Consider the following 72,089-nt stretch of genomic DNA (forward strand, 5'->3'; position numbering starts at 1 on the left):
ACGGACTGATGGGAAGCTTCAGATGGGTTTCTCGGGCTCAGGTACAAGAAGCAATAGAATTAATGGAGGGAAGAGCCCTAAGTCTTTGAAGAGACAGTAGCCATCTTCTTCTGCGTCTTCACAGAGAGCTGGTTCTTCCAAAAATCTGAAGAAAAGAGAGAATGGAGGGGCTCCGTGTGGGTCGAAGTAGTTCGAAAAGGAGTGGCTGGGCGATTTGGCACCGAAGTAGGCTAGTGGAGGTTCCAGACAAAGTCATTCTTCAAATAAGGGCTTCTCCGACGAAGGACTTGGAGTGGTGCGATCGGGAGTGGGGTCCGGTGTGGAAAAATATCTTCCTAATCACTCCGGAGAGCTGCAGAACAAGGACAATTCCGTTGGTTCATCCGGCATGGGGTCTAACGGCCAATCCTTGGTGGAACTTCATAACGGACGTGCCTTTAATTTTTTGGGAGGAGTCCGAAGCCTTGAGCAGGCAGAGGAAGCCATCGGTGGTGCCTCACTTTGACGAATTTGGATGGTTGATTCAGGAAAGGAAGTTAGTGGACCAGAGGGGTATGGCTACGGCACTAATGGGGAACCACCCAATGCTGATACTAATTCAAATTCTCATTTCGATGGAGAAGTGCGATGTGTTAATAAGTTGCAAGGAAGATGTGATGGGAATATTGAAGTACATGATGATATGGAAACTAGAGTGGAAGAACTCGAAGGACTTGTTGAGGAGGCCGGGATGGAGTATGGTGGAAGCTGCAGCTATGAATCCTAGTCATGTTGAGGTTCCAATGGGTCAGTTTGTGAAGATGAACATTCTAATGTGGAATTGCAGAGGTGCATTGAATCCGGATTTTAAGAGGAGGGTGTTTGAAATGGCTGTGAACCACCGTCCGTCGATAATGGTTATAACAGAGACTAGAGTGGGGGGTAGCAGAGCTGAGAAGATCATTGATACGCTTCCATTTGATGGTTTCATTACCACAGATACTATTGGGTATGCAGGTGGATTATGGATTTTATGGAGAAGAGAAGATGCAGAAGTTAATCTGTTATCAGCAACAGAACAGGAACTACATGCAACGGTTAAGGTATGTGCTTCAAACCTTTCTTGGTTATTTACAGCAATATATGCTAGTCCTCGTTTAGCTGAGCGGAGAATCCTGTGGTTTAATATAGAAAAGGTTGGGCAATTGCATAATCTTCCTTGGTTGATGATTGGGGATTTCAATGAAATACTTGGTGGGGAGGATAAATTTGGGGGGAACCAAATTAATTTAAATAGGGCCCTTGAGTTTAAAGAATGTCTGGATTCGTGCAATTTTGTGGATCTTGGTTTGCAGGCCCTAAATATACTTGGACTAATAAAAGGCAGATTTCAGATTTGATTTTGGAAAGATTGGATAGATGCTTTGCCAATCCAATTTGGAGAATTTTGTACCCTGAGGCGGTTATTACTCATCTTCCTAGAACCTTCTCTGATCACCATCCTGTTTTGATTGAATTATGGAAACCTAATGCGAATGGTTTGGAGCGGCCTTTCCACTTTCAGACTATGTGGCTTCTTCATCCGGATTTCTATAGGATCGTTAGAGAAGCTTGGCCTGAAGGTGCTAATTTAAAAGTGGCCACTACAGATTTTACTAGGAAGGCCAAGAAATGGAATTATGAGGTTTTTGGTAATCTTATTGCGAAGAAGAAGAGGGTGCTAGCCAGGTTGAATGGTACTCAAAAGGCATTGGCTGACAATCCTTCTGAATCTCTTATGAGGCTTGAGAATCAATTTATTGAAGAGTACTCCTCTATTTTGCTTCAAGAAGAAGAGTTTTGGGCTCTTTAGTCCAGGATTAATGTTGCTGCCTTTGGGGACCGGAACACCTCTTATTTTCATATGAATACAGTGGTGAGGAGGCAAAGGAATAAAATAAGGTGTTTGAAGGATGGTATGGGCGAATGGATAGTTGAGGAAGAGGCAGTGAAGGAGCATATTTTAAATGGGTTTATGAAGCTTTATTCCATGGGTTTGGAGATGTCCTACAGGTCTTTCGCTGTTTCTGAATTCTCAGGTAGTTTTCTTTTTGAAGCAGATAGGAGTTGGATGGGAAGGGAAGTGTCTGATGAAAATGTGAGGAGTGGTTTGTGGGCTTTGAAGCCATTTAAAGCCCCAGGGCCAGATGGTCTCCATGTTGGCTTTTATCAGCATTTTTGGCATGAGGTGGGGAACTCAGTTTGTGAGGAGGTGAAGAATATTTTCAAGGATGGTATAGTTCCGGACCATCTCAATGATACGCTTATGACATTAATTCCGAAATGTAAAAGCCCTGAGTCTTTGAATAATTATAGACCGATTAGTCTTAGCAATTCGGTTTATAAAATTGTTTCTAAGATTCTAGTGGAGAGGATCAAACCTTATCTTAATAAGCTTGTATCTCCTGTCCAAACAGCCTTTGTGCCGGGAAGGAAAGGATTAGATAATGTTTTAGTTGCTCAAGAGCTTTTCTATGCTTTGGATAAGAAAAAAGGCAAGGAGGGGTATATGGCCATAAATGTTGATTTGGAAAAAGCGTATGATAGAATGGAATGGTGTTTTACACACAAAGTTCTTCATGCTTTCCATTTTCCTCAGAATCTTATTAGGGTGATAATGAGTTGTGTCACTTCCACCAAGGTGTCTATTTTGTTTAATGGAGGGAAGTTGGAGGCTTTTAATCCATCAAGAGGTCTTCGACAAGGAGATCCATTATCGTCGTATCTTTTTATTCTGTGCATGGAGTACTTAGGCCACTTAATTGAGAAGAAATGTATGGAGGGAGTGTGGAAGCCTTTGAAAGCCTCGAGAGAGAATATAGGTATATCCCATCTCTTTTTTGCGGATTTTTTTTGATAATCAAAAGGGGGGGCGGGGGCGACCATTTGTGACTAACCCCCCAGGGTGTGACCTAATAGGGGCACCCCCCGCTAGGGAATGTTGGATTGAGCCATAGCTACTGTGACCGGAGCGCCACAGACCTCACCCTAACACCCCAAGAGAGCCAGTAGGAGAGGCACAATGCAAGCTAGGAAACCCTCCTCCCACACGGTACCCGCCACAACTCGAACAAGGGACCTTGTGCTTGCATGTGGGATCTCTCCCAACTGGGCCACCCCTCCTGTGGTAAACTTATGCATTCGATAGTTCCAGACTTCCAATATTGTTGCATATATTATGACTGTTAGTGTATAGCTTAGACTAGTTTAGCCCATTGGGCTTAGCCCAGTATACCTTAGACTAGTTTAGTCCATTGGGCTTAGCCCAGTATACGGTACTTGTAGTTTACTCCTTTTACTTGTACTGCACACATATCTAGCCTATATAAGGCTCTCTATTGTACATTATTATATACACATCAATATACAGACTATTCAGTCTTTCTCACACTTTATATTCTTAACATGGTATAGCCATACACTAACAATGACAATGTCTTTTTGGTGTTGGAAACTTGGAATAGGGTTGATCAGTTGTCTTAGGCTTTGAGTAGGTCTTATTATGCCTAGATGCTTTGTGTATATACCATGACCTTTTAATTGTCATGGTAGTTATTAAGCATCCTTTGGGGCTCATGATTGCTTGCATACTAGAGTTTTCAAATTTCAATGTTGACATTTTCTTTGATTAAGGGTGTAACTGTGTAAGTACTAATCATAGTCAGGAAACAACTGTTAGACCACCATGCTTTTGGAAATGAGTTTGTGATTGGTTTGCTTTTTACTTTTTCTTTTCGGGATAAGTATGATTGGTTTGCTTTCTTAAAATCCTACCGTATTAAAAATAAATAAATAAATAAATAATTAAAAGAGTAACATCTCAACCCATGTACACAGCAAGTGTATGTGGGCTGCTATAAATATTGGCAATAGAATTTATCAAGACCTGTGAATGATTGGGATTTGGACTCTTTGTTGTCTTTAATGTCATTGGCTTCTGTCCCATATGCGTATTAGTTGCTTGCCGAATCAATCAATCAAAGGTGGTGTCTTAAGAATTTCTTCCTACATTGGTGGTTGCTATTTGGCGTGTCAATATGTTATACCATTAAACAAAAGTACCAACTACCTTTTCTTTTCTTTTTTTTTTTTTTTTTTTTTTTTTTGGTGGTACATAATAAGTGATCTATTTATAATGGTTACTACGAAAGTTCGGTTGATCACTTCATTCACATAGATAAGACTCATAAGACCACTCCATCATCACTATTATTAAATGCATCTGTGGGTAAGCACAAGTTACAACATAGTATTTTTGATTGACTAAGATCATGCACTTTTAGCTTCCTTAGTTTTCCATATGGTTTAAATTGTGTGAAAGGAAAAAATATAAGTTCATATTTTGGGGAGAAATAATTTTTTAAGAAAAAAATTTAGCTACAAAATTGGTTGTACCTTAAGATGACATAACCTTACTCAATATCATTAAATTACTACATATTTCGAAAATCTGCTCTTAATATATATGTCAAATTTTGTGCCAATAAGATATTATATACTATATGATCTATAAAATTATATTTTTATACATAATTTTAAATTACAAAAACTTGCAATATAAACAATTATTGATGACATAGTTATTGATCTTTAATTTTCTAAAAGTTTTACAAGCATGGAGGATAAGAAGAAAATTTAATTCAATGGTGGATTTGTCAAAATTCACCTCTAATAAAAAGATATTGAATAAGGTTGTAACCTTATGTAATTATACTACAACCAATTTTATAGCTAAAATTTGTCTGTAATAGTTTATTCTCATATTAACTTTAGTGATTATCAAAATATAGATTGTTATAGTTCTGTTTAATAAATCTTATGTAATAAGATGGAATCAAAGCTTTATAAAATGGTCATTGACTTCTCCAAAAATGCATATAAAAGAAATTCTCCAAAAATGCAAAATAATGTTAATTTCCATATGAAATAATCAAGATTAATTGTATGTTTTGAACAAAATTATGCATTCTACCATTTTTTATTGTGTTGTGTTTTTATACATATCTTACTATATTATAATGTATTGCAAAATATCTTGCTATATATAATAATTGAACACAAAATGAATTATATTTCCTTGCCAAAATAAATTATAAAAATTTGTAATATAGACAGCTTAACTCAAAAAAATATATATTATACTATATCAATTATACTTTGTTGCTTTCATTGGGTTTTGAATTTTTTTTTTTTTAAAGTTTATACTTTATTAGAAAATAATCATATTATTTTGAGATTGGATTGAAACTAATACTTATAAATCTCAACTTCTATTAACGTATAAAAATTTAAATATAGATAACTTAACTTACAAAATATATATTATACTATCAATTATACTTTGTCTTTTCATTGGATTTTGGACTAAAAAAAAATGTTGATACTTTGTTAGAAAATAATCATTGTATTTTTAGAAGGGATTGCGACTAACAATTATAAGTCTTAGCAGCTATTATTGTGGAGGGGTGAGCTCCCTTAGAAGGTACTATCCGCTTTGGGTTCAAGTGTGACCCTCACGGCTTTGTCCCACATCGGGGAACTACGTCCCCCACCTTCGATTTATAAGTGCTGGGCCTAAGTGAAGGTGTACCATCGTGTAAGGAAATGTCCACTTTGGGTTTAGGTGTGACCCTCACAGTTTTGTTCCACATTGGAGAACTATGCCTCCCACCTTCGACTTATAAGCGCTGGGCCTAAGTGAAGGTGTACCATCATATGTGGGTGTAACATCATATGTGGGACAAAGCCATGAGGGTCACACCTAAACCCAAAGCGGACAGTACCTTCTAAGGGAGCTCATTGCACCCCTCTACAATTTGTTTTGCGCATAGCACAGATCTAGAACTAGTGAAATAGAATAAGGGAATCAAACGTAATAAAATAAAACAGTATTTTTTAGGAAATAAATTCTAAAATAAAAAATGAAGAAGAATAAGATATATCCACCCATCATTAATCCGTGGATTGAGGCTTACATTTCACCTCAAATCAAAATAAAGTGTAAACCCAAACAATTATGTTGTACTTAGGCCCACACATGTTAGTGACGAGGACCACAAAAGTAAAATTGTGCGTTTTAAGCCCTATATATATATATATTACCTATTTTTTCACACTTCACCCTGCTACACAAAGATGATATCCCCTGGGGTTATATATTTTTGTTCTAATTTATTTGCTAATGTTGTTTAGGTGTTTTTTTTAAGTTACACATTAGCGGGTTTTAGAAAATATGAATTTAAAAAAAAAAAACAGTTACACAACTTACATATATAGCAGCCATAAGAGAGCGTATCAATAGGCTTTGCAGTTTGCGCAATCAAAAACATACACATATAACTGTTGGTGTATTAATTTTCAAAAAGTACATAGCAATAGCAAATTAAGGGCATGTTTGGTAGCTAAAAAAGATAGTACTGATTTCTAGACTATACCATTTTGTGTAGTAATATAAATTATCTTCTTTTTTTTCTTTTTTGTTGGCAATAATTTTACATTATAAGTATTATATTCATACAAGAAAAAGAAAAAGAAAAAAAAAACAGTATAGAGAAATCTTAGAGGAAGTCAATCCTACGTTAATGGCAACAAATTAGTGCATTGCTCCATATCAGTAGTTGAGTTAAGGGGGAGCAAAATTTATATATGATATATGCACTTACACAAATTTATATGAATATATAATTTTTGAGACCAATTTAAAAATTTAAAAGCTATTCATTTAAATACTAAGTGTATTTAATGTAATTATATAAAAAAATAAAAAAATAAATAAACAACTCAACACAAAAAAGCTTTTTCATAATATTGTATTTATATATTGAGATATTTCTAATATGAGTGATCTATTTTTTTAATTTTTTTTAGAGCCAAAACTCAAGTTATGAATGAAACGATTAGTAGTTAAATGGATACTAAGTGCAATATATGTGGATTTATATTATTTTGGTTAATGTGTTCCCATAAAATGTTCAAATTATAATATGGTAGGGACAAACTAAAAAAAATTTCAATGCAAAGCATCTAGTGGAGGACTTAAGGTTCCTCATTAGAAGTTATGCTCTTTTTCAAGACCAAAGAAATAAAGTAGCATTTAATAAACCCAAAAACAAAAAGTAGGCAAGAGTATTTAATAACTAAAGGTATTTTTTTCACCCTAAAAAAAAAAAAAAAAAAACTAAAGGTATTTTTTGGGCGGTCGCCCCCCCTCAATCCCCTTGGCTCTACCCCTGCTCCATATAGTCTGGGGTTTTAACGACCATCAATTACAGAAATTGATATTTCATTTTCTGATGTTATCATGTCTCTACTATTGTTAGCACTTGTCGAAATAAATGCTGGTTGTTTTCGAGAAGGAAGAGTTGTGTCATTACCTAGCATGAAAACAACTGTTAACATGGTTGGCCGATCTCTTGCATGTTCTTGCACACACAAAAGCTCGATTTGAATGTATTTCAAAACTTCATTAGCAGGATATGTCTCACCTAGTAATGCATCCACAATTTCCATTACTTTTCCTTCTCTCCATAGGTCCCAAACCTACAACCAACATATTCATCATATTAGGCTAAATAATATAAGCCTAATTTTGTAGTTATTGTTGGCACATGCACATGCACTTACATGTTCAATCAAATATGCAGAGGGACCGTTATGGTAATAAGTACCATTCTTTTTACCAACAATTATCTCTAGTGGCAACACTCCGAAGCTATATACATCTGATTTTATTGAAAATATTCCTTGCATTGCATACTCTGGTGACATATAACTACTATCGCAAAACAATGAAAATGAAACCATTATGCCTTGCACATTATTTAAAAAAAAAAAAAAAAAAAAGAAGAAGAAGAAGAAGAAAGAAAAAAAAAAAGAAAAAAAAAGAAAAAAAAAGATGAAGAAGATCAAAGATGGCCTTTGGGCACTAACAAAGCATATAATATTAGAAGTAACACAAGATGAAAAATGACACAATGACATCTCATTAGGATATTTTGCAATAGCAATTTGGGAAAGAATAGTGCTAGAGATACAAACTATTTTACAAATTGCTGATGTGATGAGTGATTATTGGAAAATGAAAAAGTAATATTAATGGTGGGCCTGGATGAAAACCAATAAAAGGTTGGCCACATTAACATTTTGTAAAAACATTGTAAAATAGTTTGTAGCTGTAGCATTACTCTTCAAGAAATTTGGAAGTTAGCAAGAATCAAGGAGATGATGGCAATCTGCTGTCGAAGTTAAAGAGAAAAATTAGCAAGCAAATGTATCTAAAAGATAATGTCCCTTGATTAAGGCTAATCTATCAATCAAGTATGTATTTAGTGGAGGAGTTATTAATTTTGATTTTTTATGAAAATATTATGAACATAGTATTTCTCTTCAACTTTAGTACATTCTATGATTATTCTCCTAATCTATGGCAAATTGGGGTCTAGCGAAAATTAAAAAGACAATGTCTATCTTTAGCGGAAGTCAGAAAGTAAAAAATTTGGAAAGCAAAAATTCACTTCCTTAATTGATTTCCTTTAACTTATTTCTCTTGTTAGCATTTTAGTTGACTTTGGAATCTTATTTGAATTTGAATTCTTTACTAGGATTAGGTTGATTTCATTTCCACGTTTATTTTTATCATTATTATCATTCTTGTGTTGTGTGGAAAATTATTGAATACTCTAGGAATACCATAAATGCATACTCTCCCATCTCACATGAATTGTGGGTCCCACTATAAATTAAATTAGTGGGACCCACAGTTATGTGAGAGGGCGGAGCACACATTTTTGGTACTCTGAAAGTACCTAATAATTACATATGTTGTGCTCAAAATTTACAGTAGGTGGACTTTTATTTCACCTATTTTTATTATAAAAGGGTGTATAGGAACCTTGGAAAAAATAGAATCTTTTGTATAATACCTTTGATTACCTTTTGTATTATACCTTTGAAAATCTTTAGTTTTTTTTTTTTTTTTTATAAAGAGTTGCTATGGCTCTCTTTTATCTCCTTCTCTGCATCTTAATCATGGCTTGACAACCCATTGATCAGAGTAGAGTAGTAATGTTGACTATTGTTTCACAATTTATTCTGCAGTATCATTATGTCGTAACTGTAGGCTTAACTAGCCTTGTGTCTAAAAATAATTATGAAGAAATTCTTGAAATTTTTCTTAGAAAGACCTGCAATTTGTACTCTTTTTTATATATGAAAATAGTAGTCAAGTAATTGGAAAGAAAATATAGATATATCTTTGTTTTCTGGCACACTTACTATGTTCCAACAACACGATTTGTATTAACTTCAATTTGGTCACCTCCAACAATTCTAGCCATACCAAAATCTGAAATTTTTGGATTCAGAGTATTGTCAAGTAGAATATTGCTGGCCTTTAAATCTCTATGGATAATTCTTAATCTTGAGTCTTGATGAAGATATAAGATCCCTCGAGCAATTCCACAAATAATCTCAAATCGCTTTCCCCAATCTAAACATGACCTTTTTGTTTCATCTGAATCAAGAGATTTTGGATTAGATTGAATTAATGCTTACATGCTTCTATATATATATATATATATATATATATATATATATATAAAATCTCAACTATTAGGAATTGATATGTTTGTAACTGGAGGACTACTTTCTAACGATGATGAACAAATTTTATAACATACCAAAAATAAAAGAGTCTAAGCTTTTATAAGGCAAGTACTCGTAGATTAACATCTTCTTGACAGTGTAGATTTCCCATCCATATTTGAGATTATAGTCATTTAGTTGTATTTGGAAAACAAATTGTTTTCCTTTCAGATTTTCTATTTGCACAGGAAGGTCAGACTTCATCGTGCTCCTAACAAAAGTAAGATTTTTCAAATTGTACACTCAAGTAAAGTTTAGTAAATATTAAATACTAATATTATCTTCGACATTCTCACCTCTAAAGATTTATTCAAAAGGTCTTTGGCTGATATGTTGAGTAATTTTTCTGCTTTTGAATCAAATAAAATGAATGTGGCAATTCCTGAGCTATCTTCAACCTTTAATTGAAATCTATACCTGATAAAAGAAATGACATATATAATGTTAATATCATATTATTTGTTGTGTATATTAATATAAAAAGTAAACATTTTCATTTTGTGTACCTTGGGATTGGGAAGCATGCCTTTTTGTTGCAATTGTCGCACCATAAAAATTTATCTCTTGACTTTACCTTTTTAGGACATACTTCGCAAGAGATAAAGTACCAACCAGAATGATCTATGTCAATGTTTATAATCTTTCCTTGACAGGTAAAGATCGTTTCCTAGAAATTGAATTTAATATCAATCAATTTATAATTTTATAGTTAAATTTTGTAAAAGCAAGTCTATAGTACATAAAGCAATGTTAAGGACACAATGTTATTGTTGAAGGTATATTTTTTTCTTACCTCATTATCAGAGTCCCACATAATTTTTTTTTTTTTTATTTCACTTATGGTTCTTACGTTCATCTCTTCTTGAATTGTTACATGTGGTTTGAATTGCTTGGGCATTTGTACTATTGGTTGGTTATTTTCCACCAGCCTATTATATTACATAAAGATATTAGACATAGTATTGTAAAGACTGTAAATATATTAACAATGTGAATCCAAAACAAAGCACTTACTGATCTTTGAATTCAGCAGTCTCAGGAATGTCCAAATCAATATAAACTCTTGTTCCACTTGTTGACGATAAGTTATACTCTCCTGGAATGCACGGGATTCATTAGGAAAAAAAGTACATTGAAGTTTCAATGGAATCATTACTGTAACAGAGAGAGGTCTAGATTAGAGGGCATAGTATCTTGTAGACATGTACAATACAAAGGTAAATAATCCAGCTTTGCTATGGTAGATATAGATGCTAAAGATAATGACACTTGAGTAAATGTTTGTCACATTTTGAAAACCAAAGGACCCCAAAAACCATGCTCTTGAAACGGATTGAAAAAAAAGAAAAGAATAACCTCTGTCAACAAAGAAAAATGTAAAGGAAGGGAATGAATCCCCCAACAGTAAGTGATGAATATCTTTTTAATTCTTATACATTGAAATGATTTTTCTCTACTCAATAATTTAGAGACATAATTATCTTGATTCATCACAGGTACAGTAACTGGGACAAAAAGCTTAATTTTAGACACAACAGCCAGAACTGAAGAAGAATCAGTAAAAGCTTAAAGGAAAAAAAAAAAAAAAAAAAAAGAATTGCTGAGTTGTGTTTACAAATTAATACAATACTAATTTACCAATACTAATTTACCTCACAAACAGCATAGATCTTTTCTTAGGTTTATGTAGTAAAACTGACCACTATCAAAGTATTTGTATTTGCACATTTCTAGCAATTACGCAATTTACACTTGGTCATTCAATATGTGAGATGAGACCAAGATACATTTTTCATAGTGTTTCCCCTGGTTCAACTTATTTCCTTCTTCCTAATCCACCTTTCTAAATATGTATCAATTTTCACATGGGTCCCATCATTCACTATGTGAGCTGAAAAAGAAAAAAAAAAAAAAATCTGAGGATTTTGAGTTGGGTGTGGTAACATTAATAAGTACTACAAAAGGTAGTATTAGAAGTAGGGTTAATTCAATTATGTGAACTTCGAATCTATTAGAGGATTTGTTTCCTTGAGAGTTGGTGGTAAATCTCAAAGAGTTTTTTTTTTTTTCCCTAATAGGGTTTTCTCTTTGTAATCATATTGATTTTTTTTTTTCTTTTCGCACTTGTTTATTTTAGCGATATTGGTTTGTGTTGTGATCAAACAAATTAAGTTAAACATGCAAGCAAAATAGGTTAATAAATTGAATTCAGCATAGAATTTGTTAATTATTTGCAACTGGGGTCTAAATCACCCTTTCACAATCATATATTTTCACCTTTAATTTAAATAACACAAATCAAAATACAACAAACTTTATTACTCTATCTTGGAAATACCCACACATAATATATTTGCATCCTTATTATTCGAGGAAAAGAAGTATAATGAGTAACAAACAGCTTCAAATCATTCCTTCTCCTACTTGATAACACAAAGGACTTAGACATGTCAAGTTCTTATGGTTTCAACTTTAATCTAATTCACCCTATCACAATCATATATTTTCACCTTTTATTTAAAAAACCCAAACCAAACTACAACCAAACACCTTATCACTATATCTTGAAACTACCCACACGTAATATATTTGCATCCCTATTATTCAATGTTTTTCATGGAGAAGAGGAGACCAAGGAGTGGCAATTAGCTTCAAATCATTCTTTCTCCTACATGATAATCCAAAAGATTCAGACATGTCAATTTCTTCTGGTTTGATCTCATCAGGGAGTTTCCAATTGAAGTGATATAGCAATTGAGAAAGAACAAGTTCAATGTTTGCAAGAGCAAAAGATATGCCAGGACATATCCTCCTACCACCTCCAAATGGAATGAATTCAAAGTTTGCCCCTCTAAAATCAATAAGAGAACCTTGGAATCTCTCTGGGTGAAAGCAATCAGCATCACTCCAATATTCAGTATCTCTCCCTATAGCCCATGCATTAATGTATACTTTTGTGTTGTTTGGTATCTCATAGCCGTTGATTTCACATTTTTCTCTTGATTCCCTTGGGATCAAGGCAGCAGGAGGATGCAATCGAAAAGTTTCTTTCACAACTAGTTTCAAGTAATCTAGATTTTGAATGTCAACCTCATCAATATTCTTCCGCCCTTTAAGGACTTGTCGCACTTCAGCTTGTGTCTTCTCCATTACTTTTGGATTTCTCAATAATTCTGACATTGCCCATTCTATCATGGTTGCTGAAGTCTCACTTGCTCCAGAGAAGATGTCCTGAAAAAGAATGTTGAATTACAATCACAATGTGATATGAATGTTTAATATTAAGCAAAATAGGGTAACTTGATAATTTGGAAAAAAAGAAAAAATAAATTAAGGAAAATCATTTTTTAGACTCTTATTACGTTTTCCATCCAAAATCATAATTCATGACCTAGATGTTGATTTTTGTTAAGAGGGAAAGAAAAGCGTAAAAGAAATGTAGGTAAAAAATTGATGGATCTTATTGAGTGGTTTTAGGACCACAATGTTTTCGCCCGAACTTTACCACAACTTAGACCTGACAAATCGTAAGTGGTTACCTATTACTTTCACATGGATGCACAATTTAGTTTTACTACTTGAAGTTTCCAAGATCACAATGTTGTTACAAAATGTAGTGAAAATAATTGTGGTCAGAAATTTTCTCAATCTTATTTGCTTACCAGGGTGACAGCTTTGATGCGGTTGCTTGTGAGATTAAATTCAAGCTCACCCGATTCCTGAAGTTTTAGAAGCACATCAACTATATCATCATGATCACTTGCATGTTTGTTGGCTGAACTGGCACACCTTTTCTTCTTATGATCGTTGATTATATCATCGAGAATCTTGTCAAGTTTTTTGTGCATTTTCTCCAAGGCGGGCTTCTTTCCAGTAAGGAAGCTAAGGAACTTTAGTGAAGGAAACAAATCAGGCATTTCAAAGCCTCCACTGAGAATAAACGTTTCCTTGATTAGTGATATGAGTTCCTCTTCATATTTGCACTTCTTCCCAATGGCTGCCCTGGCAGTGATACCATATGTCAAGGAGGAGATTTTCTCTGTGAAATTGATCTGAAGTCCCTCAGACGAAGAAATGCCTTCAATAAGATTCCACACCTCTTCTTCTCTTATTGATCTAAATGACTGGATTCGCTTCGCGCTCAGGAACTGCATGACACAAAGCTTTCTCATTTGTCTCCAATATTCATCATAAGGAGCAAAGATCATACCTGAATTATCATAAGACATAACTTCAATGGCAAGAAGTACTGGCCTATTTGCAAAAGCAGCATCGTGTGTCTTTAACACCTCTTTGGCCACTTTTGGTGATGAAATGATTATAGCCAAGACCTCACCCAACTGAAGTTGCATGATAGGTCCATATTTATTGGCTAAATCTCTCAAGCATCGATGTGGTTCAAAGAAAATCAGTTGGTGCAAATTCCCTATAAGAGGCAGTTTCCATGGCCCAGGCAACAACTTATGGCTTTGGCCTTCGGCTTTAAACTTCTTCCAATAAATTATCAGGATAAAAAAGAAGAGGAAGCACGTAAAGAGAGAAAAGGGGGGATCTTGGAGCATTTTGGGACACTAATAATGAAGCCCTATCTTAGGCCGTGGGATTTGTATTCATAGTTGCAATGAACACTAGGTGTACTTATAGTTTTTGTTTTGTTTTGTTTTGTTTTTTTTTTAAAAAAAATGATTGCATACTTGGTAGGGTTTTTATCTCTTAAATCTTCTAGGTAGCCCACACGATGCCACAGTTATAAATCATTCTTAACTTGCGTCCCATGTTTGATCTACTAAAAGAGAAAAGGTCTTTGTTGAAGCAAGTGACATCGAAGATAGCTAAAGGCCAAATCCGAAACAGCTTAGAAAAGTCACGGTGTTCATTTTAGAATTTCTTGGCTAAAAAATGAGATCTTGTATGACAAATTGACAATAAGACAGTGGCAGCGCCACATTGCCTCCAGGGGTTCATATAAAAAAAATATTTCCATGTAATTTTTTGTTTTTACCACCCTAAAATAAAATTTTGAACCCCTTAAAAGAAACCTAACAACAAACAAATTCAACATCGTCCTATGTTTTGATGTAGTACAAGAGCAAAAGTCATAATTTGATGGAACAAGTGACTTCTAGGTAGCCCACACGATGCCACAGTTATAAATCATTCTTCACTTGCGTCCCATGTTTGATCTACTACAAGAGAAAAAGTCTTTGTTGAAGCAAGTGACATCTAAGATAGCTAAAGGCCAAATCGGAAACAGCTTAGACAAGTCATGGTGTTCATTTTAGAATTTCTTGGCTAAAAATTGAGATCTTGTATGACAAATTGAAAAGAAGACAGTGGCAGCGCCACATTGCCTCCAGGGGTTCATATAAAAAAATTTCCATGTAATTTTTTGTTTTTACCACCCTAAAATAAAATTTTGAACCCCTTAAAAGAAACCTAACAAAAAACAAATTCAACATCAATCATTATCTTGGCATTTTAAAACAAAATTAAAAAAGCCAAAACAAACTAATTTGATCTAAAATATAGAAAATAAAAGTAGCAAGTTCATCAACAAAAATTAGTAATTTTGTTGATCTTAAATATTAGAAAAAGACAATTAAGTGAGTAGTAAATTGTAAATGGAATGTCTCGCCACTACTGAAGTGGCATCAATGTAGAGTTGAAGAAGGAGACTATAGAGTCTGTGATTGGAAAGTTGAGCTTTCTTTTTATTTTTGGGGATAAAAGGAGTTGATCGATCGTTTTTTTTTTTTTTTAAATTGGATTTTGATTTTTTTTTTTAAATCTTTTCTAATGTGGAAAATGTGAGAGTTTTAAATCCTATGTGGTAAGTTCTTACGAAGTCAAATAAAAATAAAAAAATGGTCAAAGGTTTCGGTTTTGTAGTATATATAGATTAAATGGTGTTGGATGTGATGTGAAAAATAAGAAATGACATGTTGGATGAGTTGTAAAACATTGTTATATAGTAAATAAAATCTGTTTTTGATTGTTAAAATAAGGTTTTTTTTTTTTTTTTTTTTTTTCTTTTACATCTGTTTATGAATGCTCTAAGATGGCGCATGTCCTTATCCTGAGTAATTCTAGTATTATATAAACAGCCAAAAGTTCTACCACAACTATCTTACACGATAGACTGTGACTAGTTCTCTGCCACTTTCATATATAAGCTCACAATTTTTTTTCCACCATTTATGGTTTATTATATGGACAGTTGTTGCAAAAGTTGTAATTTTTTATTTGTTCATCGAATTTTTGCATTATCCCTAATTGATCTTTTGGATTTTCTATACTTTATTTCATCATAGGAATGTACATTTTTAGACCCCTTAAAACACAAGTTATTTAACCTAGTTATTTAGCCAAGTGATGACTTAGATAAATTATTCGGCTCTAGGTTAACACATTTAAATCATATCATGTAAATAATGGGGAAATATAAAGAACACACGATATGATAACCCAGGAAAACCAAACCGGTAAAAAACTTGGGGAGTATTTAACCTAACTATCTTTAAGGTAAAACAGATCCACTATGAAAGAACTGAAGTTTGTACAATAAGACTTAGACCACTAACATTCTATTGCTACCTCAAGTAGAAAACTTATTACCATGACCACATGACAGCTCCGAGTCCACGGACTACTTCTTTCCTTGATCTATTACAACCACAAGTTCTCCCACTTGTGACTTTGAGACTCCACTCAAAGGTTTCAGAACTTCTTTAAGTTCTTTAAGCAACAGCTAAAAAGATCATCAAGCTCTTGACATGAATCTTGATCTTGATAACCTTAAGTGTATGTATGAAGGTAAACACCTCTAGATCTCACAAAAGATTCAACACACAACCATCAAAAGACTTCTAAAACATAACTAGGGTTTTTCCTTTTATACTTGAAGTAAAACACTTAACCCTACACTTCAAACGGGCTTGGGCTGAATTGGAAATTTTGCAGAAAAATAAATCTGCACGTGGTTCAATCGATCGAGCCTAATTTTTGATCGATCAAGCCTTGCAAATTTAGTCTAATAATTTCGCAATCACTCGATTTCAATTTTACAAATAAACATACTTTGAGTAAGCCTAAACCTAGACTCTATGTTTTGATCATGGTTTGCTGACACATTACAAAATGAAGTTCTAATATATTAGTTCCTAAAGTCTTAGAACCTAACAAACTCCCTCTTTGGCAATCCGTGACAAAACACATCACAAAAAATGAAGTGCTCAAAGTTAAAAACAGCCCATTCAAATTTAAAATGCCCTAAACACAAATCAACCTAACTAGTATCTATCAGTTGTCAATGTAGACAGCAGCCATGACTGAATTAACTTGTAAATTCCTGAAACACTCAACAAACACATAAACGCATGTCAGGAAAATACAAGTAAACCAAAATTAACTTCTTGATTTCACAAAACATAAAATAAAAGACATATACCATGAATAACCTCATAATATAAATTAATAACTAATGTCTCATATGTGAAACTAGAAACTAAATACAAAGCATAATGCCTCCTCTTATCATATACAACCCATATAAAAAAAATCAAAACCAAAATAAATACATCATAAGCCAAAACAAAATACATCAAGCTCCTAGATATAAACTATATCTCCAATCCCCCCTATCTCTATATGTATGTACTCCCCCTTTTTGTGACGAATTGCCAAAGAGCAATCATGACTCATCATCAAAAGGTGGAGGCTGTGGAGTAGAACCTCTAGCATCCGCCAAATCTGCTCTCAAAGAATGAAGCTCGTTAGGCACATCCAACAGAAGTTGTCCATGCACCACCTGAACGGTCATGATGGTATCCAGCATACTTCGAATAGAATAATCGCTCGATGAAGAAGGTGGGGGATCCATAGTAGCAGTAGGGTTAACATACTCCTCAGCAGTAGGATCACCATATAGAGGCCTAGATGCAGCACCTATAGAAGACTCGACTCTTAGGCGTTTAGAGCTAGCTTTCAATTGAGCCGCTCTTTGCCTAAGGAAGGTGGCACCTATAGGAGCTATGATATGGATAGGCTCGGATGCAGGAAAATCCTCTAAACCTAAATCTAAAAGAATCTGATGAATGAAAACCGGAAAGAAAAGACCATGAGATTTTGAACTACTCCTATGAACCTCAACAAGTGATCTAATAAAAAGAGTAGGAAAACTCATAGAAGCTTTGGTGATGAAAGCGTACAAAAACGCATATCTCTCAATGGGAATAGTATGAAGATGGGAGATAGGCCATATACTATGACAAGGAACCCTGAAAAATAGATAATTGAGCTCAATAAGCTCATTGGAAGTGACACGAGGATCAGTACCCCAACTAATGGAAGTACCGGTAATGAGAGGCATAATGTCATCAAGGAAAGGGATCTTAGTGTATGGGTACATGGGCTGCTATACCAAAGGTACGCCAAGAGCAGAGGCCACTACCTCAGGAGTAATGACATACTCTTCACCCCTTATCCAACTTCTCACATATTGAGTGTTAGAATCATTGGAGTGGACAAAGAGATTCAAGTAGTACTCTCTAATCAAAGCAGCCGGAGGAGGATGCTCAACCTCTAAAAGTGGTAACCAACCCCTACTCTCAAAATTCCTATGTATCTCAGGATCTACCTCATCTAAAATCACCTTACACTCAGCCCACATCGATCTAAAGATATAGAGCTTCTCATAGTTTTCTTGGTGTTTCATGGTTCTAAACCTATCACTTTGGAACACAGGGGTTGAGGAGGTGGAGCTTTTCTTGTTGGCTCTAGTTTTTCTAACCATGATGCTAAAGGTTTTAAGGAAAGAACATGAGAAAACAACAAAAAAAATAATCAAGGGCAGATTGCATTAGAGAGGGTTAAAGCACAAAAATATCAAAAAAATAACAATATGTATGATGCATGTGATGAATGCACATATGATGCAAGCTCTAATGCATTGAAATTTGTTCAATTTTACTTCATAAACCAACAATTGACTTGAGCAGAGTTTTAGTCCAAAACCCCCAAATTTTGAAAAACCCAATTTCAAAAATTAAACCAAATTTTGAAAAACCCAATTTCAAAAAAAAAAAAAAAAAAAACATATAATGACTTAATCAATCAATAACACAAGTCAATTTTATCAATTTTAGCCCAATTGAACAAAATCCCCAATTTAACAAAGTTCCAAGCCCTATAAATTTCAATTTTCCTCAAATCACAAAATTAATCAAATTAATGCATAAGGATCATGTTTACATCATCTAAGAACAAAAAGCCATTGATTAAAAACAAATGAAATAAACAAAAATCCCTAAAATGCTTGGTTCGAATTTTTCACAAAAAATGCATGAAACATGTGATTTTATTAAAAAAGAAAGGGTAAAAGAGACTTACTAGTGCTTGAGGACAAAAACCCTTGAGAGATTTGTGGAAGAAAATGACAAAAATGTCTTAGATTGGATCGGTCGAAGAAAAGGAGTGAGAAGAGTGTTTGAAATTTTTTGAAAATAATGAAGAACACGAGAGAAAACCTTTTTTAAAACACCTTTTGTTCGAATTTCGATAGGTTGAAATTGAGCTTCGATCAATCAAAAAATAGATTCGATCAATCGAGCATCAATTAAGCACCGATTGAGCCAGGCAGATTCAAACCAAAATTTTTATCGCAATTTTAATCGGTTGAGCAATAGCTTCAATCAATCGAAAATCTGGAAAAAGGAAATTTTTGAAAAATAGAGCAATTCGATGCAGAAACCACTCAAAACACAATATTTCATGAATAAAATGCATGAGTATGAGTTTAAAAGTTTTTCAAAAACACTTGAATTTAACCCAGATCTTCCAAAAACAATATTTTCAATCATTTTGTCCCCAAAACTCAAACATCAAACATGTAATCTTGGATGGCCAAAACAAATTCACACACTATTTCATGAACTAAATTTAGCAAAGAATAACTTGTGTAGTGTGTGTAACTAGTAATAGCATGAGATACATGTGAGGTGATATGTAGATAGTAATCAATCACAATTTCTACAATATTCATCACATAAGTTTGAAAGAGACTATCACCTAAAGATGACTGAACTTACAAAATATATATTATACTATCAATTATACTTTGTTGTTTTCATTGGGTTTTGGAATCAAAAAAATGTTTATACATTGTTAGAAAATAATCATGCGATTTTGAGATGGGATTGGGACTAGTAAGTATAAGTCTCAACTATTATTATCATTTTTCACTTAACAAAAAAATGATGTCAAAATATCTAGAACTAGTGAAATAGAATAAGGGAATCAATCAATCGTAATAAAATAAAATAAATTTTTTTTTTAAATGAAGAAGAATAAGATATCCACCCATCATTAATCCTTGGATTGAGGCTTACACTCCACCTCAAATCAAAATAAAGTGTAAACCCAAACAATTATGTTGTACTTAGGCCCACATATGTTGGTGACCACAAAAGTAAATTTGTGCCTTTTAATCTAAAACAATAAAAAAAAAAAAAAAAATTATTGTAACTTTTGTGACCTATTTCTCTCACACTTCACCCTGCTGATAACTGTATTATACTGCAGGTTAATTTTAATTTTAATTTATTGGTTTTATTATAATCATGATGGAATAACCATCTTTTTTGGATTGTGCAATTGCAAACTGCAAAGCCTTTTGAAATGCTCTCTTATGGCTACTAAGCCTACTATATATGTAACTTTTTATTTATTCATTTTTTCGGGAACTGGCTAATGTGTGATTTAAAAAAAACATCTAAACAACGTTAGCAAATAAATTAGAACAAAAATATAGTAAATTTCGACATCTTGTTTGTAAAGCCAATGAAGCTATCCACACAAAACATACAGGTATAAGTGTTGGTGTATTAATTTTCAAAAAGTACTTGATACCAAATTAAGTAACTAAAAGAAGATGGTAGTGATTTCATCATTTCATCACAAGTTCTTGACTATACTATTTTGTGTAGTAATATAAATTATCTTCTTCTTTTTCCTATATATATATTTTGTTTGTTGGCAATAATTTTACATTATAGGTATTATATTCATACACACAAAAAATAATAGAATAGAGAAATCTTAGAGGAAGTCAATCCTACGTTAATGGAAAAAAATTAGTGCATTGCTCCATATAGTCTGGGGTTTTAGCGACCATCAATTTCAGAAATTGATATTTCATTTACAAAAATTAACATGTCTCTATTATTGTTAGTACTTGTCGAAATAAATGCTGGTTGTTTTGGAGAAGGAAGAGGTGTGTCATTACCCAACTTGAAAACAACTGTTAACATGGTTGGCCGATCTCTTGCATGTTCTTGCACGCATAAAAGTCCAATTTGAATGCATCTCAAAACTTCTTTAGTAGGATATGTCTCACCTAGTGACGCATCCACAATTTCCATGATTGTTCCTTCTCTCCATCGGTCCCAAACCTACAAACATCATATTCATCATATTAGGCTAAATAAGATATGCCTAATTTTGTAGTCATCGTTTGCACATGCACATGTACTTACATGTTCATTCAAATATGGGGAGGGACCATCATGGTAATAAGTACCATTCTTTTTACCAACAATTATCTCTAATAGCAACACTCCGAAGCTATATACATATGATTTTATTGAAAATATTCCTTGCATTACATACTCTGGTGACATATAACCACTGTTGTAAAACAATAAGAAGGAAACCATTGAGCCTTGCACATTATTAAACAAAAAAAGGGATCAAAGATGGCCCTTTGGGCACTAACAAAGCATATAATATTTGAAGTAACACAAGATGAAAAATGACATGAAGTCATCTCATGAGGATATTATGCAATAGCAATTCGGGAAATTTGGAAGTTAGCAAGAATCAAGGAGATGATGGCAATCTGCAATCGAAGTTAAAGAGAAAAATTAGCAAGCCAACATATCTAAAAGATAATGTCCCTTGATTAAGGCTAAACTGTCAATCAAGTACATATTTAGCCGAGGAGCTATTAGTGTTGATTTGTTGTGAAAATGTTATGAATGAGAAATTATTAGATCCAACAGGAGGACTGCTGACATGATCCTCCCAACTAATGAGACAATGTCATCTATAAAAATGTGTGAGTGAGCTTTCTAATCTTACCAGGTGATGTCACATTTACATAAATAATAACATTTTATTGGTTAAAAGGTTAGGGAGGACCATGTCAGCAATCCTCCTGGTGGACCTAATAATTTCTCGTTGTGAACATAGCATTTTTCTTCAATTTTAGTACATTCAATAGTAATTCTCCTAATCCGCGGCAAATTGGAGTTCAGTGAAAATTAAAATGACAATGTCTATCTTTAGTGGAAGTCAGAAAGTAAAAAATTTGGATAGCAACAAATCACCTCTTTAGAGTTTGTTTGGCAAAGATTATTTTTGCCAACTTATTTTTGCTACTATTCATGGATCCCATTGCACTTTTTAATACTATTCATGGATCTCACTATACTATTTCAGCTAACTTTTACCTTTATCTATAGTACTTTCAGCAAAAAGTTTTTAGTTTTAGCAAAATAAGCGGATCCCAAATGGACCTTTAATTGATTTCCTTTTGCTTATTTCTCTTATCAGCATTTTAGTTCACTTTGGAATCTTATTTGAATTTGAATTCTTTACTAGGATTAGGTTGATTTCCTTCCCATGTTTATTTTTATCACTATTATCATTCTTGCGCTCCATGTTTGCAGTAGGTGGACTTTTATTATAAAAGGGTGTATAGGGATCTTGAAAAAAATTGAATCTTTTGTATTATACCTGTAATTATACCTTTTGTATTATACCTTCTGAAAATCTTTAGATTTTCATCAAGAGTTGCTATGGCACTCTTTTATATCTCTCTCTTCGTCTTGATCATGGCTTGACAACCCATTGATTAAAGTCGTAATGTTGACTGTTGTTTCATAATTCATTCCCCTACATCATTATGCCGTAATTGCTAGCTTAACTAGCCTCATGTCAAAAATGAATTATAAAGATATTCTTGAAATTTTTCTTAGAAAGACCTGCAATTTGTAATCTTCTTTAAATATGAAAATGATAGTCAAGAAATTGGGAAAAAATTGGCCTTTGCCCTTTTTTTAAAAAAAATCCAGCATTTTGCCTTCTTTTCCAAATTAATTAGGGAAATGCCCCTCTTTTATAACTCGATTTTCTCAAAATCGAGTTAAGCCCTATAGTGGCGTTTTTAAGGAGCCTATAATGACGTTTTAATGACATATAGTGGCATTTTGAGACTCGAGCTCCTTGAAATCGTGTTATAGCAAAAAAAAAAAAAAAAAAAAAAGACAATTGCATGTAACTTGACTTCATGGAGATTGAGTTAAAAAACGCCACTATAGGTCCTTAAAACATCACTATAGAATCCTAAAAACGCCATTATAGGTCTCCAGATTTTTTTTTTTTTTTTAATAACTCGATTTTGAGAAAATTGAGTTTTAAAATAGGGGCATTTCCCTAATTAGTTTGAGAAATGGGGCAAAATGCTGGATTTTTTTATTTTTTTTTTGAAATTGGCATTTGCCCATTTTCTCCCAAGAAATTGGATAGAAAATATAAATATATCTTTGTTTTCTGGCACACTTACTATGTTCCAACAACGTGATTTGTATTTACTTCAATTTGGTCACCTCCAACAATTCTAGCCATCAAAATTTGCTATTTTTGGATTTAGAGTATTGTTAAGTAGAATATTGCTGGCCTTTAAATCTCTATGGATAATTCTTAATCTTGAGTCTTGGTGAAGATATAAGATACCTCGAGCAATTCCACAAATAATCTCAAATCGCTGTCCCTAATCTAAACATGACCTTTTTGTTTCGTTTGAATGAAGACATTTAGATTAGATTGAGTGTGTGGGTGTGGGTGTGGGTGTGGGTGTGGGTGTGTGTATAATCTCATAATATGCTTGTAATTGGAAGACCACTTTCTAGTGATGATGAGCGAATTTTATGTGAAAAGAGAACATACCAAAAATAAAAGAGTCTAAACTTTTAATAGGCAAGTACTCATAGATTAACATCATCTCTTCCCCTTGAATGCAACAACCTAAGATTCTCACGAGGTTCCTATGTTGGAGTTTAGCAATTAGTGCAACTTCATTTTTAAACTGTTCTACTCCTTGTACTGTGTGTTTTGATAGTCTTTTTACCGCTATTTCCATTTTATTTTGTAGCAAACCCTGAAATTAAAGCCCAAATTTCATGTTGTCATAGTGCACAATTATTGAGAGAAATTCAACTTAGTGAATTATTTGGGCAAGCCCAATTTCACCTAATGAATTCATGATCAATGAATCCCTTTAAACATTTTGGATGGAATTTATGATGCATTAACATTTCAAGACTGTTTCTAAGAGACTACCTTATAAACTGAGCCAAAACCACCTTTGCCAAGCTCGTTAGCAGGCGAGAAGTTATTTGTGGCTGAAATAATGGTCTTCAAATCATATACTAGAAATTTTGAATTGCTTTTAGATCCATTGAATTCACTTCTACTTGGAGAGTCTTCGAAGTTTGGTAAACTGGAGTCATCAGTGCTTTGCCTCTTCGCTGTCATAAAACAAGTAACAAATGAAGTTACCATATTTTTCCAATTATGAATTCCCACGCAAAAGCCCCATTTAACGAAACTGAGGAAACACACTAAAAGGTACTGCTCGGTTGGCAAGAATTTTGATTCTTGAGAATCTAAAGATTCTCGTGAGTTTAAACTTTTGGCTTGCTTGGATTTTTTATTAAGGAAATATTCTGGATTTTATTATGTTCCTATGAATGGGAAACATTTTTTATACATACATAAAAACATTCAATTGCATCAATAATAGGAGAAAAATTATAATTCACATAAGCATAATTATGGAAAATGCTAGGGACACAAAAAATCCAACAATTATTGTTACAACTTGTCACATGGCAAACTGTGAATGATGGAGGTCAAATAGTGGGTCCACACTTCCACTACTCATAACTCACCACATGATGAGTTGTGGCAAAAGTTATGAAATTTTTTGTCTCCCTAACATTGCTCAAAAATAAAATTAGAGGAAAATAAGAGGAAGAATTGAAGTTTGTAATTTTCTATATCATTGACAAGATATCCCACTGGGTTGCTTTTATTGAGTCTTAACAAGTATTACTCTGTCCTAAGAAGTAAGTGGTTCTGGGTAATGAAAGTTCCTAAAGCCAAATGATGGGATTGGGCAAACATCCTATATGTTAGTGCAAGTTCTGATTGAACGGTGAAAAGTTGTTCATGTGGCTTGGTAATTGACACCTTGAAGGTGTTTTGATCCCTTAATATGGCCATAAGGTATCCCAAATTTAGCAAGAGAGAAGTTGTTTGTGGCAGAAAGTATTGTGCTAATGTCAAAAAATAATAAATCTGGTTTTCTTCTACCTTCAACAAGCTATTGAGAGTCTTTCTTTGTTGAACTTGCTATAATATCATTAAACAATGTGGGTCGTCCTCCCTTTGCTGTTCTCATGCAAGAACCGTTACAAATGATGGTTAAATTTGTAATCATAAGAAGTTTCATTTTGAGCATATCCAAGTCCATCCAATTTCCATTTTTGATGGGGCTGTGAAATTGCTACAGGAATATCATAAGGTAAATGAGGGTTGCGTAGTTCATAGAAAGTTTTGTTTTGTTGGCTTTCTGTTCTTTGTATGTGTTAAGTTTTGATTTTTCATGTTAGTTTTGTTGACTTCAATTCCATGCCAATTTGATTGTAATTCTTTCAATCATTCACCTGTATTTATGTGGGATTAATTGTAATAAGTTTAGTCTACATTTTGGTGAAGAGCTGCTCAAGGGAATTTTGCGGCTTCCTCATGACTAGCTCGCGACTACTTCAACTTGCGAAAGGTTACGTAGGGAGTACATGCATGAAGTTCAAACGTCTGTTGTGTCAGGCTGTCTTGCGACTTGCTCATGACTTAGCTAACCCACGGAGACTCATGAAATGGACTAATAGCTAGATTTTGGTGTATATGTTTCCCTTCTTCACCCACACTATATATACTCTTATTACTCACAGAATTGTAAGAAGAATTTCAGAGAGATAACCCTAGAAATCTATTTGAGAGTTAAAGATTGTCATCCATCAATCATCTATACATTTCTCTTAGTTTTCTTCACTCTTTTCCCTCCCAATTTGCATATCCTATGAAAGGAACTTAGCCCAAACACAATTTACACACATTGCTTGGGAAGCATTCAGTTAGAGATCTATTTTGTTGTATTTGGGAAGCATTCAGTTTATACCTATAAGGTGAATTTATTCAATTATGTGTTGGCTTTATTCCGTGTCAAATTTGCTTGTAATTTAGCAATTAGATACCCTGTATTTAGGTGGAAATTATGTAAGTGTTGTGTGTGAGAGAGTATAAAGAAAACTCAAGATGTGTGCACTCAAAGGAGTCTCACGACTAGATCTCGCGACTAGCAAGTCACCAAAGTGACACACGTGTGAAGCATGAAGGGGAGCTAAAGGGTCACGACAACTAGAGCACTACAGGACAAAAATTCTAGTCAGGTCAGGTAGTTAGCTCGCGACTCGTTCCAGTCGCGAGGTTGAGTCGCCAGAATGCCCTGTTTGGATGAAACATGACTTTTTGCATTCCTCATACACACTACTATAAATACCTTTATACCCACGAAATGTAGAGAGCTTCCAGAGAGAATTTTGAAAGAGAAACCCTAGAAAAAATAAGATTGACTCATCCATAATCTTTATCATTTGATTCTCCAAATTCCTCTACTCTCACCCTCTCCATTGACATATCCTTGAGAGGTACATTTGTCAAATCCTTATCTCACCATACCCATATCAATGAGGAGGTGTTTTGGTGCTTGGGAAGCAGTTCAGAGAGGACCAATTTGTTTGGTTGATGCAATGGGCTTATTATGGGATCCGGTAAGCTAGAGAAGACAAGGTTTGGCGTAACCCTATTGGAGCAAAAAGCTTGGAGGGCTTAGGTGCACTAGGTAGATTAGACTTGAAGGGTCTTTTGCTATTCATGTATCCCAACATTATTTTATAGTGGATTATTGACTGCTTGGAGGGCGGCGGAGAGGTTTTTCGCCGAGTACTTCGATTTCCTCTTCGATAACACATCGCCGTGTTATCTTTGTGTTTGCATCTCTCTTTCCTTTCTCTTTACCTTTTAATTGCTGTTGTGTTTGTAATTAATTATGGTTTAGAGTGCGTTACCAATTTGGATATAACTTATATTTCATATTCCGCACATATACTGATTGATAAGCTTGTGTTGGTAATTTTGTTTTTGGGGGTCTAAACGTTCATTGTTATTTTATACACTAATTGAACTTTCAATACCAATTCTTGGTAGGTGAAATTGTGGGATTCAAAAAACTAGTGAAGACAAGGCTTAGTGAAGCTAGGGCTCAAAGGGCTCAAGTACTTTGGGTAACTTAAACTTGGAGGGTCTTTGTGTATTCAAGTACTCTAACTGATTTTCTAGTGAATTATTTTGGCTTGTCGGGCAGCTGGGAGGTTTTTCCACCTAGTTCTCCTATTTTCCTATTTGATAACACATCGCGTGTTATCTCATGTTTGCACTCTCTTTCCTTAACTCCTTGTGCTTTTAATTGTTTGTAAATTATGTTTATCCATGCACTTGATGACAGCTTCGGTTGATTAGTTTGCTTATCTCTTATACTCGACATTTTGTTTTACTAATCAAACCATAATTTAAAATTTTGGGGTCTTAACTAGCTCTAATAATTCTACTAGTGAGCTTTCACTATGCCTGTAGGCTACGTTGTTTCTTATGCACCTTTGTAATACTTGTATGCTTATATCAATAAAATATCTTTCATTTCATTCAAAAAATAATATATAAAAAAATATTTAAGAAGAAAAAGCAATTATATATAACTTTGGCCAAATTACAATAACCTACCTAGTAATTTATTGAAATGGCACTTCCCCTAGACATTTGTATCAATGACATTGAAAGATACTAGATGCAATTACCTAGTAGTATTAAGACCCCATAATCCATTTTTATGGCTTAATACTCAATTAATCATAAACTAAAATTAAGACCAAATTTATGTGATTAGCCAAATTTCATATTGTATGCATACAACAAGCTAAGACAAATAAAAAGGAAGCAATATGAAATATGCGCAATAAGAGATGGCAAATGCGCGAAACAACCAAGACGTGTTTTCAAAGAGGAAACTGGAGCACCCGATGAAAAACCTCTCTGCCAACTCTAATGTCGGAATCTCCACTAGAAAGAATAGTTGTAGTACAAGGATGACTATATATCCTCAATGCCTATATCCTCCTAAGTACTTGAGCTCTCCAAGTTTCAGCCAAAAATTGGATTCACCAAGCTATTTCTTTTTCTAGCATCCTAGAGATCCATTTTTGAGCCATCAAACTTATAGGATTTGGATTTCAAGCTCCAATGGTTTCCTTACCCTCATGTAAGTCATAACACTTTATATTTGGTGAAGGAGATGAAGGTTACGAATTTCTTTTAAGTGTAGGTCATTTTCGAGAGGAGAAGAGAGAATATACAGGAATTTTTTGGTCTAAGGCTTAGGTTCACTCTATCTTGACCCAAAAAAAAAAAAAAGATGGGATGATGAACAAGCTTCTCTCAACTTTCAAGGATGATTTCTATACTTTTTCCCACATCCTTGGCATGTAGAATGTGTGTCCCTTGGGTTATATGATAAAGCAAGAAAAATAGGATAGAACAAATCAAGAGGCTATGTATCGTAGAATGCAACTAAGGGTGTCCAAACAAACTCGTGATCTGACCCACCTGCCCAACTTGTCCCGAGACCCAGCAAACCAACTCGTTCGAGGCGGTCTGGTATGGCAGCTCCTCCCACTCCTTTTGCTCCATCCACATCTACTTCCTTCTCTTCTACAAGCGATGTGACACTCGAGGACATCATGACGCAGCTTCAACGTATGGATGCTCGCCCTGACACTCTCAGTGATGAGTTGTGTCAGGTGAACACCTGTGTTGGCCATATTGCTTGATGCCAAGCTGAGATGGGCAGTTACACCGTGCCTTCCACTCCTATGGCCTCTACAGATGAGAGTGATGGCTCCGACAGTGCTGATGATGTTGTAGATGATGATGATAATGCTACTGCTTCCGATGATGAGGATGATGGAGATGTTAGCTCTTCTAGTGCTGACTAGATGTCTACTTAACACTCTTACCCTTTGTCACTCGTGACAAAAAGAGGGAGTAGTTTTGGTTATGAGAGTAGTCATAGTTAGGGGGAGAGTTAGTATAGGAGATTTTTGTTAAGGGGAGAGTGCATTTGAGGGATGTAGTTACTAGTGAGGACTTGATGTATTTTTTCTTTTCTTTCTATTTGAGATATATTATTCTTGTACATAGGTTTTGTGACCATTATTAACATACATTGTTCTTATATTCATTATATAGTGATGTATGTTTTTCTTTTCAGCTATCTCTCCATGTGTTGTGTTGGGACATATGTGATTCACTTATTAGGAACATATGTCACTATTTTATGTAATTGGCTAATCCTTTGACAAAACGCACTTTACTTGTAATTGGGTAGATCTAGGTGTTTTTAATACTTCAAGAAACAAGGTTTCAAGATCAAGTCTTGAAGTCATTCAAGTTTGTCCAAGAAACAAGCTGAATAGTGTAAATTCATTAAAGCTCGACAACTAGCTTGACAGCTGCATCTATCGAGCTTAAGAAAGTTGTTTCAGCCCATGTTCTCGACACCTGCTCAACAGCTGCTCGACACCTCCTATCTATCGAGGTTTAAGAAAGAAACAAAAATTCTGATCTATTTTCTTGGAATCCATGAATGTGTCTTTGGGCCTTACCTGAAAGATTCCATGCCAAGATCATTGCCATTGAAGAAGCAAAAGACATTGATCAAATTCCTTTTACTGAGCTTGTAGGGAACCTTCAAACCTGTGAGATAGGATTAGGTGGAAAGAGTAGAAACTTGGCTCTTAAGGGTATAGAGGAAGAGATTGAGGACTCTGAAAGTGAAGATGAAGATGATGATAAGAATGAGGATCTAACCTTCATAACTGATGAGATTATCAAGCTTCTTCAATTCAGGAAAAAGGATAAGGGCAAACGTCCTAGGAAATCTAAATCCTCTAGGAAGGGCAAGAATGAGAAATCCCTCATCCAATGCTATGAGTGTAAAGGTTTTGTTCATATGAGGATAGAGTGTCCAAACTGTCTTATGAAGGAAAAGACCAAGAAGTCCAAAGATAAAGGGTTGGTTGCTACTTGGAGTGATACTGAGAATGATTCTTCTGATGAGTATGTGGATGAATGTCGTCATATTATGGCTTTTGCTACCTCAACTGATAAGATGATTGTGGAGAGTGCTAGTGACAGTGAGGATTCTTCTGATAATGAAGTATCCAAGAAGATGACCCTTTAGGAAGCCTATGATAAGCTATGCACTGAATTCATAAAATCTGAAAAGACTTCTCATATGTGTAGAAAAGAGCTTAATGAGGTAAAAACTGGAAAGGCTGATCTGTTAGTCAAACTAGATGAGACTACAAGGTTAGTTGAAACTCTTGTTGTGGAGAACACCTCATTAGAAGAGAAGGTCAAGAATCTTGAAGTTGAGCTTAGTCAAGCTAGAACTCAAATAGAGAGGATGTCTAGTGCAAAGCTTGATGAGGTCTTGAGTGCTCAAAAGCATAGTTCTGATAAGACTGGCTTAGGATATGCTGTTTCCTCCGGCCCCTTCTCTTCCACGGCTTCTGGATCAAGGACTGTCTTTATGCCCTAATCTGAGAAAGGTGATAAATGTATGAAATTCAAAACTGATTTGTCTAATTCTAAATCCTTTATTAGACCTCATGTTTGTCACCATTGTGGTGTTGCTGGACACATTCGTCCTAATTGCTTTAAGTTGTATCCTTATAAGCAATTGTCCAAATGGTCACAGGTTTCCTCTCAAGGACCTACACCTTTGTTTGAAGAGTTATTAAAAGTTTTGAACTCTTTAACTCAATTTCAAGGGAATCTTAATTCTTCTATGTCCTTTAGTAGGCATACTAGGACACGTGTCTTTTCATCTTTACGGCCAAAGACTCGTGCTGTGTGGGTGAAAAAGGAGCGTAAGACTTGATTGTCTTTTTTGTTTGTCCTCTACTTTAATTCTTTCTATCTAAAGTAGGACTTTCTTGCTTGATTTCTTATCCGCTTATGGAATCATGCTTTCATACATCTGCATCTTTCTATCATGCCTTTATGCATATGCATCTTTCTTTCATGCTTTCATATTGTTTGTTTGTTTTTGTTTAGTTTTTATTTTTATTTTTATTTTTTTTGTTGTTTTCAAAATAAAATAAAAATGAAAAATTAGAAAAATACAAAAACAGTGTGTGTTTTATGTACATTGGTACTTGTGTACCTTGGATGGCCATTGAAATAAAGTCTTCTAAACTTTGTATCATTTGTAGCTTAGATGAGCATCTTTATGCACAACTAAGCAAGTGAGCTTTGTGGCTCGTGTTTGTGATGAATACGATTAAGTTGTCTCTTGAACTTAACACTCATATCACTCTTTTTGACGGGAAGGACTAAAAAATCTTCAGAGAAAGGCATTAATAACCATCTCACTACTGTTGCCCACCAATCATAATATGACACCTGTATGCTTCGGCATAGCAAAAGTGCAGTGTCAATGACATTTGTATGTTTAGGCATAGCAAAATTGGAATGTCAAATATCATTGGGTATTTCTTTTCTCCCTCTAATATGCCCATGCATGATATGCTTAAAAGAAAAATACGCAAAGAAAAATCAAAAGCAAAAAGATCAAAAATGCTTTAAAAATGATTGCAAGCGTGTATTCTAGGAGATGTGGGAGTTATAGGATGTACCTCGAAGGTGATAGTCTCCATCAAGTAGTTATGATTGTGTGTGAGTTAAAGTGATTTTCTCATATCTCAAATCGTCATAACTTGTATACACATATGCAATCTTGCGATGTTTTTCACACACAACACGCAATATTCTTTGCTATTCTTGATACATGTGCAGGTAAAATGTGATTTGGCCATCACAAGGTGTTACATGTGTTAATGTATGCTCACTAAACTGTCTTGACTTGTTTTTGGAATATAAAATTGGTTAGACTTGTTTAGTGTGTGTTTTGCATCTTTCTATTATCTTGTCTTCCATAGCATCTTGTTTCATTACATTTATACATTTATATGGATTTCTTGTGCCCCCTTGATCATCCTTGATCATCTTTATATTTCTCGGGTGAAGCTTTCTAGCTTCTTGTACCCTTTGTCAATCATGACAAAAAGTGGGAGAAATTGTGATGTGGTTTCTTTTTTTAAGATTCTACATGTTAGGGAGAGAAATACATTCCTTTGTAAGGGGGAGATGTGTTTCATCTTGTTAGGGGGAGTGCTTACCTCTTTCTTCTTGTACACCGGTCTTGTGACCATTTATAGACATACATTGTACTTATTTCTTTCTTTATATTGATGTATGCTTTTTTCTTTCACCTACCCCTTCATGTGTTGTTTCTTTTCTATCTTTATACACATGTTTCTTGTTCTTTTATGCAATCTATTATTTCTTTTTCACACAAAGATACCTTGATGAGTTTTGTTTAAAGTGTTTCAGAAATACAGGTTGTCAAAGTCTACTTGCCATAAACTCTCTTCTTGCAAAGTTTTTCAAGAGTTTGTGTTAGGATAGATTTTATTGTATTCAACAAGTGAATATGAGTTGAGTGATTTATGACTTCTCTCATATGTTTATTTGTTTGTTGTGGTTTTGTCACGGATTGCCAAAGGGGGAGATTGTTAGAACATATGTGATTCACTTGTCAGGAACATATGTCATTCTTTTATGTAATTGGCTAATTCTTTGACAAAACGCACTTTACTTGTAATTGGGTAGATCTAGGATGTGTTTAATACTTTAAGAAACATGTTGTTTAAGTCTAGTATTAAAGTCATGAAGATTGGACCAAGAAACAAGTGAAGAAAAGTTGTTCATTAAAGCTAGACAGATAGCTCGACAGCTGCAGACAGATATCTCGACAGCTGCTCGACACCTCTCGACAACTGCGGACAGATAGCTCGACACCTCTCGATAGTTGGTGGATCGATCGAGAAAGTTTCTGTCTCCTCGACAGCCCCTCGATAGCTTCTGGATAGCTGTATCTATCAAGGTTTAAAGCTCGACACCTGCTATCTATCGAGGTTACGGAAATCAGAATTTTCAGATCTAATTTTTGGGCCAGGCTTTTGTATTTGTGTAGGGTTTCTTTTCTCACAACCCTAGACCTATATAAAGCTTATTTTAGAGGCTGTCACATAAGAGAATACAAGGAGAACATATGCAAAAGGTGACCGATGCCTTATTCTCTTTAAAAGAAGCTACTGCGTTTTTGCGACTTAGGGTTTTGTAACCAAGTGCTTCTTGATCTTCATTGTTAATGAAGTGAAGAACTTTGTAGCCAACAATCTTCTTCAAGTTGGTGAGTTAGTCACGTACTGAGATTTCGTGCATTAAAAGGGTGGCGTTCATATATTGAAGAGTTCAGAGGTTCTGAAGCGGTAGAAGGTTTCTGTTGTAAGTTCATCTACGACGATTGTAGAGTCTAGGGACAAAGGTTTTGTACTAGATCTAAAACTTCTCTTTACTATAGTGAATTGCTTTTTGGGAAGGTTTCTCTCCAGGTTTTTTACTGTGAAACTGGTTGGTTTCATTGGTTTTCCTGGGTTATCATATCTTGTCTTATTTATATTTCCACTACATGATTTTGACATAATATTGATGTTTGTTTGATTTAACAAGATTTATTGATAATAAATCTAATTAACAACTTGGATTTAAAACTTGTTAATTCTATCAACCGGGGTCTCAATTTCCCAACAGTCTCACCTAGTAATGCATCCACAATTTCCATTACTTTTCCTTCTCTCCATAGGTCCCAAACCTACAACCAACATATTCATCATATTAGGCTAAATAATATAAGCCTAATTTTGTAGTCATTGTTGGCACATGCACATGCACTTACATGTTCATTCAAATATGCAGAGGGATCATTATGGTAATAAGTACCATTCTTTTTAACAACAATTATCTCTAGTAGCAACACTCCGAAGCTATATACATCTGATTTTATTGAAAATATTCCTTTTATTGCATACTCTGGTAACATATAACCACTGTCGCAAAACAATGAAAATGAAACCATTATGCCTTGCACATTATTTATTTATTTATTTTTAAAAAAGAAAAAAAAAAAGATGAAGAAGATCAAAGATGGCCTTTGGGCACTAACAAAGCATATAATATTAGAAGTAACACAAGATGAAAAATGACACAATGACATCTCATGAGGATATTTTGTAATAGCAATTTGGGAAAGAATAGCGCTAAAGATACAAACTATTTTACAAATTACTGATGTGATGAGTGATTATTGGAAAATGAAAAAGTAATATTAATAGTGGGCCTGAATGAAAACCAATAAAAGGTTGGCCACATTAACATTTTGTAAAAACATTGTAAAATAGTTTGTAGCTATAGCATTACTCTTCAAGAAATTTGGAAGTTAGAAAGAATCAAGGAGATGATGGCAATTAGCTGTCGAAGTTAAAAAGAAAAATTAGCAAGCAGATGTATCTAAAAGATAATGTCCCTTGACTAAGGCTAATCTATCAATCAAGTACGTGTTTAGCGGGGGAGTTATTAATTTTGATTTTTTATGAAAATATTATGAACATAGTATTTCTCTTCAACTTTAGTACATTCTATGATAATTCTCCTAATCTATGGCAAATTGGGGTCTAGTGAAAATTAAAAAGACAATGTCTATCTTTAGCGGAAGTCAGAAAGTAAAAAATTTGGAAAGCAAAAATTCACTTCCTTAATTGATTTCCTTTAACTTATTTTTCTTGTTAGCATTTTAATTGACTTTGGAATCTTATTTGAATTTGAATTCTTTACTGGGATTAGGTTGATTTCCTTTCCACGTTTATTTTTATCATTATTATCATTTTTGTGCTGTGTGGAAAATTATTGAATATTCCAAGAATACCATAAATGCTTACTCCCCCCTCTCACATGATTTGTGGGTCCCACCATAAATTAAATTAGTGGGACTCACAGTTATGTGAGAGGGGGGAGCACGCATTTATGGTACTCTGAAAGTACTTAATAATTACATGTGTTGTGCTCAAAATTTACAGCAGGTGGACTTTTATTTCACCTATTTTTATTATAAAAGGGTGTATAAGAACCTTGGAAAAAATAGAATCTTTTGTATAATACCTTTGATTACCTTTTGTATTATACCTTTGAAAATCTTTAGTTTTTTTTTTTATCAAGAGTTGCTATAGCTCTCTTTTATCTCCTTCTCTACATCTTGATCATGGCTTGACAACCCATTGATCAGAGTAGAGTAGTAATGTTGACTATTGTTTCACAATTTATTCTGTAGCATCATTATGTCGTAACTGTAGGCTTAACTAGCCTTGTGTCCAAAAATAATTATGAAGATATTCTTGAAATTTTTCTGAGAAAGACTTGCAATTTGTACTCTTTTTTATATATGAAAATAGTAGTCAAGTAATTGGAAAGAAAATATAAATATATCTTTGTTTTCTGGCACACTTACTATGTTCTAACAACACGATTTGTATTAACTTCAATTTGGTCACCTCCAACAATTCTAGCCATACCAAAATTTGAAATTTTTGGATTCAGAGTATTGTCAAGTAGAATATTGTTGGCCTTTAAATCTCTATGGATAATTCTTAATCTTGAGTCTTGATGAAGATATAAGATCCCTCGAGCAATTCCACAAATAATCTCAAATCACTTTCCCCAATCTAAACATGACCTTTTTGTTTCATCTGAATCAAGAGATTTTGGATTAGATTGAATTAATGCTTACATGCTTCTATATATATATATAATCTCAACTATTAGGAATTGATATGTTTGTAACTGGAGGACAACTTTCTAATGATGATGAGCAAATTTTATGTGAAAAAAGAACATACCAAAAATAAAAGAGTCTAAGCTTTTATTAGGCAAGTACTCATAGATTAACATCTTCTCTTCTGCTTGAATGCAACTACCTAAGATTCTCACGAGGTTCCTATGTTGGAGTTTAGCAATTAGTGCAACTTCATTTTTGAACTGTTCTATTCCTTGTCCTAAGTATTTTGATAATCTTTTTACTGCTATTTCCATTCTATTTTGTAGCAAACCTTGAAATTAAAGTCCAAATTTCATGTTGTCATAGTGCATAATTGTTGAGAGAAATTCAACTTAGTGAATTATTAGGGCAATCCCAATTTCACCAAACAAATTCATGATCAATGAATGCCTTTAAACATTTTGGATGGAATTTATGATGCATTAACACACTTGAAATAAGATTAAGCAATTTTCAAGACTATTTCTAGGAGACTACCTTATAAACTAAGCCAAAACCACCTTTGCCAAGCTCATTAGTAGTAGAGAAGTTATCTGTGGCTGCAATAATGGTCTTCAAATCAAATATTGGAAAATTTGAATTGCTTTTAGATCCATCGAATTCACTTCTACTTGGAGCGTCTTCGAAGCTTGGTAAACTGGAGTCAGTGCTTAACCTCTTCTCTGTCATAAAACAAGTAACAAATGAAGTTACCATATTTGTCCAATTATGAATTCCCACTTAAAAGCCCTATTTAACGAAACTGAGGAAATACACTAAAAGGTACTGTTTGCTTGGCAAGAATTTTGATTCCTAAAATCTAAAGATTCTCGTGAGTTTACACTTTTGGCTTACTTGGATTTTTTATAAAGGAAATATTTTGGATTTTATTATGTTCCTATGAATAGGAAACTGTCGGACCTATTCTTAAAGTGGTTGTAAAGAGTCAAAATGTGGTCCCCCCAACAATCCATTCCTCACAATGACATTCCCGTGACTCAAACCCATGACTTTGGCTCCAATACCATTTGTCAGATCGTGAACTATACCATTTCACCTCAAAATGAATTGGTGATGAAGAAGACACACTCAAATCTTTTATGGCATTTGACATCACGACACGCAGGCCTGTTTTTAGAGTGGTTGTAGGGAGTCAAATTGTGGTTCCCCAATAGAAACATTTATACATACATACGAACATTCAATTGCATCAATAATAGGAGAAAAATTATAATTCACACAAGCATAATTATAAAATTAGAGGAAAATAAGGGGAAGATTGAAGTTTGTAATTTTCTATATCATTGACAGGATACCCCATTGGGTTGCTTTTATTGAGCCCTAACAAGTAGGGGTGTTCATCAAACCGCACCAAAACTGCTCGCAAAATGGGATAATCGCACTACACCGCAAATAACAGTGCACTGCATGGTGCAATGTGGTTTGCGATTTTCTAATAAGAAAACAGCACAAACCGCACTGCATTGCACCCTCTCTATATATTATTAAGATATTTATTTATTTTTAATTTAAAATATATTATTAATAGTTTAGTTTTCAATATATATATAGTGTGATAACCCTAACAAGTGTTGACTAGGAAAGCTAGTCCAAAATAAAGAAAAACTATCTCAATAGTTAAACTAGGGAACAATTATTTTTGGGCAGGGTAGAAAAAGCCAAAAATTTGAAAAATATACTGACTTCAAGCCGTTCAAACCGCATCTTGTATACTGCATGCATATGTGACCACAAAAATGAGGTGCAGTGTAGTTTTGGTTTTAGCTAAACTCTAAACCACACCACACTGCACTGCACTACACATGTGACCGCAAAAATAAGATGCGGTGTAATTATGGTTTTAGCTAAACCGCACTGCAAATTGCAGTGCTAAAAATGACCCAAAACCACACCATAACGCACCACAAAGCAAAGACCCTTACTAACAAGTATTACTCTGTCCTAAGAAGTAAGTGGTTCTGGATAATGAGAGTTCCTTGAGCCTAATGATGGGGTTGGACAAAAATCCTAAATGTTAGTGCAAGTTCTAATTAAAGGGTGAAAAATTGTTCAAGTGGTTTGATAATTGACACCTTGAAAGTGTTTTAATCCCTGAATTTGGGCATAGAGTATCCCCAAATTTAGCAAGAGAGAAATTGTTTGTTGAAAAATGGTAAATTTGTTTTTCTTTTTTTTTTTCTTTTTTTTTTTTTTTTTTTTTTTTTTGTTTACCTTCATCAGGCTTCTGAAAGTCGTTCTTTGTTGAACTTGCAGTAGCATCATTGAACAATGTGGGTTGTCCTCCCCTTGCTGGCCTCTCATGCAAGAACGGTTACAAATGATGGTTTAAACTTGTAATCATGTCAAATTTCATTTTGAGCATATCCAAGTCCATCCAATTTCCATTTTTGAGGGGGCTGTGAAATTGCTACAAGAATATCATAAGTTAAATGAGGGTTGCGTAGTTCGTAGAAAGTTTTGTTTTGTTAGTTTTCTATTCTTTGTATGCAAGTAGTGTAGACTTAGTTGTTTCTTCGTTAGAAAAGTCATAGTGTTAGAGAACGTTGATTTATTTGTTGCATATAAGCAAATCTCAAGGGGGAGCATTATATCTTGAAACATTTGGTAAGTATTATTTTGTAAACCCTCAAAGACGTTTGGGAAGTATTATTTTGTAAACCTTCATAGGAGGTTGGTGTAATTTTCCCAATTGGTTGAATAAGAGATCTAAGATTCAATCATCGCTTTTACCAAAAACCGATTGGTTGGTGTGATGATAAAGAGTTATCATCAAAAGTAGACGCCATAAAACTCTCTAAAAAAAAAAAAAAACCCTATATATGAAGGTGATTTCAAGGTAAAAAGAGATGAATTTATTGTCTTCTTAATTGTAATGAAAACATAAATTATAATTACAGATAAGACCCTGAGTTAATCCTTCAATTTCTTTCTTGAAAATATTAGGAGATCCTAGTTAAGTTAAAGAGCAAGACTTAGGTACAATATTTAGGTGCTGTTCCTTAAGTTCTTCTTTTAAGATTGGATTTTTTTTCATGGGATGAAGGTATAGTTTTTAGTTTTTTTTTTTTTTTTTTTGAGAAATAAATACAACTTGCTGCTAGCCCCGCAGCTTGAACCCTTTCCCCCATAGACCCCCAAGCACTTTGTACATGGGGATGTGCCAATTCAGCTACAAGGAATAGTACTTAAGAGGGGAACTTAAGGAATAGTACTTAAAATACTGTACCTAAGTTTTGTCCTAAGTTAAAATACTATATATGAAGGTGATTTCAACGTAAAAAGAGATGAATTTATTGTCTTCTTAATTGTAATGAAAACATAAGTAGCCACATAGTGAATCTTAAGAGGGGAACTTAAGGAATAGTACTTAAAATACCGTACCTAAGTTTTTTCCTAAGTTAAAATAATATATATGAAGGTGATTTCAACATAAAAGAAGATGAATTTATTTTCTTCTTCATTGTAATGAAAACATAAATTATAATTATAGATAAGACCCTAAGTTAACCCTTCAATTTCTTTCTTGAAAATATTAGGAGATCCTATAGTTAAGTTAAAATACTTGTCCCATCCAATTAAAGATATCTATATACATATGATGATACTACAAAATATAAGGGCTATAGCGGTGCTTACAAAATGTTGCTAAAGATCTTAAAAATGCCACTATAGCTTCATCGGCGCTTACTATAGCTGCGTTTTCTATAGTGGCACTTTGTATTGTTGCTATTGAACCGTCACCATAGAATTTATCAATTCTTATTTTCAAAATTTTCTATATTCAAGATGCAATGTAACAAGTATTGGTAGTAATATATATATATATATATATTTTTTTTTTGAGAGTCAAAACTGTGTATTATTATTACGTTACTGGAAAGTTAGAAATAACAACATGACTAATGTCTGCTGGAACATGCTCCATCCAAACCAATAAAGGAAAAGAAACAATTGCTCTCTTGGCTAAAGCATGAGCTACACAATTGCCCTGCCGCCTAGTATGAGAGAAAGAAAAAGTTCGTAGCGAACCCACAATAGACATCGCGTCTTTGATAATCTCACCCATGGATGAATGAGCCCTATCTGCTGTCCTCAACGCCCTCCAAACCACCTCTGAATCACCTTCAAATTCAGAAGCCATTAATCCCACTTCCACTACAAATCTTGCTGCTCTTCTTGCAGCTAGTGCTTCCAGTACCTCCACAAAACCCGAGTAAGGAATTTTCTCAGCTAAAGCCGCAATAACAAGCCCCTTAACGTCTCTAATTATGACCCCTATCCTTGCTTCCTCCAATTCGGCAAAGACCGCGCCATCATAATTTTTTTTATACATTCCATCCACTAGGGGTTGCCATTTTATACTTCCTTTTTTTTGCTGCACTTTTGTAATCTGGAGTTTGGATTGAAAGTCTGATAGGTATCCCTTAGCTGCTTCAAATATTTTTTCAGTCGGCTAGCCTCTCTCATTCAATCTCAGCTTGTTTCTTTGGTTCCAAATGAACCCAGCCACCACCCCAAACAGCTCTAAACTATTTGCCCTCCGTCTCACCACGTTAATTAACTCTTGCATGTCCTGGAGGAACAGATACTCTGTTCGGACCTAGCTGAAACAGGGGGCCCAAATGTTGGTTAGTTTCTTGCAACTCCAAATGGCATGAAGTGTTGTTTCCTGGTCCAAGAGACAGGCACTACACTTTGCTTCTTCAAGAACTTTTCTTTTCTTCAGATTAACCTTTGTGGGTAGAGCATTGGAACAAACTTTCCAAAGAAAGCATTTGATTTTATTTGGAACGTGGAGCTTCCAAATACTCTTCCAGAAAGCCAACTGATGTGATGAGTCCGAACTTGATGCAGCACTAGAATTGGCTTCCTGACAGAACATCTGGTACCCTGCCCTCACCGTATACTCCCCATTATGACTATCTGGCCAGATTAAGCGGTCTCTCTGATCTGTCCAGCACAACGGTATCGCTTTGATTCGACTTGCTTCAAAGCTCAAAAAATGCTGGTGTAACATGTTAATGTTCCAAGTGCTCGTGTTTGGGTTTATGAGTGCAGCAACCTGAGCACCTTCTAATCCTGGAGCGTGTGGAGAAACAACCTTGGTAGACCCCTTCTCTGGCAACCAATTATCTTTGTATATATCAATACTCTTCCCATCTCCTATTCTCCACCTCATGCCCATCAAAATCACCTTCCTCGTCTTAAGAATACTTCGCCACACATAAGACCCATTGGCTGCTAAAGCTTCAAAAATGGACAGTTTAGGAAAGTATTTCGCTTTGAAGACCCGATAAAACAGCGAGGATTGGTCCTTCAAAAGTCTCCACACTTGTTTTGCCAACATAGCATCGTTGAATTTTTCCAAGTCCTTGAAACCAAGCCCCCCATCTGATTTGGGCCGGCAAAGAACCTCCCACTTTTTCCAATGAATTTTTCGCTGTTCACCCTTTTGCCCCCAAAAGAATTTGTGAATTAAAGCCTCAATTTCATGGCAAAGACCCACCGGTAATTTGAAGCAACTCATTGCAAAAGTAGGAATCGCTTGCACCACGGCTTTGAGTAGGATCTCTCTACCCGCTTGGGACAATAGCTTTTCTTTCCACCCTTGAAGTTTGCTCCACACTCTCTCTTTAATGTAATTTAGACTTGCTTTCCTCTTCCTTCCCACCACTGCCGGCAAGCCAAGGTACTTTTCATACTCTTTCACTTCTGGTACTTGTAAAAAAACTGAGATTGAGGCCTTTGTGTCTTCACTCACTGCCTTACTAAAAAAGATGGTTGTCTTCTCCCGATTTAGCTTTTGACCTGATGCTTGTTCATACAAAGACAGGATGTCTTTGATTGCTTGCAAATCTACCATAGATGCTCTACAAAATAAGAGGGTGTCATCTGCAAAAAATAAATGTGAGATTTTTGGTCCCCTTTTGCATAATGAAAAACCCCGTATTGTGTCATTGGAGGCTGCTTGTTGCAACATCCTATTCAAACCTTCTGAACACAACAAAAAAAGGTATGGAGACAAAGGGTCCCCTTGTCTTAGGCCCTTAGATGGCCTAATATCTCCCTTAGGCTCTCCATTAACCAAAATTGAATAGGATACCGTGGTAATACACTCAAGAACAAGAGACACCCACCTATCACAAAATCCCAATTTCTCCATAATCTTCCCCAAAAAGTTCCACTCCACCCGGTCATACGCTTTACTCATATCTAACTTCATAGCCATAAAACCCACCTTCTTGGATTTTTGATTTTTCATATGGTGTAAGGTCTCAAAAGCAACCAAAATATTATTAGAGATTGCTTTACAAGACTGAAAGGAACTTTGAGATTCTAAAATAATACTTGGTAAAATATTCTTAAGTCTATTCGCTAAAACTTTAGAAATAAGCTTGTAAAGAATATTACAAAGTGCAATTGGGCGATATTCAGAAACTCTTACCGGGCTTTTAACCTTTGGGATGAGGGTAATAAAAGTATGATTTATTGAAGGTGGGACTGAACCTGTGTTGAGGCAAGTGAGAACAGCTTCAGCCACTTCATCTCCAATGACCGGCCAAAATTGTTGGAAAAACAGTGGAGGCATCCCATCAGGTCCTGGAGATTTCAGAGGGTCCATCTATTTTAAGGCAATGTCAACTTTGGCTCTCTCAAAAGGAGCTACCAGCACATGGTTCATCTCCTCTGTTACCACCCGTGGAGTAGCTTCAAGGGCTTCCTCAATCCGATTTGGAGCAAATGAAGCAAATAAATTTGGTAAAAATCCACCAAAATATTTGCTATACCATTCTTATCCACGCACCTCTCACCCATATTATTTTCCAACTCTTCAATTATGTTGCGACGATACCTGTAAGTGGCTCTACTATGGAAATAATGGGTATTTCTGTCACCTTCATGCAGCCACAATGCTCTAGATCTTTGTTTCCACATCCTTTCTTCTTTTGATAACAAATCATTGATTTCTCTTTTCAGCCTTGTCACTCGGTTTATAGACCTCCCTCTTATCACCTCATCTTCCGCCTTTCTTAACAACTCTTTTTTTTCCTTCAATGATCTGGTAATATTCCCAATTGCAATTCGACTCCACCATTTTAGTTGTTTTTGACAATGGCTTATCTTTCCTTCCACTCTTTTCATTGCTTGACAGGGTGCATTGAGAAGCCAAGCCGATTCTACTATATCCCTACATCCCTCTTCCTCCAACCACATATGCTCAAAACGCCACGGCTTTTGTCGAAGTTTAGGAATACCATTGAGGCAGATAAGAATTGGTTTATGATTAGACGAACCACACTCCAAGTGAATTACCTTGGTTGCAGGAAATTTATCTAACCATTCCATTGTAGCAACCGCCCTATCCAGCCTCTCCCAAATTGTAAACCCATCCGGATGGCCATTACACCATGTAAATTCCCCCCCTCCCCCCCCGTAAAGCCAAGGTCCTTGAATCCACATTCATCCAACACATCTCTAAAATCTTCCATCTGTCTAGTTGGTCTTTGCCTCCCTCCAAGCTTCTCATGACTCCGTGTAATCTCGTTAAAGTCATCTGCACAAGGCCATGGAATTGAATTTCTGCCCCTTAGTCTTCTTAGGCAAGCCCACGATAGGTGGTGATTATTAGTCTCCGATTCCCCATAAAACCCTGTGAATCTCCACTCATCCTCCTTACCCTTTTTCAAAACCCCATCAATGTGGTTAGGGGAAAAGGTACCTAGAGAAAAATCCACTTCCTTTCTCCAAAAAATTACTATTCCCCCCCCCCCCTCTCGTATCTTTACACACTTCAATCATACCACCAAAATTCAGTCTGACTCGAATATCTTCTAGCCTAGCCTTATCCAGCCATGTTTCGGCTAAGAACACAACTGAGGGATCTTGTGCCCAGATAATATCCCCAAGCTCATGCTTTATCGATTGGTTCCCAAGCCCTCGACAGTTCCTACACCCGTTCCCCGCCGGTTTTTGTATCTCAGTTGCCGAAATATTGGGCTTTTGACCACACTTCTTCCTAGCCTCATAGAATCCAGGAACCACCACCACAGGTTTCTGCCTCACTTGTGTTGGTGCAGCCCGAATCCATGGTCCATACTCCCTCTCCCTACTATCCAATGTTCCACCACTTTCAATCCACTTCTCACAGTCCCTATCAGAATGGTCCAGACATCCACACCAGTAGCAAATATTGGGAAGTCGTTCATATTTGAATGACACCCAACATTCTTCGCCATCCTCCAACGCTAACACTCGACCCCGGCATAGAGGCAACGAAAGCAATACAAGCATTTGAAAAGTATATATATACAGTCTTATTATACAATTTAGTACGTCGATTAGAATATTTCAATCTATTTTAAAAAAACTTGTATTAAAACTTTTAGTTTCGAAATTAGATCTAAATCATTAATATCATAATAAATATCCATTTGGAAAAACATTCAACATTAAGACAATATTTATATCAAACTATGATTAAAATTTTTAAATAAAATTAAATATTTGATATCTCTAAATAAATTTAATTATAAATTTATTTAATAGAGTTGTACATTTATTTTTTTCTCAAAAAATAATTTTTTTTAACAATTGAAATATTATATGATAAGAAAATAAAAAAAATAAAAAAGATAAATATATATAGTATATAGAATTATGGATGTGGATGGTGGACCACCTCCATATATAAAGAAACGAAGAAATTAAAAAGCAAACTTTTATATATATTTATAAAAAAAAGTTAGATAAGATAAGTATGTAGTACGTCTTTTTTTTTTTTAGAGAAATAAGTATGTAGTACTTTTTTTTTTTTGAGAAAGTAGTATGTAGTACTTGGGCCCCGTGATTTACTTCTTCTTTTAATTTTCTATAAAACCTACGCTACCTCAAGTTCCCAACCTACAGGCCCACTCCAATTTGTAAATCAATCAGTAAATGACAGAATGAGACTCGTGTCTGAATGTAATAGCCATACTTCCCCTTTCAAGAAAAAAAAAAAAAAAAATGTAATAGCTATACAATAAAGCAGGTAGCTACCAAGTAAAGCACTGAAGCTTTTTTTCTCCCAATAAAATAATGGACTCCACAGAAGACTTTTTCCTCTCATTCTCCTTTCTTTTTGTTTTCCTTTTTAACCAAATAAAGGAAAGTTTCTTTTCTTTTCTTTTCTTTCCTCTTCCATCAATTCATACAAAGCCTAAAACACAATGAGAAATTAAAGCATGAAACAGAGGTTTTAGAGGAATTCCAAACCTGAAGTAGTGGACTCAATTCACCGAAGAAGAAGATCTGAAGCCCATCGAAGAAACTTAACGAAAATCACTTTTCAGTAACGTACAATTTGTTTTTTAGGTTTGAGATTAAATGTTTTGTTTTTTGAAGTTTGTTTTATTTTAGTAACAGAGATTTTCAGCTTACATGAGTAGGAGATTAATGAGTTCTATATTCTAAAGATGTTTTTCCTAGTTTTGCTTTGATAAAGGAAATTACAATACCTTTAGTGACGGCTAATTTTTGGGGTTTTACGATACCTGACTTGCCTATTGAATTCAGCGGCCTAATATATACCCATCCAAATTTTGTTTTCTTACCTTTTTTAAATTTTCCAACCAAATATAGATTTATTCCTGTAGATGATTAATTTATTATTTGTGAAATAATAAGATTCCAGCGAAATAATATATCCCTTATTAATTCATTATAACTTGGAAAATGCTAAAATTATAACTAATTTTATTAGGGAGTTTAAAAGTAGTGTGACAATATATATAATTACTGTTAAATCAACATCATAATAAACGAAATATCAAAATTATATTTTTATTTTATATTTGAAAATTAACGTAAAAATTTGTATAAATTCAATATATAGATAAACAGAGGCTCATCCCCGAGACCATAAGTTTTGTTAAGTAGCATATTATTTTTCTTTTAGACTTCTATCTCAACCAAGATTATATTTATGCTAAAATATTAGTTCATTGAAGGTGTCAATAGCTTAAATGCACACATTAATTATTTATATATAGGCATTATATATATATTAGTTTAAAAAAAAATTATATTAGAATTCAGAAATATCATTTGGGGGACTATGAATATTAGGTTCTGTCAAATGGTAATTGCTCGGGTAATTTTTTATTTAGCTTTCAGCATAAGTGCTCGTTTGGATTCAGCGTTTTCCGCTGAATCTGGGCTGCGTTTTCTGATTTTTTTTTTTTTTCCAGCCGTACTATTTGACCAAGTCAACCGTGAACAGTGCACTCGCGCACTGTTTATGGACCCACAAATTCCACTTTTCAGCAACTTTTTCATTAAAAATGGGTCCCACGGCACTATTCACTCTGTTTGGATTGAGCTTATTTTTGCTGAAACTGAAAACACTGTAGCAAAATATTTTTTAAATGTGTGAATAGTGCCGTGGGATCCATTTTTAATGAAAAAGTTGCTGAAAAGTGGAATTTGTGGGTCCGTGAACAGTGCACGGATGCACTTTTCACTGTGGAAAAGTCAACATTTGCGGCTGAACAGTAGCTGATTACTCCTGAAACGTGAGAAAACAAAAAAAAAAAAAAAAAAAAAGGGACGCGTTTACTGTGTTTACTGTAGTGTGGGTCCCATGCCCAAAACGCAAACGCTGAAACGCAGTAAAATGTCCAAACCAAACGCTCACTTTGTTGAAGCAAGTGACATCTAAGATAGCTAAAGGCCAAATCGGAAACAGCTTAGACAAGTCATGGTGTTCGTTTTAGAATTTCTTGGCTAAAAATTGAGATCTTGTATGACAAATTGACAATAAGACAATGGCAGCGCCACGTTGCCTCTCGGGGTTCATTTAAAAAAAAAATTCCATGTAATTTTTTTTTTACCACCCTAAAATAAAATTTTGAACCCCTTAAAAGAAACCTAACAACAAACAAATTCAACATCGTCCTATGTTTTGATGTAGTACAAGAGCAAAAGTCATAATTTGATGGAACAAGTGACTTCTAGGTAGCCCACACGATGCCACAGTTATAAATCATTCATCACTTGCATCCCTTGTTTGATCTACTACAAGAGAAAATGTCTTTGTTGAAGCAAGTGACATCAAAGATAGCTAAAGGCCAAATCGGAAACAGCTAAGAAAAGTCACGGTGTTCATTTTAGAATTTCTTGGCTAAAAAATGAGATCTTGTATGTCAAATTGACAATAAGACAGTGGCTGCGCCACATTGCCTCCAGGGGTTCATATAAAAAAGAAAAATTTCCATGTAATTTTTTGTTTTTACCACCCTAAAATAAAATTTTGAACCCCTTAAATGAAACCTAACAACAAACAAATTCAACATCGTCCTATGTTTTGATGTAGTACAAGAGCAAAAGTCATAATTTGATGGAACAAGTGACTTCTAGGTAGCCCACATGATGCCACAGTTATAAATCATTCTTCACTTGCGTCCCATGTTTGATCTACTACCAGAGAAAAAGTCTTTGTTGAAGCAAGTGACATCTAAGATAGCTAAAGGCCAAATCGGAAACAGCTTAGACAAGTCATGGTGTTCGTTTTAGAATTTCTTGGCTAAAAATTGAGATCTTGTATGACAAATTGGCAATAAGACAGTGGCAGCGCCACATTGCCTCCCGGGGTTGATATAAAAAAAAAATTCCATGTAATATTTTGTTTTTACCACCCTAAAATAAAATTTTGAAACCCTTAAAAGAAACCTAACAGCAAAGAAATTCAACATCAATCTTTATCTTGGCATTTTAAAAAAGCAAAATTAAAAAAGACAAAACAAACTAATTTGATCTAAAATATAGAAGATAAAAGTGGCAAGTTCATCAGCAAGAATCAGTAATTTTGTTGATCTTAAATATTAGAAAAAGACAATTAAGTGAGTAGTAAAGTGTAAATGGAATGTCTCACCACTACCGAAGTGGCATCAATGTAGAGTTGAAGAAGGAGACTATAGAGTTTGTGATTGGAAAGTTGAGCTTTCTTTTTATTTTTGGGGATAAAAGAAGTTGATCGTTTTTTTTTTTTCTTAATTGGATTTTGATTTTTTTTTTTAAATATTTTCTGGTGTGGAAAAATGTGAGAGTTACAAATCCTATGTTGCAAGTTCTTACGAAAAAAATAAAAAAAATGGTCAAAGGTTTTGCTTTTGTAGTATATATGGATTAAATGGTGTTGGCTGTGATGTGAAAAATAAGAAATGACATGTTTGATGAGTTGTAAAACAATGTTATAGTAAATAAAATAAGTTTTTGATTGTTAAAATAATTTTTTTTCTTTTACATCTATCTGTGAATGATCTAAGATGGCGCATGTCCTTATCCCGAGTAATTCTACTATTATATAAAAAGCCAAAAGTTCTACCAAAACTATCTTACACGATAGACTGTGACTAGTTCTCTGCCACTTTCATATAAGCTCATAATTCTTTTCCACCATTCACAGTCTATTACATGGACAGTTGTTGCAAAAGTTGTAATTTTTTATGTGTTCATAGAATTTTTGCATTATCCTAATTGATCTTTTGGATTTTCTATACTTTATTTCATCATAGGAATTGTACATTTTTAGACCCCTTAAAACACAAGTTATTTAATCTAGTTATTTAGCCAAGTGATTACTTAGGTAAATTATTCAGTTCTAGGTTAATACATTTAAATCATATCATGTAAATAATACGAAAATATAAAGAACACACGATATGATAACCCAAGAAAACTAAACCGGTATAAAACCTGGGGAGGATTTAACCTAGCTATCCTCAAGGTAAAACAGATCCACTATGAAAGAATTGAAGTTTGTACAATAAGGCTTAGACCACTAACATTCTATTGCTACCTCGAGTAGAAAACTTACTACCACGACCACATGACAGCTCCGAGTCCACGGACTACTTCTTTCCTTGATCTATTGTAACCACAAGTTCTCCCACTTGTGACTATGAGACTCCACTCAAAGGTTTTAGACCTTCTTTAAGTTCTTTAAGCAGCAGCTGAAAAGATCATCAAGCTCTTGACCTAAATCTTGATCTCGATAACCCTAAGTGTGTGTATGAAGGTAAACACCTCTAGATCTAACAAAAGATTCAACACAACCATTAAAAGACTTCTAAAACGTAGTTAGGGTTTTTCCTTTTATACGTGAAGTAAAAAACTTAACCCTACACATCAAACGGGCCTGGGCTAAATTGGAAATTCTGCAGAAAATAAATCTACATGTGATTTAATCGATTAAGCCTAATTTTCGATCAATCGAGCCTTGCAAATTTAGTCCAATAATTTCTACAATCATTCAATTCCAATTTTACAAATAAACATACTTTGAGTAAGCCTAAACCTAAACTCTATGTTTTGATCATGGTTTGCCAACACATTACAAAATGAAGTTCTAATACATTAGTTCCTAAAGTCTTAGAACCTAACAAACTCCCCCTTTGGTAATCCATGACAAAACACATCACAAAATATGAAATGCTCAAAGTTAAAAACAGCCCATTCAAATTTAAAATGCCCTGAACATAATTCAACCTAACTATTATCTATCAGTTGCCAATGTAGATAGCAGCTACGACTAAATTAACTTGTAAATTCCTAAAACACTCAACAAACACATAAACGCATGTGTGGAAAATACAAGTAAACCAAAATTAACTTCTTGATTTCACAAAACATAAAATGAAAGAAATATACCATGAATAACCTCATAATATAAATAAATAACCAATATCTCATATGTGAAACAAGAAACTAAATACAAAGCATAATGTCTCCCCCTAACATATACAACCCATATAAAAAAATAAAACCAAAATAAATACATCATAAGCCAAAACAAAATACATCAAGCTCCTAGATATAAACTATATCTCCAATCTCCCCCTATCTCCATATGTATGTACTCTCCCTTTTTGTGACGAATTTCCAAAGGGCAATCATGACTCATCATGGAGGCTGTGGAGTAGAACCTCTAGCATCTGCCAAATCTGCTCTCAAAGCATGAAGCTCGTTGAGCACATCCAACAGAAGCTGTCCATGCGCTGCCTAAATGGTCATGACAATATCCACCACACTCCGAATAGAAGAATCGTTCGATGAAGAAGGTGGGGGATCCATAGCAACAGTAGGGTCAACATACTCCTCAGCAGTAGGATCACTAGATAGAGGCCTAGATGCAACACCTATAGAAGACTCAACTCTAGGGCGTTTAGAGCTAGCTTTCGACTGAGCCGCTCTTTGCCTAAGGAAGGTGGCACCTATAGGAGCCATGATATGGATAGGTTCGGATGCAGGAAAATCCTCTAAACCTAAATCTAAAAGAATCCGATGAATGAAAACTGAAAAGAAAAGACCATGAGATTTTGGACTACTCCTATGAACCTCAACAAGTGATCTAATAAAAAGAGTAGGAAAACTCATAGGGAGCATTGGTGACAAGAGCGTACAAAAACACACATCTCTCAATAGGAATAGTATGAAGATGAGAGATAGGCCATATACTATGACAAGAAATCCTGAAAATGAGAGATAGGCCATATGACAAAATAGGAATAGTATGAAGATGAGAGATAGGCCATATACTATGACAAGAAATCCTGAAAAATAGACAATTGAGCTTAGTAAGCTCATTGGAAGTGACACGAGGATCAATACCCCAACTAGTGGAAGTACTAGTGACAAGAGACATAATGTCATCAAGGAGAGGGATCTTAGTGTATGGGTACACGGGCTACTGTACCAAAGGTACGCCAAGAGCAGAGGCCGCTACCTCAGGAGTAATGACATACTCTTCACCCCTTATCCAACTTCTCACATATTTAGTGTTGGAATCATTGGAGTGGATAGAGAGATTCGAGTAGTACTCTCTAATCAAAGCAATCGAAGGAGGATGCTTAACCTCTAAAAGTGGTAATCAACCCCTACTCTCAAAATTCCTACGCATCTCAGGATCTACCTCATCTAAAATCACCTTACTCTCAGCCCACACTGATGTAAAGATATAGAGCTTCTCATAGTTTTCTTGGTGTTTCATGGTTCTAAACCTATCACTTTGGAACACAGTGGTTGAGGAGGTGGAGGTTTTCTTGTTGGCTCTAGTTTTCATAACCATGATGCTAAAGGGTTCAAGGAAAGAACAAGAGAAAACAACAGCAAAAAATAACCAAGGGCAGATAGCATTAGAGAGGGTTAGAGCACAAAAATATCAAAAAATAACAATCTATATGATGCATGTGATGAATGCACATATGATGCATGCTCTAATGCATTGAAATTTGTTCAATTTTACTTCATAAACCAACAATTGACTTGAGCATAGAGTTTTAGTCCAAAAACCCCAAATTTTGAAAAACCCAATTTCAAAAATTAAACCGAATTGATCAATTAATCATTAAACTAGTTTAAAAAAAAAAAAAAAAAATCATATTTTAGCCCAATTGAACAAAATCCCAAATTTAACAAAGTTCCAAGCCCTAGAAATTTCAATTTTCCTCAAATCACAAAATTAATCAAATTAATGCATGAGGATCATGTTTACGTCATCTAAGAACAAAAACCCATTGATTAAAAATGATTAAAAACAAATGAAATAAACAAAAATCCCTAAAATGCTTGGTTCGAAATTTTCACAAAAATTGCATGAAAATGCATGAAACATGTGATTTTATTGAAAAAGAAAGGGTAAAAGAGACTTACTATTGCTTGAGGACAAAAACCCTTGAGATGTTTATGGAAGAAAATGACAATAATGGCTTCAATTGGATCGGTCGAAGAAAAGGAGTGAGAAGAGTGTTTCAAATTTTTTGAAAATAGTGAAGAACACGTGATAAAACCTTTTTTAAAACACCTTTTGTTCGAACTTAGATAGGTCGAAATTGAGCTTCGATCGATCGAAAAATAGATTTGATCGATCGAGCATCAATCAAGCACCGATCGAGCCAAGCAGATTCAAACCAAATTTTTTATCGCAATTTCGATCAGTCAAGCAATAGCTTTGATTGATCGAAAATCTGGAAAAAAGAAATTTTTGAAAAATAGAGCAATTTGATGTAGAAACCACTCAAAACACAATATTTCATGAATGAAATGCATGAGTATGAGTTTAAAAGTTTTTCAAAAACACTTGAATTCAACCCAAATCTTCCAAAAACAATATTTTCAACCATTTTTTCCCCAAAACTCAAACATCAAACATGTTTTGCATCAAAATCATGGAACATGTAATCTTGGATGGCCAAAACAAATTCACACACTATTTCATGTACTAAATTTAGTAAAGAATAACTTGTATAGTGTGTGCAACTAGTAATAGCATGAGATACATGTGAGGTGATATGTAGATAGTAATTATTCACAATTTCTACAATATTCATCACATAAGTTTGAAAGAGACTATCATCTAAAGAGTTACATCATATAACTCTCATCTCCTAGAAAACAAGCTTACAATCATGTAATTTTTTTTTATGTTGCCTTATAATGTACACACCGATTTTAGTTTATTGTGGATTATTAGTTTATCCAGATAATGTACACACCAATTTTATTTCATTGTGTCTTTTTATTATAGCTCAATAATGTACACACCAATCTTCGCAGATGAAATGTCCAATTTCATCACCGACTACGAACCAAAATTCTGAGTTTACAAAGAACTTGTGATTTATATCTTCTGTGACTTTTCACATAAATCACATACTATGCATCTCATGGGCTATATGATAATGTCCAAATATTCATGTTACCATTATTTTAGATAATAATAAAGAAACTTTATTAATCACAACATTAAGTCAAACATAATGTCATACATAATAACATACATAATATCATACACATAGCATCTTACAATAGGATTTAAGGGCACTAATCCTAACAATCTCCCACTTTCCCTAAAGACTATTGTGCACTAATCTAACTCCCATTCCCACCAAATGTGACTTGAAAGTCCTATGAGGCAAGGCTTTAGTAAAAGGATCTGCTAGATTATTTGCACTTTCAATTTTTGCAACCACTACATCTCCACATTCAACAATGTCTCGAATGATGTGGTACTTTCTCTCAATTTACTTTCCTTTCTTATGATTTCTTGGATCTTTGGATTGTGCAACTACTCCACTATTGTCATAAAACAATGTGATGGGAACTTGCTTCATTCTCATTCCACCAAGATCAGAAAGGAATTTCTTGAGCCATACAGCTTTTTTTGCTGCTTCACAAGCAGCGACATATTCAGCTTCCATGGTGGAGTCCGCAATACAAGACTGCTTAGTACTCCAACTTATGGCTCCACATCCCAAGGTGGATATACATCATGAAGTGGATTTTCTGAAATCTAGATCTGACTGAAAATCTGAATCTGTATAACCAATGGGAATCAAATCCTCACTATGGTAAACAAGCATATAATCTCTCGTTCTCCATAGATATTTGAGAATAATCTTTACAGCTTGCCAATGTTTAAGTCCTGGATTTGATTGATATCGGCTGACCATGCCAACTGAATAACAGATATCTAGTCTAGAACATAGCATGGCATACATGAGACTTCCCATTGCAGAAGCATAAGGAACTTGTCTCATTATATTTTCTTCCTCAAGAGTCTTTTGCGTTTGGTCATCAAACAGAGGAACTCTATGTCTAAAAGGAAGTAATCCTTTCTTGGACATTTGCATACTAAACCATTCTAGAACCTTATCTATATACCCAGTTTGTGATAAACCTAACATCTTATTCTTGCGATCTCGCCAAAGCTTGATCCCTAGAATAAAGTTAGCTTCACCTAAATCCTTCATATCAAATTGGCTTGACAACCAAAATTTTACTAATGACATTACCCCTACATCATTTCCAATGAGTAGAATGTCATCAACATAAAGCACTAGGAACATTACTACTTTATCTCGATATCTTTTGTACACACATGGTTCATCAAGATTTTGTTCAAAACCAAATGACTTAATTGCTTGATCAAATCTGATCTTCCATGACCTAGATGCTTGCTTAAGTCCATAAATGGACCTTTTCAACTTGCATACCATATGCTCTTGGTTCTTTGCTATGAAACCTTCCGGTTGCAACATATAGATTTCTTCTTCAAGATTGCCATTAAGAAATGCAGTCTTGACATCCATTTGCCAAATATCATAATCATAATGAGTAGTAATGGATAAGAGAATTCTAATAGATTTAAGCATGGCTACTGTGGAAAAGGTTTCTTCATAATCAATACCTTTTTTTTTTTATACCCTTTCGCCACTAGCCTTGCTTTAAAGGTTTCAACCTTTCCATCTATCCCTCTCTCCTCTTGTAAACCGATTTACAACCAACAGGTTTGATGCCGTTAGGCGCCTTTACAAGATCCCAAACTTGATTGGAATATATAGAATCTAATTCAGATTTCATAGCTTTGATCCAATGATGTGTATCTATATCATTCATTGCCTCTTCATAAGTGTAGGGATCCGATTTAGCCTCTTCTGAGATAGCTTCATAAGTTTCTCCCAAACATATAAATCTTATAGGAGGCCGAACAATTCTCGCACTACGACGAGGCACCTGTGTACTAGACATCTCATGAGTAGTATCTTGTGGTGTATCTAGTACAGCCACATCATCCCTAGTTTTATCTATTGGTTGTTCATTTACAGATTCATTCATTTAAGCCAACATAACTCTACTTCTAGGAGTATAGTTATTCATATAGTCATTTTCCAAGAATTTGGCATTTGTACTAACAAACACTTTGTTATCCTTATGACTATAGAATAAATAACCCCTAGTTTCTTTTGGATAACCTACAAGCAAACACACTTCTGATTTTGGTTCCAATTTATCAAGCTTCCCTTTTAACACATGTGCTGGACAACCCCAAATGTGGAGATATTTCATACTAGGCTTACGCCCACTCCACAATTCCATGGGTGTTTTGGGAACAGATTTTGATGGAACTAAATTCAAAAGATGTATTGCTATATTTAAGGCATAACCCCAAAAAGAAATCGGTAAAGTTGAGTAACTCATCATAGGCCTAACCATTTCTAAAAGAGTCATATTCCTTCTTTCTTCTACACCATTATGTTAGGGAGTTCAAAGTGTAGTCAATTGGGATAAAATCCCATTTTGAGTTAAGTAATCTTTGAAACCACTAAGAAGGTATTCGCCACCACGATCAGATTGAATGGCCTTTATGGATTTACCTAATTGATTCTCAACTTTAGCCCTAAACTCTTTGAACTTTTCAAAGGTTTCTGACTTCCGCTTCATTAGGTACACATAACCATATCTTGAGTAATCATCGGTAAAAGTGATAAAGTACTCATAACCTCCTTTTGCTTGGGTTGACATAGGACCACATACATTCGTATGAACTAATTCAAGCAACTCTTGGGCTCTTCTACCTTTTGCATTAAAAGGTCGTTTAGTCATTTTGCCTTCCAAACAAGATTCAAAAACTGGAAATTCATCAAAGTCTAATGGCTCTAAGTGTCCATCTTTGATCAATCTTTGAATTCTATTTGGATTAATATGACCCAAACGCAAGTGCCAAAGATATGCTTCATTAGTAGAAGGAAACTTTCTCTTTAATGATTTTACATGAGAGTCATTATTTAATTCAGAATCATAAAATTCATGCTTATCAAGAGTTAAAATATAAAGACCATCCACAACATTGTTAGAACAGATAAACACTTTACCCTTCTTTATTACAACATTGTCTTTAAGGAAAACACAATATTCATGTTTACCTAAATAAGTTGCAGAAATTAAATTCCTATGAACATTAGGTACATACAAAAAGTCTTCCAATATTAAAACTCTAGATTCAAAACATAAATTAAACACTCCAATAGCTACAATTGGAATCCTGCTACCATCAGCCAAGGTAAGAAACATTTCCCCTTCATTTAGCTTTCTGGTCTCCTGAAACCCTTGCAAAGATTTGCAGATATGATTAGTACAACCTGAATCCACACACCAGGAATCCGTGGGATTCTATACTAAACATGTTTCAAGAAGGAATGTACTTTTCATACCTTTATTCTTGGCAGCCTTAAATATTGGACAATTCCTCTTCCAATGTCCTTTCTCACCACAATGGAAACACTTTCCTTTGGTTTTCTTTCCTTTGTTGGCAACTCCTAAGGCAACTTGTTTACCATCTTGCTTGGCGAAGTCCTTCTTTTTCTTCTTCTTTTTACCCTTGCCTTTCGACTTAGGTTGAGAAATAGAAGCTTCAGCCATATTGGCATCAACACTAGAAGTACCAAGGATGCCTTCTGCCGCTACCAACTCATTCATCAATTCAGACAATGTATAAACCTTTTTGTTCATATTATAGTTAAGCCTGAATTCCTTGAATGATTTTGGTAGTGATTGGAGTATCATATCCACTTGGGATTCTCCATCAATATCGGCACCTAAAACTTCCAATGTATTCATATTAGAGATCATCCTAAGACAATGCTCCCTCACTGAAGTACCTTCAACCATTTTGGTATTATAAATCTGCCTCATAGTTTCTTGCCTTGCAGAACGGCCTTGCTCACCAAACATCTTCTTCAGACTTAGCATTATGTTCGAAGCTAGTTCTACATCCTGCATTTGATGCTGTAGAACATTTGAAATAGATGCTAGGATATAGCACTTAACCATCTCATTAGATTTCTGCCAACGATCATATCGCTGTTTTTCCTCAAGAGGAGCATCTAATGATGGAAAGTTAGGACATGGTTGAGTAAGCACATATTTGTGCTCTTCAACAGTAAGAACAATGTCCAAATTTCTTCTCCAGTCAACATAGTTGGATCCAGTCAGTTTGTTTTGATTAAGAATAGTAACAAGTGGGCTAAATGATGCCATGATTTTAAATCTGAAAATAACAAACATGAATATAATAAGTAAACTAGACATTATCAATTTAGCATATAAACATATAGTATGGAACCTTAATAAAACCATAATATAAAATATGCAACAACAACCCAATTCCATGTTTAAAATTCCTTGGAAGCAAGTAAATTATAAACACTATGATTGATTGAGAACTATTCTCATTATTAGTGCTATCATGATAACTCTTATCAAACACTAATAATATGTTGTATTTCCTTTAGCTTCTAAGTAATAATGACATAGCTCCGAAGGGAGGTTAACATTAAACTTAGTCTAGTGTACACTATTGACTGAATTCTATGTGAGTCATTAAGTAACTCCACGGTAGCGTGGTCGTTCTTAATGTAAAAACACATATCATTCATCATTAAGAAGTTTAATCTGTAGTACCATGAATTAAGCACCCTCCGAAGGGAGCAAGGCATATACACCAAGGCGAGGTGCTTAATCACACTACTATAAACTGACAATGGAGGCTGTGAGATCCAACCCTTGTATCTCTCTCCCACTAGATATTTTAAATTAAAGGTTTTTAAGATCAAGAACCATAATAATGCTAGAAACTCTTGAAAACATAATCCTAATCTCATTAGGAATAAATTTCATAATCCTAGCATTAACAAGATAGCATATAAATCATATCAAGCAAGACTAACAATATTACACGTTTACCATACAATCATACATGTATCTCTAACCAAAAGTCAAACGCCACTTGATACAATATATAAATGAAAGCATGTTAATGGCAGATGGAATTTGCCACATGGGTCCACGAAATCATGCAACAAATCAAGCCAATATATACATCTATATCCAACCGGTGCAATATCAAAGTGCACGCACATGACAGTTATTTCAATAACTATATCCAAACAACAATTCATCTGGAAGTTTATGGCCAAGGATATATATATATGCGCCAAGCCATATATATCATCTAGAAGTTTACATTCAATGCACACTAATAACATAGAAAGCAAACTGTGCAATCTATTTAACCGAATGGTCCCATTACACAAAGAAAATGATATTCTTTGATTCTAAAATTCAATCACATGTTATACAAGCATGAGATGAAAACCTAGCTCTGATACCAATTGTTGGAAAATCTGGTTTTGTATCTCATACAAAACACACAGCGGAAGCAACAAACATGGATCTATTTCATTCATGATTGATAACATGCACTTTGTAAATTTCAGAATATAAGAACAAGATAGCGTACCTTAGTGCGGTGAAATTCAAAATAAAAGATTAGAAGTACTTGGGAACACTTTTAATCTTTACTCAAATTCCACTTTACGCCCAAGAAGTGTGGTCTCTCAATCAATTTCCAAGGGAGAATAATCGAGTGGCTTCACTCACACATACACACCATTTCACAATGATGTCTCTCTCTTAAAATAAAATTTTGTATTTTCTCCTTTTATAACTAACTGATTATCTAATTAGGCTGGCCTATTAGGCCTTTCCAATTGGGTTTTAGTGTGTGGCTTGGAGTGGGACCGAAAGGGACCAATAAGACACTAGCTCCAATAGGCCTTAGGCTTTTCTGTCAACTCTTGACATGTCCAAAGTTATTATTAATTATATTTAATACCACTATATAAATATAATTGCACTCTAGACCTTATTAATAAATTATATCCCAAGACTTTATTATACAAGCAACTCATTCATAAAATATTCGTAGTAATACAAAGTCATGAATGTAGAATGCCACTTTGAAGATTATTACATCTTAATCCTTGAGTACCCGGTTCAATCCTTTAAATTATTCATCATATATTTATGAAATCCAATTTCATAAATATATACTTCAGTAATTTCTTACTAAAGTGGTTAGGCCTAACTCTCTGAATAACTGAACTCATTAAACTTATCTCAAGGGAATATTTTATATCTCCAGGGAATATTTTATATCTCCGTTAAGTGACTATGAATTCTATCTTGAGAATATATGTTCTATCAACACTAAATGTGGCTGCCCAACATACTGAGGTTTTAACCGTTACTTTAGATCTCACTCCTGATATATCAAAGTAACCTACAGTTTATGATCAAATCCATTATTCTCTCAAGATTAAGAGTTCATGCAAATAGAAGTCGTGAGAATTATTATTCATTTAACAGTCGTTAGGAGAATAATAAATCTCATAGCGGTCCAGTTCAATATGTCTTAATTCTTAAAATATATCAACATACCAACTAGAAGTCTCCACTTCCATGATCAAGACAAATCATCTTAGTTGATATGTTATAGTCTTCGCAGATGAAATGCCCAATTTTATCACTAACTACGAACCAAAATTCTGAATTTACAAAGAACTTGTGATTTATATTTTCTGTGACTTTTCATATAAATCACATACAATGCATCTCATGGACTATATTGTAATACCCGGAAAAAAAAAAAGGATTTAAAAGGAGGGATATTTAAGTAAATTTTTTTTATGGGGTTAATTGTTATAATTAACATTGCTAAGGGGTTCTTTAGAAAATAAGGTTGAAACCCTAGTTATATATAATCTAATTTTTAAGTCAGCGTATAATGGCAGAAATAATTTGAGAGAGGAGACTTATCAAAGGATTGAAGTAGAGAAGGATTGACTACATTCTTGAGGTAAGAGTTTAAGAATTTCTTTCTTATCAAATCTAAGTTTTATTTAGAATTAGAGTTTTTTTTTATGTGGGTATTTTGGCCAAGAAGTGAAACTATTTAAATATCTAATTAATTTTTCGATCTGAACCAAAGAAGGGATTAAATTATATTCTTGATGTTTATACTATTTTGATAATATATTTTCTTTTCCTACGGCCACTTTTGCGCTAAGTAAAGATGGATCTGCAGAAAGTTAGGCATGGTCATGGTGGTCTGGTTCTGCATAGCTTTTGCCTTAAAAAGTTGTATTTTTGGTGAATAGGGATGTCGATGCAGCAGCATGTGAGTGTGTCAGTAGAGAGGAAGGCTAAAACAAAAAACAAAGCAGCGTTCAACTTTTTATTATTATTATATTTTGTTTATTGGTTTTGGTAGGGGTGAATGGGAAGTCAATGAAGGTTGACCAGTCATAAATTATAGTGAAAGAAAGAAAAAGAAACGAAACACAAGAACACACTACTTGAGGATGGCCCACATGCCTACATAGTAATAGGAGTTATGGTCTTATCTCTAGGACATTAGTTGTGGCAGAAAAAAAAAAAAAAAAATGTGTATAAAGAAAAATATTATGATTAGGTGGAATTTGGTGTCAAATAAGTGGATAGATTTTGGATATTTTTAGTAGTCTCTCTTTTGGCTGGGTACTGTTATAAATCTTTCTTAAATTATTTGATTGTTGAGTAAAAATATTTGAAAATTGTTTTAGGTGATATCCAAAGATTTTAGAAGAATTGTTATGAAAAAGGTATTTTGGAATAGCTTTTGGAGGTAAGTAACCTTATCCTAATTGGTTTTATTATGCGTATTTTAACTACTGAAAATTGTTTACATTTTCTATTATATTACTGATTTCAAGTAGAGAATTATCACAAATATATCTGATTACTGAATATATGATGTATCCTATTTAATTTTTTTAGCTATATTGATTTAAAGTAAAGAATATAGAAATATCACAAATATATTTGAATATTGAATATATGATTATATATATATATATATATATATAAAATTGAATAAGATATATTTTTGTTAAAAACTATGATTTCATATATATAATTATGGACAATCTGACTATGAATTGATTCTGATACCCAGCCAATGGAAGTTATTCATTGGTAATCTGATACCTAAATCAATGGGGGTTATTCATTGGTACTCTAATACCTAAGCCAATGGGGGTTATTCATTGGTATTCTGATACCCAAACCAATGGGGGTTATTCATTGGTACTCTGATACCCAGCCAATGGGGGTTATTCATTGGTACTCTGATGCCCAATCACGGGGATATAGCGTGACCATAGTCATAAGATTGTAAAGAATATGAATTACGTTTGAATATCTGACTATTTTGAGTCCTTAAAACTATATATGTGATTTTGGAAATGTTTGAGTATTTGATCTATTTTGAGTCACTAAAACTGCTTATGTGTTTTGGATCCTATTGGAAGTTATAGTTTTTGATATATGGAAAACTAACTATTTTCTAAACCATCTATGATATATTTGTAAGATTAAAATATGTGACCTATGTGCAACTTATTATTTTAAGACTATGAAACTTCTTCAGTTATTTTGGAAACACATAGTATATTATAACTTTTGAAAACACATATTATATCTTATACTTTACAGATCTATTGCTTGATAGAACTTTTTAGGACTTTGGTTACTTATTGAGTTGTCAACTCACCCCCTTTTTCCCCTCCAGTTTCAAATTGTGAAGAATACCAAGTTTTGAGAGTTTTGACGTTGTGTTATGAGCAGGAAAAGAAGCTTAGTGATTTTGGGATTGGATGGTCTTCTAATAGTTGTATATTTATTGGCCAATTGACATTATGTACATGAGGTTTGAATTTTGTTTCTATCAAATTATTGGAGATCTATTCATATAGAAATTGTTGAGGTACTTTGGATTTATTTGATTTTAATTTTTGAGGATAAATTTTAGTTGCTAAGAAAGCCTTGCACACTTGTAGGGTGCTTACTTTATAAGCGTGCGGCGGTTGTCACGTGCTTATTTTTATAGTTGGGTTCGGGGTGTGACATATATGATAATGTCCAAATATTCAAATTACCATTATTTTAGATAATAATAAAGAAACTTTATTGATCACAACATTATGTCATACATAATGTCATACATAATAACATACATAATATCATACATAGCATCTCACAATAGAATTTAAGGGCACTAATCCTAACAAATATCATCAAGCCCTTTTTTGTGGAAGGTAGATAACTCAATACTTTAATCTAGTCCAGATGGATTGCACCAATTACGGCTAGATCGATAAAGTTTATTGCACGAAAACACCCCAAAAACTGCCTTTGAGCTGAAAAATAATACATTTATTTAGGATTTTGTTATTTTCTATATATTTTATCCATTTCAACTCCGATTTTGGTCCATGAACTATCTTTTCGAAGGGCATTTCATGATCTTTAGTATGGTTTAAAATTTACCTTGATTGGACAGTCGGATAAAAAATTCAACGTTTTAACCACTCTCGGTTAGGGTTTGGTCAGCATTGGTCAAACTTTGCTAAAAATGTCAAGTTTGAAATTTTGAAATCTTGGATGGCTTGTTCCATCATTCGGTCGAGGAAAACATGATTACTTTGTGTATTTCCCTATTTCCATAGTTTTGGAAACAAGGTTTTTGTTTCTTAGGGCTTAAACCAGCATTTTGGCACACTTACTAAGGCCAGAAAAAATACATTTTTAACACCACTGACTAACTGGCCCACGCCCCAATTCCCACTCAACAAATAACAAATTAAAAGTACATTCATATTCAATCACTCCACTCACAAATTTTATCAAAAGTATAAATAAACTTTAATTGCAAGAATCGATTAATTAAATTTATAAGTCAAAGTAAATAGGATATAAGTAATTTACTTGTCAAATATGTAGAGATCTAAATGGGATTTTCTTGAAGTTTAAGATCAACAAATTTTTACTTTTGTTGTAGGGCTTACTATTTTTTACCCCATATTTTAGATCAAATTGGTTTGTTGTTGGTGTTAAAAAGGCTAAAATATTGTCGAGAGGATCATATTCAAGCTTATTTCAATTGGATGAAATAAAATTATTGAGTCAAGGATTCAGATTTTTATTATAATGGGTGAGAACAAAATTATTTTAAAAATATTATACATAATTCTTTTATTTTTTGGCCTGTTCAGGGGTTCATTTGTACCACGAAGTTCAGGTGGCACCACCCCTGCAATTATTTTCATTTAGCAAAAGCATTGAATTCGGAAAATGCATGCATATATCTCAATTGGTTTTTCAACTTGAAGAATATATTTACCTTCATTAATTAGGTGATTGTATTTCAATTGTCTTTCACTTCGACAAGTCGAACTCTTTCTTCCTCCAAAAAAAAATAAAAAAATGGAACTCTTATATGTGTAAATGTTACACATTTCACAAATTAATGTGACATAGAGTATTGAAAAGTACTGAAGAAGAATGACATGAAGAATGACACACCAAATTAAAGACAAACAACAAATGTAAATCAAACCGCTAGCCGCTATAGGATTAGACCGCGTTAGGTAAGTGAAAATATCAGGTACATACCGTTTTTCACGTGGATAAAAAATCTTGAACACACAAAGACTACTGAAGAGTATATTTTGTTAAACTTTTAGAGTTTTTTTTACCTTCAGTACTTTTTTTAACTGGAATTTCCTTTTGTTTTAATGAGAAACTGCTACATCATCCAGTATGTAAAGTTGTAATTTACAACTATATGTTTTGTTGGCTTTTATTTCGTGCCAAATTTGATTGTAATTATGTTCAATCTTTTGTACCCTGTATTTCAAGTGGGATTTATTTGTAAGGGTTGTGTGTGTGAGAGAGAGAGTGTGAAGACTCAAGGCATTGAAGACTAAAGTGTTTTCGCAGGTAACTCGCGAGTAAGCATCCCGCGAAGTGATGCATGTGCCATGTACATGACTGGAATGCGAAGAGTCAGGACAGGATGGAGACAACTGGTTTTCACAAGTATCTCGTGGGTAAGGTCTTCCCGCGAGACACTCACGAAACATTCGGTTTTGCTAGACTGTCATTTCTGATACACACTTTATGTACCTACACTATTTATACCCACATTACCCACAAATATTGAGGAGTGCTTCTGAGAGAGAACCCTAGTCACAAACCTTGAGAGTTAGAGATTGTTACACCCACAATTCTCTACACAATTGCTTGTGGATTTTCCTCAACTCCTACCTCTCCATTTCTATACCATTGAGAGGTTGATAGCCCAAACACTTACCACACCCTTTCAGAGTGTTTAGTGAGGTATTGGTGCTGTTGGGAAGCATTGGAAGAAGCCAGGCTTTGGTGGATGCAATTAGGCATATTGTGGAATTTGGAGAGCTAAACAAGACACGGTTCCGAGAAGCCTTGTTAGAGTAGGAGCTTGGAGGGCTTAGGTGCATCCGGTAGATTAGGCTTGGAGGGTCTCTTGCTAACCCATGTATCCCAGCTGATTTTCAAGTGGATCGATTACCGCTTGGAAGGTGGCGGAGAGGTTTTATGCCGAGTACTTTGGTTTCCTCTTCGATAACACATCGGCGTGTTATCTTGTGTTTGCATTCTTCTTCCCTACTCTTTTAGTTTTCATATTACCACTGTGTTATATTGAATATGGCTTAGAGTAGATTGTTTGTTTATTCGCTCGTATTTACTCTATTCCGCACTTAGTATATGTTAGAGTAAAATCTATCGAGCAGTAACTTTTCCGTAACTTTTAATTTGGGAGTCTAAACAACTCTTGTGTTTTAACACATTTTCGAGCATTCAATTGGTATCAAAGCAGGTACACTCGCTGTGGTTTTAATACCTGAGTGTGATCCTTAACCCTTTTGTGATGGACCGGTCACAATCACTCAATGCCCCACCATTCTTTGATGGGAGCAATTATGCCTTTTGGAAGGTCCGTATGAGGGCTTTCTTGTGTGCTATAGATGAGTCAGTATGGGACTTCGTCAAGAATGGGTATGTTAAACCCATGACAGCCAAGTCCGAATGGGACAAGGCAGCTCTTGCATTGGCAAATGCAAACATTAAGGCTATTAACACTATATTTTGTGGTGTGTCTACTGATGAGTTTCATAGGATATCACATGTAGGGATTGCCAAGGAAGCTTGGATGATTCTTGAGACTACCTATGAGGGTGCCAAGAAAGATAAGGACACAAAGCTCTAAATGCTTACCACTAGATTTGAAGAGCTCAAGATGGGTGACGATAAGTCTTTCGATTCATTCCATGGGAAGCTCAATGAAATTGTAATTGCTAAGCTCAATCTCGGAGAGAAGATTGAGGATGCTAAGGTGGTTAGAAAGATTTTGAGGCCCTTACCGGAGAGCTTCCGAGCAAAAGTCACATCTATAGAGGAAAGTAAAGATTTGGATGAGATCAAAATCCAAGAGCTCATTGGATCTCTCCAAACATATGAGCTGGGACTGCCTTCTCATAAGTCGAGCAAATCTCTTGCTCTTAAACCATCACCGAGAGAATGGATGACTCCTCCAAAGAAGATGATGTGGAGAAGGAGGTAGCATTCCTTGCAAAGAACTTCCAAAAATTTCTGAAGATGAAAAACAGTGAGAAGCCATTCAGCAAAGGAAAGTTTTCGTCCTCCAAGGGTGATAGGAAGGAGTTTAAGAAGAAAGATGGGAAGGAATTTCAATCCCCTCAAGGGATTGTGTGTTACAAATGCAATTGTCGTGGACATCTCAAGAAGGAGTGTCCCGACTATTTGAGAGGGAAGGGCAAAGTATTTGCCATTACCCTTAGTGATTCTAATAGCTCAAATTCAGACACGGAAGGAGAATATGACAGTGAAGGAAACTATAGAGCATTCATGACAATTGCCTCCATTGATTCTAAGAATGATTTGAGCAATTTGGTTGATGAACTTGGTGATCTTTCCAAGGATGAGGAAATTGAAGAATCGGAAGATGAAGATGTGTGCCAAAATGAAAGGGAAATCAAGCTACAAGAAGTATATGATTCTCTGCTGGAAGATTGTGGCAAATACGCTAAAGTTGTGAATGTTGCTGTGAAAAAGATGAAAAAGGTTGAAGAAGAGCATAGGTGTATACTTGTGCAACACAAGGAAGCAAAGTGTGAAGTGGAAAGACTCAAGGGAGAGTTGGTTGAAGCTTACTCTAAGATAAATTTTCTTGAACTTGAAATTATCCAAGCTAATGTCAAGGTCGAGTGCATCTCCACCAAGAAACTTGACAATGTGTTGGCCTCTCAAAAATCTTCACATGATAAGACCGGTTTGGGCTATACTGAAGAAGGAAGTTCAAGCAGTGAACCCAAGAAGGAAGTGAAGTTTGTTTCAGCCAAGAATATTGAGAAACTTAAAGAAGTGAAGCCTAAGATTAAGACCCCGGCTGTAGTAAAGAGAACCATTGGTGCAAAGCCAACGGAAAAAGGGAAGTCATTACCCAGAAATCAAAGGGGGCCTAAAGTAAAGCATCTGTGTCATCATTATGGTGCACAAGGGCATACCAGGCCTAACTATTTCAAGCTTCATGCACTCAAGAAGGCTGATTATATGCGTGGTCAAGAAAGCTCAAAGAAAAGATCAAAGGGAGCACAAGCTAAGGGAGATAGTGAGGGATGTCTCATTGGAGATGTTATGGAGATGTTGAAAAAAATATCATTGTATCTTGCTAGCTTCACTCCGAGGTTTGAAAGTTATGTTGGTCGTACCCCGCCATCTAAGGCTTTTACCCAACATACTCGTAAAGAGTGGGTGAAGAAGGGTACTTATGCATGATCACTCTTTATGCCCATGCATCAATAACTCCAATATTTAGGGTCATAGGTTCATGCATCATGACATGCATGATTCAATTTGTGACATTACTTCCAGTTTATAGCATGTTTCTTTTACAAGTTTTGTTTTGTACTTGTTGTTTTGTTGATCTTACTTGAGTTGTCCTGTTTTTGAATGTGTTCAAAAAATTCAAAAACCCATAAAAATTGAAAAATCTTCAAAAAGTGTGATCGCTTGTGTTGTGTATATCACATGTGAGTTTGGCCTAATACCTTTGTACTAATAGCATGGTGCATTTTCAAGCTTAGCTTGTTATGTATGCACATTTATCTGTGTGGGAGAAATCTTGAAAACTATGTGTGATTGTTGTAAATAGATCTTCAAGCTTATCATGAATGATTGGTCAATGGTCTTGATGGTCTTGATACTTGCATAGACTTGTGCCTACATATCTTCCCACCTTTATTTTTATGTTTTTGCAATAGAGCTCACCAAATGTAAATCTCAAAATGCAAAAGAGATTCTGAGTTGCAAAAGTCATCTCACATACTAATATTTGACTAGGAAAAAGTGAAAACAACATTTTAAATTGAAATGTATGGTGCTCAAAAAGCCAAAGGCTAACTCTCAATGTTGAAATATCAAAAATTTCAAGCACCAATCTCAAAAATGAGATGTATTGTTCAAAAAGATCAAATGTTATGATTTGTACAAAAGCCAAATGAAAAAGCTTCTAAGATTTGTAATCATTTTCTTGTGAGAGTTCATATATGTTTATTTCTATAATTGAGATAGACCACTTGATTTAGTACCAGTTGTATATGATTTAATTGAATTGATCATTGAAATTTCAGTATGGTCTAGGGAATATTCCACATTTGATACTCACCCACAATACACAAGACTTTGTTCAAATAATGCTTATCTCATTTGTGTGATTGTACATTTTCAAATGTGATGTGTATGCTTAATTACTTGTTGATCAAACCCAAAAATATTTTTGAGTATTTTATATGTTTTTGAAATTGATTTTATACTTTTTTTGTTTTTTAATTTTCTGTTTAAAATGTCTTTTTGTGTTTTTCTTCAAAAACTGGTTCAGAGACAGTTTCGCGAGAAGCTCATGACTTAGAGCTTCACGTGAAAAGTGTTTAAGGGAATTCTATAAATTTCAATTTCATACAAAGAGTATCGTGATTGGCTCGCGACTAAACCCTTCTCACGAAATGATTTTTAGGCAAAAACTGGAAAAACACAAGTTTCATACAGAGGCTATCGCGACTGTTTCACAACTAAAAGCTTCTCGCAAAAGCTTCTGTGCTTTAGTGGTGTTTTTCGTGACTAATTTCACGACTGCCTAACCCGCAAAAAACGCGTGTTTTCAATTTTATAAGGCTAATGTGATAGTTTTTTAAACACTCTCTATTTCCCTCGCCTTGTCTCTATCGAACCCCTCTCAACCCAAAACTATTTTTTCCTCAAAACCCCATCACTTTCAAGAAAATCTCTGCAAAATCAATTTTAAAGATATGTTCTTAACATTCTTTTCATCTTTTCCACTTAGATTATGCAAAAATTAACTTAGGTTTTTAAAAATTGGGGATTTTTCGAAAAAGGGTTGGGTTCGTGATTTTAACCAAAAACTTTTCAAAATTTTGATTAGGCTGTGTCCCATTTCATTTGTGTGTATCTGTGTTGGCCCCTTGTGGCATTTTGATCATGTATTAAGGCATTTTTCTATATGTTCATGCATTGTTCGTTCATGTAGTGCAGTGTTGCATGCCAAGTGCTTGTCAAAATGTTCAAGTGACTTTTTTTGTGTTGAATTGGACTCAAATGAGTTCCATTGCTTGGGTTTACTCTTGATTGAAGATGTTTGACATGTTTTAGTCAATGGGTGTGTGTTTTACACACTTTGCCCATTTTGCGCCTCAATGCCATGCTATGCACCACCTAGGCACACAATAGGCACTCACTAAACACACATTATGCATCACCTCATACACAACACATGCCCACATATGCACAGTTGCTTATTTCTTGCATTCTGCTCATGTTTACATGTTTTAGCACTTAAAGCATGCTATTTTAACTGTGTTTTAAGCATTTTTATCCTTGGTTTGGACTAACATGAAACTAATCATGTTTGTGTTCTGTTTTTGTGTTTTTACACTTGTTTTTCTCTTGCTTGGTAATTATGTGTGCAGATGTCCCCTTTCAAAACGTCAGCTGTGAAAGGAGGCGGAAGCAAAGAAAAAGAGCTTGTGATTGATGTTGATAACCTTTCCCCAAGGCCAAAGAGGACTCGATCTTCAACGGGGGTGTATGAGCCTGACAAGTTCAGATCTTATGCTACGTTTTAGACCTATGAGAACTACTTTCGAGAGGCTACGTTGTTGGTTGAAAGAGCCATTGACCAGCCATCTCTCCTTGACATCAATATTCCCACATGGTTTGCCACCAAGGATTTGAACTTTCTTCTCTGCAATCTTGATGATGCATACGAGAACTTGGTGAAAGAGTTTTATACCAATGCCATTGTTGAAAGAGAGGAGCTCAAGTGCTGGATTAGAGGAAAGAGGTTCTCAATTACACCCATCTACTTGGCAGAAATCCTACACATCAACGGGCCAATATTACCTATACCATCGGTATATGATGAATTGAATCTGAATGAGGAGGTTCTTCTAGAAGCTCTAGGAGATAATTTGAAGTTCTCATCCAATGGGAGGTCAGTAAGTGTGGCCTCTCTATCCCTCGAATTAAGGCTACTTACAATGATCATGTTTAGCAACCTTTATCCATTGTCAAGCACCAGGTATATGAATCTTGGTCAAGCATTATTCTTGCATGATCTGATCACTGACGAAGAGATTGATGTGTGTTCTTATATTTTCCACATCTTGGCAAAAACGGTTGAACGGACTGCTTCAAGGAACTGTCTTCCATTCTGCCACATTATCTCAAAAATCTTGAAGCTTAAAGGTGTGCATCCCTCGGAAGATGAGCGCCCATACCCAAAGCCAAGTCCAATTAACATCCGTACTCTCCATGCAAGTATGAGTCTCACCAAGAAGAATACCAAACAAGAAGGTCATGCCACTCCTAGAAGTTCAAGCTCTACCTTCGATGCTTATAATGAACAATTAGACAACATTACGGCTAATCTCTTAGAGATTACTACCAAAATATCCAGACTAGCTACCATCATGCACTTCCAACACATTCCCTTCGACACAAAGTTCACATCTCTCCAGACTCAGATGGACCAAATTCAGAGAAAGCTAGAAGAACATGAAGACTAGCTATTCCATGACAAAAAGGGGGAGATGGTGTCCGTGATAGGGGGAGTGTAGTGATAGGGGGAGGAAAAGCTAGTAGCTACTGTTTGGTTTATAGTTTTTATTGCTTTTCTTTAAAGCTTAAGTACTTTGTTTTTAATTTCAGTTTAATATTCAGTACTTGTATTTATCTCAATGCTTTGTAGCATTTTTTTGTACTTTTAAGATATTGCTAATATGTCTTAAGTACCTCACACTTGTACCCTTGTAGGATCTTGTATCCTAGATGCATATACTTCATGTATTTTGCATTGGTTGTGTGTTGGACATGCAATTGATCATTGTGATTGGTCTTTATTGCATTGCATGTCCGGATAAGCATTTACTTGCTAAATGTTCATTGTAGTCATTCTTTAATGACTGACCTTGTTTGATCAAGATATGCTTACATGTTATATAGTGTTTACAAACTTGATCGCTCTTTACTTGCTCATGTTCGTACCATGTATTCAACTTGTCATAAGTTTAATGAAAGTGTTGTTTGTGTGTGAGTGTTTCAGGTTACAGGTATATACGTGCAAGTGCTTCACAACTTCTAGATTAGGTGTGAGTGAGTTTTGCCACTGTTCTCAGACTCACGTTTAAGTCTAGAGTCTGTTTTAGGGGTTTTGTCACAGAATAGCCAAAGGGGGAGATTGTAAAGTTGTAATTTACAACTATGTGTTTTGTTGGCTTTTATTCTGTGCCAAATTTGATTGCAATTATGTTCAATCTTTTGTACCTTGTATTTCATGTGGGATTTATTTGTAAGGATTGTGTGTGAGAGAAAGAGTGTGTGAAGACTCAAGGCATTGATGACTGAAGTGTTTTCGCAGGTAGCTCGCGAGTAAGCATCCCGCGAAGTGATGCATGTGCCCTGCATATGACTAGAATGCGAAGAGTCAGGACAGGATGGAGACAGCTGGTTTTCACGAGTATCTCACGGGTAAGGCCTTCCCGCGAGACACCCGCGAAACATTCTGTTTTGCCAGAATGTCATTTCCGATACACACTTTCTGTACCTACACTATTTATACCCACATTACCTATATATGTTGAGGAGTGCTTCTGAGAGAAAAACCTAGCCACAAACCTTGAGAGTTAGAGATTATTATACCCACAATTCTCTACATAATTACTTATGGATTTTCCTCAACTCCTACCTCTCCATTTCTATACCATTGAGAGGTTGATAGCCCAAACACTTACCACACCTTTTCAGAGTGTTCAGTGAGGTATTGGTGCTGCTGGGAAGTATTGGAAGAAGCCAGGCTTTGGCAGATGCAATCGGGCGTATTGCGGAATCCAGAGAGCTAGACAAGACATGGTTCCGAGAAGCTTTGTTGGAGTAGGAGCTTGGAGGGCTTAGGTGCATCAAGTAGATTAGGCTTGGAGGGTCTCTTGCTAACCCATGTATCCCAATTGATTGTCTAGTGGATCGATTACCGCTAGGAGGGCGGCAGAGAGGTTTTATGCCAAGTACTTCAGTTTCCTCTTCGATAACACATCGGCATATTATCTTATATTTGCATTCTTCTTCCTTCTTCTTTTAACTTTCATATTACTGTTGTGTTATATTGAATATGGCTTAGAGTAGTTTATTTGTTTATCCGCTTACATTTACTCTATTCCGCACTTAGTATATGTTAGAGTAAAATCTATCGAGCCGTAACTTTTAATTTGGGGGTCTAAACAACTCTTGTGTTTTAACACATTTTCGAACATTCATAGTATTAACTAAATAAAAAATGGAGATTAAAATCCACTAGACTACCACTTGCAATTTTATATTTAAAATAAAATAACATGTCCAATTAAAAATGTACTAAAGATAAATCAAATCCAAAATTTTAAATTACTTGCATATTCCATATTCAGGGTATACATTCCTGGTTTTTGAGGAAATATTTGTCCAAAGACGACTCTAAAGCCTAAACTACAATTGTTACCTAATCATGATTGTGCACGTGGCCATAATTCTCACGCGCGTACGAGGTTGATAATACAATTGTAGCCCTTATCCTTTTGATAATGACAACACTAATTAATGACATTAGTGGTGATCAGTACGTGTCAATGGCACTAAGAGTCTGTTTGGATAAAACTTATTTTGCTGAAACTGAAAACTGAAAACACTGTAGCAAAATAAATTTTAAATGTGTGAATAGTGCCGTGGGACCCATTTTTAATGAAAAAGTTGTGAAAAGTGGACTTTGTGGGTCCGTGAACAGTGCACGGATGCACTGTTCACCGTGGAAAAGTCAACAAAACCGGCTCAAAAAAAAAAAAAAAAACCTACTAAAAACGCAAACGTAAAACGCAAAAGCTAAATCCAAACCCAGCCTAAATCTGTAATGGTGTCCATCATAGTGTGTAGCCATTTGACTAAATTCTTTGACAAAAGTTATTTTATAATTAAAGGAAAATTCTTAATTTATAATGTATTAGCAATTTAAAATTTATATTGTAGATTAAAGAAATGTTCACAATATTATAAACATTTACAAAAAATGTACCATGCAAGTTTGACAATTTTGGTCGAGCAAATTGTAGAGCAGTTGAGCGAGATCAGGCAAATTCAAAATATTGAAGGATATAAAATTTTTCTTGGCATTCGCTTGTCACCATAAAAAAAATAATAATAAAAAACCTTAATATTTTGTAGAGAGAGGCGAAAAAGAATTTCTTGAGAAAACATTGCC

The 72,089-nt window shown here is 34.7% G+C and overlaps 3 protein-coding genes across 3 annotated transcripts; all 3 read right to left on the reverse strand.

Moving 5' to 3' along the window:
- Positions 1-7,269: 7,269 nt before the first annotated feature.
- LOC115991197 (G-type lectin S-receptor-like serine/threonine-protein kinase At1g11410) lies at positions 7,270-9,864 on the reverse strand. The gene is made up of 4 exons (XM_031114941.1): positions 9,696-9,864; positions 9,292-9,529; positions 7,642-7,789; positions 7,270-7,557 (listed from the first exon to the last, which is right to left on the reverse strand). The coding sequence occupies exons 1-4, from the start codon at positions 9,862-9,864 to the stop codon at positions 7,270-7,272; spliced, it is 843 nt and encodes a 280-aa protein (XP_030970801.1).
- A 2,400-nt stretch (positions 9,865-12,264) lies between these two features.
- LOC115991198 (premnaspirodiene oxygenase-like) lies at positions 12,265-14,222 on the reverse strand. Its single transcript, XM_031114942.1, has 2 exons — positions 13,323-14,222; positions 12,265-12,891 (listed from the first exon to the last, which is right to left on the reverse strand). Exons 1-2 carry the CDS (start codon positions 14,220-14,222, stop codon positions 12,265-12,267), a joined length of 1,527 nt encoding a protein of 508 aa, XP_030970802.1.
- A 6,597-nt stretch (positions 14,223-20,819) lies between these two features.
- On the reverse strand, positions 20,820-28,633 carry LOC115991200 (G-type lectin S-receptor-like serine/threonine-protein kinase RKS1). The gene is made up of 3 exons (XM_031114943.1): positions 28,501-28,633; positions 24,058-24,245; positions 20,820-21,107 (listed from the first exon to the last, which is right to left on the reverse strand). The coding sequence occupies exons 1-3, from the start codon at positions 28,631-28,633 to the stop codon at positions 20,820-20,822; spliced, it is 609 nt and encodes a 202-aa protein (XP_030970803.1).
- Positions 28,634-72,089: the final 43,456 nt, after the last annotated feature.

The sequence above is a fragment of the Quercus lobata genome, chromosome 5 (genome assembly GCF_001633185.2).
Source record: "Quercus lobata isolate SW786 chromosome 5, ValleyOak3.0 Primary Assembly, whole genome shotgun sequence".
Taxonomy (NCBI): Eukaryota; Viridiplantae; Streptophyta; class Magnoliopsida; order Fagales; family Fagaceae; genus Quercus; species Quercus lobata.

Bases quoted from the DNA above. Each gene is read 5' to 3' on its own strand.
- LOC115991197 (XM_031114941.1), bottom strand. From the start codon at position 9,864: ATGAAGTCTGACCTTCCTGTGCAAATAGAAAATCTGAAAGGAAAACAA. The intron at 7,790-9,291 runs GTAAGTGTGCCA...TTGCGATAGTAG, and splicing joins AATCGTGTTGTTGGAACATA to TTATATGTCACCAGAGTATG. The intron at 7,558-7,641 runs GTAAGTGCATGT...TGTTGGTTGTAG, and splicing joins CTGCATATTTGATTGAACAT to GTTTGGGACCTATGGAGAGA.
- LOC115991198 (XM_031114942.1), bottom strand. From the start codon at position 14,222: ATGCTCCAAGATCCCCCCTTTTCTCTCTTTACGTGCTTCCTCTTCTTT. The intron at 12,892-13,322 runs GTAAGCAAATAA...ATTCTTTTTCAG, and splicing joins GCATCAAAGCTGTCACCCTG to GACATCTTCTCTGGAGCAAG.
- LOC115991200 (XM_031114943.1), bottom strand. From the start codon at position 28,633: ATGTCCTCGAGTGTCACATCGCTTGTAGAAGAGAAGGAAGTAGATGTG. The intron at 24,246-28,500 runs GTGGGTCAGATC...GTTTTATGACAG, and splicing joins TCTCGGGACAAGTTGGGCAG to CGAAGAGGCAAAGCACTGAT. The intron at 21,108-24,057 runs GTAGTCTCTTAG...TGATGTTTGTAG, and splicing joins GTTTTGGCTCAGTTTATAAG to GTTTGGGACCGATGGAGAGA.